The 72,089-nt window shown below is 39.0% G+C and overlaps 1 protein-coding gene across 2 annotated transcripts; it reads left to right on the top strand.

Moving 5' to 3' along the window:
* Nucleotides 1-281: 281 nt before the first annotated feature.
* NDFIP2 (Nedd4 family interacting protein 2) lies at nucleotides 282-47,714 on the top strand. 2 transcript variants are annotated; one of them, XM_042805998.1, is made up of 9 exons: nucleotides 282-428; nucleotides 19,412-19,568; nucleotides 21,056-21,183; nucleotides 25,082-25,141; nucleotides 28,341-28,428; nucleotides 36,888-37,012; nucleotides 40,138-40,204; nucleotides 43,951-44,056; nucleotides 45,897-47,714. In XM_042805998.1, exons 1-8 carry the CDS (start codon nucleotides 393-395, stop codon nucleotides 44,052-44,054), a joined length of 765 nt encoding a protein of 254 aa, XP_042661932.1. In that variant the 5' UTR covers nucleotides 282-392; the 3' UTR covers nucleotides 44,055-44,056; nucleotides 45,897-47,714. The 2 variants fall into 2 exon arrangements, with proteins under 2 accessions (XP_042661932.1, XP_042661933.1); XM_042805999.1 differs by lacking the exon at nucleotides 25,082-25,141.
* The last annotated feature ends 24,375 nt before the right edge of the window (nucleotides 47,715-72,089 follow it).

Below are 72,089 nucleotides of genomic sequence, written 5' to 3' on the forward strand. Positions count from 1 at the left end.
AGCGCGGCGCAGCAGACAGCGAAGCCACACGCCCCCCGCCTTGAAGACAAGATGGCCGCCGCCCGCCCCCGGCAGCCGCGGAGGCAGCAGCGCGCATGCGCTGGGCGAGAGGCGGGCGCGCGCGCGTGTGGTTGCGTCACGGAGAGGGGGCGGTGACACCGCCCCGCCCCGCCCCGCCCCGCCGCTTCTCTCTGCCGGCACCTCCCACTTGGAGGGGGAAGGGGGGGGGCGGTGCCTGGGCCGGCTCCGCCGCCGGGGTGGGCGGGGGGAGGGCCGGGGCGGCGGCGGCGGCGGCGGGTCCGGTCGTAGCGGGCGGGGGAAAGGGCCGAGGGGACGCCGGCGGGTCGGAGGAGCTGCGGCCGCGCCTGTGCGTGTTCGCTGGGGCGGCCAGGATGGATCACCACCAGCCCGCCAGCCGCTACCGAGTGGTGAGTACGGCGTCCCCGGCGAGGCCCCGCTTCGCCTCACTCTCCTCCCCCCCCCCGCCTCGTCGAGTCGGGGCGAAGCGGGGGAGGGGCGACTCAGGGGCGTTTACTCCCCCCCCTTCCCCCCCGCCCCTCCCCCCCATTTTTCCACCGCGAGTCCCAGCTCCCACGCGTGGGGGTCTGGCAGGGACCGCCTGGCGCTTCTCCAGCGCCGGGGAGGCGCTGACAGCCGGACCTTCCCCGGGAGGAACCCCCAGCCCCCCTGCCGCCCGGCTCTGAGGGGAGCGGCCGGTCGGGCTCGGCCGCGCTGCCGGCCTGCACGGGAAACCGGCTTTGCCCGGCCCCCCCCCCCCCCCCTTCCCCCTCCCTCCGGCTCCCCCGCAGCTGTTGGTCGCGGTCGGGGGGCGGCGGGTTTTCCCCCCGCCGGTGAGGGGGTGGCGGGCGGGAGCGGGACAGCGGTTCACCCCTGCCGCGCCGCGGCGTGAGGGAGGAGGGTAGGGTTGGTTATCCCTCGTCCCTACGTGTCTGGGAGCGAAGCGGCGTTTTTGCTCTGAAACCTCGTTATTTTTAATGGCTCGTCGCTGGGGATGAAGTGTAATGCCTGTGTGTGTGTGTGTACTGTCGTCTGTAAGCCAGTGTACGTGTGTGTACACGCACACGTGTACGCTGGCTTACTGAAGATCAGGCGCAGGGGACTGTAAGGCTGACTGACCTTCAGTAAGCCGCCGTGCGTGTGTGCGAGCGCACGCACAGGCACACACGAGCACACTGTCTCAGTAAGGAACAGTCTGCAGCGCTTTGCAGCTCGTTGAGTCCGATTTGAATGTCCATTCTTTCCTTCCTGCACTTCCCTACAGAAATAATCGTTGGGGCTGCAAAGATTTGCCTCCTGCCCGAATTGATTGCGCTGCTTGTTTCTCACAGTCATTATTAGTTTAATGTCAGTTATATTAACCTTGTGTCATTAGCTTAATGTCGATTATACTCAAAATACATAAGCTGTTCTGATTGTTGGTTGCAAAAATGACTAAGGTGCAGCCAGTCTCCTCCAAAATTACAATTTTGTCCTTCAGTTCCTTCTACTTCGTGGCTTTGCTGTGTATCTAAGGGTATACTATAGAAGTCAGAAATCTTCGCTACTGTCTATAATTCAAAGTTCTATTGCAATCTTTTAGGTAAATACTGAATTATTTATCTTAGTGTTTGTGTTTTACAGCTTGACCAGTGAAAACAATGTACACAAAAGTAATCACATTTACTTCAGTGCGTATGTAGAACTAAACACTGATACTTATATTCAGATCGTTCCTAGGTTACGATCTAGAAAGAAGTAATAGGAAAACCCTCGTGATAGGTTTAAGATATATATTTTAATAGTATTACAGTGTGGGGAATTTCCGCGTGCTTTTGGATGATTATATACTGGGATTGTCATATATCTGACGAACACACCTAGCACCCTGGCACTTCTCAGGAGTGACCTATGCCTTAAGGGCGCTACTCGGTCACCAAGTGCTTTATGGGTCAGTGCTTTCTAGCACGCTTCTTTTCCTGTGCCACGCTGCCATAACTTGGAATCAGCAGAAGTCCTAAAGTCATTCCTCCTCCTTTGCAATAGAGAACAAAAATGCTGTCAAAGCGTTTTCTTCAGAGCCTGCAAGCACTGTCTTTCCTGAGGCCTGAAGTAACCTGGGTATATTTTAAAAGACCTTAAAAGTGTATGCTATTAAGCTTCAGACAAATCGAAGGGAAATTTTAATTCCATTAATCAAAGGAGCAGAAAAGAACACGGTAAAATGGAACAAAGAAATAATTTGCCTCTAAGTTTTTTGTGTTACATTTGATTAGGAACTTCCAGAGATCGTGCTGGTGCTCAAGTTTGGGTAAACGCTCTTTGGTGCGGCCTTCCAGAAGGGCTAATCGTAATATTCAACAGCAGGAGTTGGCCTACTCAATTCCGCATGTATATTAAACTTTATGGTCACTGAATTTCATTATGGAAGTGTTCTCTGAAGCCTTCACAATTACAGCACTTTAAGTTCCACTGAATTTGTTGTAAGTCACAATGAAAGTGTTCTCTTAATCTCTGATGTGTTCCGGAGTTTAAGAATGACGTTACTGATTACTGTTCCATAGGAAAGAGCATGTTGTTTTATCTTCTTTCTGTTACATCTGACTGCTAGACATTGAGATTTTTGTTATGTTATTTACTTATTGTGTTGGGTCAGAGAATGGAAGGAACAAGGCAATTGCAGATATACTTAATTAGCACCTGATTATTCAAGCATGTGATCTTAAGTGTTATGATGTATTTGCTTACATAAGGGCTGTGATAGGTAGTGAGCAATAGATTACTGCAGATTTTATGGTTGTGTCCTATTTTTTAAGGACAAAATATAGAAGAAAAATACGACTTCACATGGTTAATACTGCACTAGTTTTGTCAATGTCTCTCACTCCCTATTGCTAAGCTTATGAAATCTGACCAGTTCTGCTGTGCTTACTGTATGTCTTTCCTCCCTCCTCCCCCTGCCTCCCTCCCACCCCCGCATGAATAATAGCAAACACTTTTTTTTCAATTGAACCCATTCTGCCTTCTGACTGATCTGTTTTGCTCCGATCAGGACAAGTTCTCTTCTAAATAGAAAGAATTATAGGCGTACATTACTATAGAAAGAATTACTGACTTGCATTTCTGTTCCTGGCAGCGACAGTAGTACTTTAGTAAAGTTGAAGGAGCTATCTCACAGCTGCCTCTTTATTTGTGGTTTCTTCAAGTAAATTAAACTAAAAGACTTTAGGAATGGCAGGCAATTTAGATTCGAGCTTTAGCACAAGCCAGTTTTATGACTTTTTATGAAACACAAAATGTCTGATCACAAAGCTAATCCTCAGCTTCTCTTGTTTTTTATATGTAAGAAGTAGCACTAAAGCTTTGTTCTGCATCTTATTCTTTCTTGTGTGTTTGTGTTTTATTAAAAAAGCAGTTTAAAAATGTTCAAACCCAGCAACTTAAAAAAGCTGGTACTTGTAATTGCAGCAAAGTAAGTGTTGTGAGCAAAGAGCAGGCGGTACATCAGCATTACATAACTATCTGCTGCGGGCATGTGTGATTTGTATTTCTTTCTGCCCCTTCTTTTTTTGTCCTGTCTTCATAGGGCAAAAAGACAACTAATTGATGGGTAAGAATTTGTCATGCTTCCCTGCAGGAACATGACATCAGAAGTAAATTAGCCAACCTTTGTTGTCTTGCTTTACTTCCTTTTTTTTCCCTTAGTCACTTGCATGCTGCAATCTTGTTGGTAAACGTGTCTTAAATTTTACATTCATTACAGGTACAGTCAGTTCAGTTGTGTTGTTTCCTTACTGTTGTATTTTTTTATTTTTCTTCCCCTGTTCTGCTTATTGTTGGGTAAGGGAACCGAGACATCAACTTTAGGAAAATTAAAATAAAAATTCTTCACTGGTCATTCCTCTGATTCTTTTTACTTTGTATCTCATCTGACCTTAATTTGTGCATTACTATCTTGTCTGAAATGTCTGTTCCTAATCCAGTTTGTTTGCAAAAAAAGCGATTTGAATGATGCTCGTGAATCTATACTGAAACAAAGAAAAAGAAATGCAGCCGTTTTCTGCAGTGCATAAAACTGGGTGAGCAGCTAAGTATTAAAGCTTGAGATTGCCTTTTTTTCCCATGAAATGTCATTTTCCAGATAACTGAGACATGAGGGAAGACCTCACATACATATGAGTGATTTAGGCACAGAAATCCCATTCAAGGGTACAGGATTTACCTGCTGAACTACTTAAGAATTATAATCAATTTGCTGCTTCCCGCCCCAGTCTTTCTGGATTAAAGCTCTGGGTTACCAATCTCGAGTCAGGCAGCCATCAGTCTTTGACTTACAGAGTGGTCAGAGCTTGATAGGTAAGTGGTAAAATGAGTAGGTAGAAAACTGGGACAGCTGGAGCCAAAAGCAGCAGTCCCCATGCATGTCAGTGTAGCACCTGGCTTTGGTGGGGCTTGTAAGTGATGTGAGACTCTTGAGACATCAGCCTGATATGGTACAGGACTATACAGGGATAAAGAAATTGTGATTTTGAAAAGGTGTGTGAATGTAAGTTGTGTGTGCTTTTTAGAAACAGGGTTAAGAGATGAAAGTTGTTATTGTGAACACTTTATTCCAATCCATTTGCCTCTGTAAAGCTATTTGTTGTGAATAGTTTACAATTATCTTGGATAAGGCTTATTTTTTTTGTTTCTCAACTCCACTGTCATTGGCTCTTTACTCTCACAATGTTTTCTGGTTAAAAACGTTAATCAAAGTCAGGTTGTCTTTGTAGGTCTCAAACACACGTAAATCAACCTACACAGGAAATGTGCACAAAGAAAAATCTCTTCCTCCTTCCTTTCTTTTCATGGGACTGAGCGTAATAGTGATTGGCAAATAAAAACCCAAATATTATTTATTCTACACCTTTGATGTAAGACCCCTATCTTACATCTAGCATATTTTCTATAGTATTTATTGTCTTTGGAGAACTCTTACATAATTGGTGTTACTGAACAGATCGAGCTAGCTTACATTAGGGAAATTCTGTTACTTTCCACACATCTTGTGGTGATGTCGTAACTGGAAGATAAAAAACTGCATCTAGGAGCCTATGTTTATAATACTGAAAAATATTGAATGAATATGCATTAAGTGATGAGCGTTACTGTTGCTTGCTTTTGACAGTTGCACCGATATTTTTAGTGATGTGAACCTCTTAATCATTGAAGATAAAATTTTTCGATGCGCTGGCTTTTTGCATGTAGAACACCTAGCATAGACCTTTAGTAGTTTAGAAGGGCAAATGAGGATCTTCTGAAATGAGGTGAATGACACTTTCAAACAATGGGCTGTCCTTGCATCTTAATTGTTTTCTGGAATAGTAATAAACTTTTGAGATTTCAAATTTATTTCTGTAACATTTTTACCTGTGACAAATGTGTCTTAAACATAATGGGCTTTTCTTGAAAGAACAACTTTAATATTTATAAATATTTTTTCCTGTTTTTTATGAAGAAACATGCCACAAATGAAGAACAAAAATTATAAATGTTGAGGTATGTTTGTAGATACAGTAGTGATGCAGCTAATGCTTAAGAAGTAACATACTTTACATTGTTTCCACTTTTTAGTTAAGTTTCTAAATACTTCTGAACAAGGGGATAAATATTTTATATTTTGTATATGAAACCTTTTATATCTTTTATATGAACAAGGGAATAAATCTCAAATCCTTTTCTATGTTTCTTCTAAGACAAGGCGATGAGTTACCAGGCAGGTACAGTCCTTTCTGTCTAGTCCCCTTTGTAAGTTTAAAGTGAGATGGTTTAACTTTGTGTATTGCCATCAGTCTGGTTTTTGGATTTCTTCTGGAGGGCCACAGATGCAACACTGAGCTCTGCAACTGATTCACGAGAAGAAACACTGGGTCGCTGGTACAGCAGGAGTAACAGCAGTTACAGTAGCTTTCTGGTTCTTTATGTGGGCACAGGTTGGGGCACATAGGCAGTTTACTTTCTTTTTGGCATGAGCACAGAGGGACATAAGGTAGTTTGTGCACAAATTGGTTTAGTTATATAAGGCACCAGTTTTACTGTACTGAACAAAATAAGATATATATTAAAAACCAGGAAAATGTACCTGGGTTGCTGCACTCAGGTTTTTCTCCAAAGGTCTTGGTAGGCCAAAACTTAAGGTTGAGCCTGCACAAGAGTTATGCAGGAGGAGAGAGTAGGAACAGGACTACCCTTTCTGGTGTCAGCAAGCTGTTGGCCTGGCTGAGCCTACCTTGTAAAACTGTGGGAGTTTTAGGTTCCTGAAAGACGTACAAAACCAAAAGAAAGATGTACCTGATCTGTGTGGTGACACTAAGTCATGTAATGTAAAAGGACAGCTTCAGGCTGTGGCATGCATACATGCCACATTTAGTAAGTCTTCTAATCCTATTAAAAAAGGCAGGCATTCAGTAACAGGAATAAAATGCCTTCAAATAGCAGGGTTCTCAGCAGAAGTCAGCTGTGATATGTATGGTTGAGCTAGATGTTCTTTTCATACTGCTGTAAAAAAGAGAAACTCTAAGCACTCTCTCAGCTTGTTCGTATCTGAAAAATGTAGTAGGAACCACATCAAGATAATCACATAAATCAAGTGCTAGGTTAATACAAAATGTTAGTAGCAGTCTTCTAGCTGGGGAAAATTAGGTACTTTTGACAAATGGCTAATTCTAGGCTTATTTTGAAACTTTCTTCCCAGTGAAAGTGTTGACGAAATGAGGAAGATGTGGCAACTGGTAATGTCATCACATGTAACTTTGTGAGACCTCAGTGCTCAGTTTACAGTTGTAGATTTGAATGGTGTGTTGAGTTTCATAGCCTCAAGCTTCCTTCTAGACTTCAGGTGTGTCAGCTATTTTGGGAAGAGGGATGAACAAATGGATGTATACCAGTACACCCACATTAGGCAAGCCATTTTCAAATGGAGAAGAAAAGTAATCTTAAGAGATTCTGAGTAAAAAAGAATGAAAAAAATGGCAACTTGTTAGGTTGGAGAGGCACTGCCAACTCTTCCTACTGAAACTGAGCTATTGCACAGCCAAGACTGTGGGGCTGAGCTGCCTCAGGCTTAGGTCTCCCACTTCCTGGACAAGTACTGTCACAGCTAGCTGGTTTTAGTAAAATGGGCACCCCCTTCTCCAGCTGTGTTTTTAATGACAATGACTAACAACTTCTGTTTTGTGCTGAAGTCATTTCAGACTTGCACAGCCAGCGCTCACATATTGGGATGTGGATGCCTTACAGCTTTGAGATTTACAGCGAAAGTGGAAAATATATTTCCATTTTAACATTTAACTGCTTATTCCACTTAAGCATTGTTTCCATTACCGTAGGCTAAGATTAGCCTAAAATGGATATAGTCTAATTTACTCCTCAATCATTCTACAGCCAAAATGTTAGGGTTGGGAGGGTGACTTAATACCTACCCATGGCTGTGCCTCCTCTGACTGTTTGGAATGGACAGATTGATTTAGAAAACAAGCCTCCAAACTTTGAGTGGTGTAGACACAGCAAAATCTGATCAATAACTTATATATTACTTTATTCCTGTTGGTAGTCCTGTTTTTCTTGAGTTACTGTTCAAGGTGCTTGGCAGAGATTTCTCATCTTTTTTCTTGTAAAATTTGGCTTTCCAGTAAAACAATTAAAGAAGAATTTTGGTCTCCAACAGTTGTGTGGTAACTTAACATATTCACAAACATCATTTGTCCATTTTAGCTTTGAACACTGTTTTGCCTTTTGACAATAATCCCGTTAATGTTGACTGATGATTGTTGTAGGAGAGGTCAGAATCATGTCCTTGGTAAAGATGTATATGTAGTTTGAATTATTGAATGTGGTTTTGCTTTTCTCTCATTAATCTGAAAAGGTTATTTAGGGCAGCCTTAGGGAGAGATTATTGACAAGCGGATGCTTACCGTATCAGTTATCTCCTTGTTGCAGAAAATAAGGTGATTTGGGGGGGTGTTTTGTTTTGTTTTGCTTTGCCTTTTTTTTTTTTTTTTTTTTGTAAAGTAGCACAAGCTCATGTTTAGGAATTGCTTTGGTGTAATGGTTAGTGTAGTTAACACTTGACATCTTTGAGGAGGGAGTGATGCCTTTGGTAAAGCATGAGAGTCCTGGGTGATACTGAGGCCAATTGTCCGTTTTGATCATGGTACTTTGAATCAATTCTCACATTTTGGAATTTAAGGGAAATAGTACTTAAAGGTATTTTTAAGGAATGTACTCAGGCATTAAGACTCTTAATTGAAACTCCAGAGTTGTGGTCACAAAATTGATTTGCATCAAATGCATAGAATAAATGATTAGGAAAAAGACTTACACAAGCTCTTTACTCTTAAAAACCTGTTCCAAATTCTAAAATGAGAGTGCATAATTCAAACAAGCAAGCAAGCCACTAAAGCCTTGCAGTGCTGGGCCAGAGCTCATGATGAGCAGTGCAGCCTGTGTTCCTTTCTCATGTACCATAAAGTCTGCTATATTTATTTATTTTAAGATTACTCCCTATGGTTTAGATGCAGCACTAGTTCGGTCATCTGTTCTCTTCCAAAATGGTGAGTTTCCCGGACTGCTGCTTTTTTTTTTCATTTTTTGTTTGGTTGGTTTTGTTTAGCTGACTTATAATAAAACAACTTGCTGGAAAGTGCTTGCTTCCAGATGTATGTATCATCTGTCTAGCAACTGAGAGGTCCAGAGAATTGTCCTTTGGGACACATAATATGTAGGTTTGCTTTAAAATGCTTAGTCGACACTCTTTAACCCTTTAACAGTAGGGTTGAAAAAAACTCAATACTATCTGTTGAGACACAAACGTGCATTCTTTAAAGAAATAGCCTTTAATGTTCATTGTTTTGTGAGTTGTGTTTCTCTTTGCTACTATTAAAGCTGTGAGTCCCACAGTGGATGGACTCTTCAGTAGAGCCTGTTCTTCTACATACAATGCACAGTAAGTGTGTTTAGCTGGTGTTGTGTATGTGTGTGGTTTTTTTAAACTGTTGAAATTTCCATCTGTATTATCATTGTAAATTGAGAAGCTTGAGTACTTCATTTCCTGTTACTAAGAAAATGAGTTATGATCAAAAAGTCAGGCACGATTTACTTGCTAATAAGAATAGTCAGTGTTTGCTCTTATTGATTAATAATATCCCCTGATTTATAATTTATTTATTTACTTACTTCATTTTGGGCTACTCTGTACTGTGTAGGAAATTGTTGTGCTTGGCTAGATTTATTCAAATACACAAGCGATAAAACCTCTGTGGTGTCAATCAAGTTGAGATATTTGAAGTTTTTCTTAGAGTTTTCCTGCAGAATTTTCAAGGATACTTAACTTACTTGTGATATAGGAGACACAAACTTGAGTCCTTTTTTTCTTACTTATCTCAAGTCAGGGACTTAAGGTAAAGCTGTACGCTGCTTCTGCAGTTCAGTTTTCATGATACTTTTCCAGGAAGAAACTTATCTTTTTCTTTATCCCTCCCCTTGTAAAATGAATTTGCTGGTTTTGGTGTCCTCCTGCCTTGTCTTCGTTAGGAAGCTTTGTGTGTGAGCCTTCCTACTGTAGCTAGGCCTTTAAGGGAAACATGCATAATATAGTTAGAGAAATATTTATCTTTTTCAATCAATATGAAATTTTTCAGCCTAAAATTTTCACTCTGTAATGGAAGCTGGAACTAACTGTTGAGTATTGCATTTGCTCTTGGTGACAGCCCTGTCCATTTCCTAATTTTACAGGCTTTCCTATTCCTGTACTTTTACAGTTTACATGTTTTGTTATATTCTGTGTGACTGTAGAGTGACGGGGATCTACTTCCTGTACTGATTTGATAAAGTTGCTGGTAACTAAGGTCATGACCTTTTGACTTGCAGTTGTTGGAGCTGCCACTGATGGCTTGCCAAAGCTGTGGGTTAGTGGTAGCTGCCAGCAAATCCTGATGAAACATTGTCCGTCATCAGGGAAGATAGTGAGAATGAACAGGAAGCATCATTGTATGAAACCTGGGACCGGACCACATGTTGGGTGCTGAAATGAAGTTTTGGTTTCTCACGAGAGGAGCCTAGAGGAGCTACAGAAGGTAGAGGGAAGCAGACTTCTTAAACGTGATGTATGAAACAGGTGGTGGGAGTTGGAAGGGATCACCGGTTACAAAGTCATCAGAGCATTGGATAAAGCAGTTGTGGAGTTGTTATTCACCAAATTGTGCAATGTTAAAACAGGAGAGCACTCACTGAAGTTTGGTTTAGATCATGGAAAAGAAACTGCACCAAGGAGATGCGAACATACGTAGTTTGTTAATACACAGATGTTAAGATCGTTGGGGTAGATAGTAATAGCAGTTGAAAGAACACAATTTCACACACATCACATCCATAAGAGATGCAAATGGAATAGACAGAGATGTACACTTTACCAGTCATAACAGCTGTGAATGTTGGGAGAGTCTGAGGAAGCTGGATGGCAAATAAGTGGCTAAGGCTCACGTGCTGTCCATGTATCTCCTGATGATTGTGTTGGAGACAGAACACTTGCTTAGACTGACTGCTGGTCTCAGTAACATACTTCTGTTTTATTAATGGGGCTCTTCTAACAAGAAAGCATTCGAGGATGAGAGCCTCATTTTGCACTTTGTTTATAGAGGTTAAACCAGTTCCTCAAGCTGTTCTTGAGTAACCATTTGACAAACAGAAGGCTACATGGTAATCTTTTCAGTAATTTATGAATCCTAGAGTAGATCAGAGTTGCAATACCTCATTGTGTACAAGCTTTAGAGTAAGCTTTTCCCAACTTCTTCTTCTAGAAATATTTTTTTATACTTGTGCTTGAAGATTTGAAAAATGTTGGTCCCAGCCATAGTCTTTATTAGTATTAGAGAAATCAGGTTTTTGTTGGCAAATTTCACAACTCCTATAATGATGCAATAGGAAAAACTCTTGGAAACTATGCCTGATTTATAATTTTGCAATAAATATGAAGCATGCATCTGTTTGGATCATACCAAAATCCCAGCACTCAGAATTACTTCTGAATAATTCTTCAGTCAAGAAAAAAACTAAAAAAATAAATGAAGAGAAATGGATATATTTTAAAGGACAACACTACACTTCTAGTAGCGTTATTCCAGACTATTCTATCAGAATATTTACTTTTCTAAAACAGTTCATATATTGACACATGGTATGTTACTGCCCTTTTGCTGTTAATGTGGGGGAATAATGTCTTAGAATCCATAGGGAATGCATGCAAATGTGTATGTTGTGCTCTTAAATGTGTAATTATTTAAATCTGGATTATAAGCCACAAAAAATGAAAGAGCAAGTAAAATATTATATGTAAAGTAGCCATTGCGATGGAGAAAGAGATACATATTTGTCTATATCTATACACACACATATTATATATATATAATTATTAATTTTTTTCCCTTCACAAAGTCCTGATCACCATTGTTGTGAGGCTTTTTTTTTCCCTCATGACATGCTTATAAGCTGCTTCAAAAAAAAAAATAACAAACTTGCACAATCCAACATGTTAAAGATTCTAGTTAGAGAACTGACTAAAATGATTAACTATCACTTAAATGAAATGCACGTAAACCACTTTCACTTGATGTGGATCACTTTATTTTTACATGAGGAGTCTCATTTTGGCAGAAGAGCTGTTCTATTGCAACATATCTTTTCAACAGCATTCAGTATCAATCTCTTTGGATTCTTTTTGGTAGAAGTTTGCCTCCAGAGGTTGTGGGTTTCCATGGTACCTAATCTTTATTTAGCAGATACACTTGGTATTTCTACACAGCTGTGGAATGGCAGCTATGGACTTCTGTTCTTCTTTCCTGCTTCTAGTGCAGATTTTACAGCTTTGTCCTTCTAATATATGACCTTCTAATACTGTTGAAAACTTGTTGCAGAGATACATCAGGGGAAAAAACCCAAAACACTCCACTGTCCTGAAGGGCTATTGCTAGATGTGGGTATGTGATAGTTGGTGCTTGCCAAGTGATGGGATGGTAGGAAAAAAATTGTGTGGATCTGTTCTGTGCAGTCAGTAATTCTGATCAGATTTGATCACTTAGTTTTAAATACATAAAAGCAAAAAGTAACTGAAAATTACTGGACTTCTGTGTTTTACTGGATTGTACTGAAGTGCCTTATAAAGTTAATTGCTTAGTACTTCAGTAGAGTATTTATTAATCTGAAGGCTCTCCAGTGTCTAGAGGATGATATTTCTCTGGAGTGTTGTGGATGTGTCCAGGACTGTGTTTCAGGAGAGAGCGTGTTTGGTGCTGAACTGTAGATAGCTGCCTTCCTACTAGCTGGTCTGCATGGGTTCATGGTAGGTTGGTGTTACAACAGGAATTTAAAGAAAAAGGAGTGATGATGTTGTAAACTCTCTTACTGGTAGAGGATAAAAACTGATACTGAGGAGAAAGCTAGTAAGTTGAAATACAGTGTGGTGGTTTCTTGGCGTGGTTTTTTTTTGTGTTTTTTTTTTTTTTTTCCTCAAGAATACTTGTATTTTACAAAATTGTGAAATGTTTTTCCGAGGCTGTTGTAAATATATGTTTTTCCTGATAAAAAAAATAAAATTAAAACATTTATTTTGCCAAAGGATTTATTGATCTCTTCTGCTCTTATAATTCTTATCTAAGTGTAATACAGATTATTTGGTTTAGTTTTGATTGTTCAGTGGCTACCAGTGACCTAAATTAGAGCTGACTGATCTTAACACTTGAATGATGTTTATGGGTTAATGATATAGATTTTATGTTTTTTTTCTAAAAATAAAAAAGTAATAGTTGACAGTGTGAGGTGTTGAGACTATTAGATGTCTCAACAGAGGTGGGTAAACAGAGGTCAGAGTTGCCTTTCAACATGAAGGATTTCCATAACAGGTTCAGAATTAAATTTTATTTCAGTATTTCCTTTTGTTTGTTTTTTTTTTTTTTTCCCTTGAAAATCCCAAGATTAAAATTTTGCTATTTACAGATGAATAAAACTATTTTTAGACTACTACAGCTGAAAAAATGCAAAATGTGGTTACAAAACAAGCATTTAATACATAGCGTATATTTGTTCAAATGGAGTTATTTTTATGTAGGTAGAGAATTCTGCTTTCAAGCCTCAGTTCTAGGGAACAGTTTAGTACAGATTTATAGACTGCTACCAGTAGACAGGTGTAAAAGGCATTTGAATTTTTCAGCAAGTGAAAATATCACGTGTAACACAGAAAGGTGAGAACCTTCCTGCGAGCTTAGTGAAGATGATAGCAATCTCCTTTTTAACCTACTGTTGGTTACACCTCTCGTATTTACTACAATAGAATTTCTGTGGAATAAATATCTGTGTACCAGTATGGAAGATGTCACGAATCTAATGCAGAAGTGTTGGAATACTTTTTGTGCACTGCACCAGCGATCTTGAGATGAGTCTTTCATGCTCTTCCCTCCAGCACTAGAAGCTGCAGAAAGTGTGTATTTTTGATTGACCTTTTGGCATAGTCTGAAAAACTGACGCTAGAAGACCAAAGTGTTAACTTCTACAAAGTGAAGATGATGAACCTCTGTTGCTAAGAGTGTTGCTTTTTGTGGAGGAAGTATACCAGCTGACTGGTTTGCATACAGAAGTTGAACTTGCATGATCTAGTTCGTCATCTTCACACTTACTTAAAACAGAATAGTCCAGAATTACGGAGTTTCTGTGCATTGTACTTGTTTTAATGCTGAACCCATGAACTGGTCAGTGTAAGGTTAAAACTGGAGGAGCCAAGCTTCTTCAAAAATGTAGTATCATTTGAAAGGCTAGAAAGGAGGACACATTAAAAGTGCTCGTAATTTACAATTGCTAGTGAGAATGCTGTGGAGCTCTCTGGTGTCCCAGGCAGAACCATCAGTACTAAAACTTACGCAAAAGCTTACCTAAAAGATGAGCTGGCAATAAAGGTATAAGAGGAAACAGGAAAAGAAAGCTGGCTAGTTGTTTTTTGTTTCCCCCTGCCCCTATACGGCAGTATCTTCTGCATAATTTTGTGCTACACTTAAAAAAAAATATATAAATAGCATGAAAATAGTGTATGTTTATAAAGAAGGCCTTTTAAAATGCTTGCAATGCGCTGTTGAAGTTAATTATGTTGCAGTAATTTTATAATGTAGTGATTTCTATAAATCATATTTTGGATGGGAAAATGGGAAGACAGCAGCCTTTGAAATATGCATAAAAACAGGTAACTGAAATAGTGCTGTTCGTATGTTACACTATGAGTATGACTAGAACTAACGTATGCTGCTTTAATGTACTTTATCAGAAAACATCATTCTAATCTTGTGTATGTATGGCACAACTGACGTAAGACATCTTATTACATCTTCTTCCCCTGATTTTTTTTTTTAAATGACATATTTTAATAACTTGCCTATACTGCCACTCTTGTACAATCATTTCATCACAAATGAAGCAAACTGTTTATCCAGGCAAGCAAACTTTTGTAGGTCAGACAAATTACTATGTGCAGGTAAATGAAAAGTATTAAGGAGAGAATGAGATCTTCTTCCTAGTTCAGGTTTTTATTTTGAAAAGCCTAAAGAGTAAAAGCATCGGCATGAGTCCCCTCAGTACAGACTTCTTTACTAAGCACTTTCTTGTGGTTCATGGTCTTTGTAGGGTGTCAGCTGATTTCAGGCATTGCATCTGATGACTTTGGAAATAATTACAAACTAACAGACTTAAGGAAATAAATTGCAGGAAGAGATGCAGAACTTCTTTAAATAAATATTTATTTTAAAAAATTATAAAGGTTGATGTATTTTGCATAGTATTTTGGTGCTGAAAGGTCTGACATCAATTTTAACTTCTTCCGAAATGAAACAGTGAATCATTGTTTTATAGAGCTTTTCTGGGAAAGAAAATGAATATAGCAGAATAAAAATCATAAGAAGGAAACTAAGGTTTTTTTCCTGTACTGTATGCTCTTTAGTAGTTACCATGAGATTTTGAGTCATTGGTGGCAGATGAGCTGTTGCTCCTTGATTGAACTTTGAATTTGAAATTTCCTAACATAGATAGATTTTGAGACTGAGTATCATGACTTCTGAGCCTGTAATGTACTGTAGTTTGAGGGCTGTGAAAGCAGGAATTGAAATACTTGTATAAACAATTTGTGTAGTATGTCTAATAATGAAGTATTTTATTTTTTTAACTGTAAAGCTCCATATAGCCAACCAGGTACCCTGCATACAGACTAAGATGTGAAGGAAAAAGATGTTTTTGTGTCCCGCTTTTAAAATGTGAGAGTAGGGGGCAGTGGAAGGTACTAATTTAGAGCTGTGTGTAGTTTAATAGGTCTAAGTAATTGTTTTGACCATAATGTTGGCGAAAGCAGCTGTATTGCTTACTATCATATAGTGGTTCATTGGGCCTTGGGAGGAGGGGCTGGGCTGGTGACCTGTGAGTTCTCCTTAGTTCTTTAATTAAAAAAAAAAAAAGGGAAAATAATCTTATTATTGAAAAAAAAAATCTTAGATACGATTTCTATACTTTTAATGTTACCTGAAACAGCATTTAACATTTAAGTACATAGCATAAGTAATGCCTTGAAACAGACGTTTTCTGTTCCCTCCTGAGTGTTTTTAGCTTGGTTTCTATGGCAATGAAACCTATGCAGAGTGTCAGGCCTCTTCTTCCCCTGTCTCCAAAAATAACATCTAAATTTACCAGCCAGTGTATGCCAAAATTAAATGGAAAGGGGGAGGCTCAAAGGTAGTCAGATTCCTGCTGGTTTCAAGCAAACTGGTGACTCCACAGAGGAGAATTAGTGCCCTGTGAAAACAGAGTTGCTATGAGTCAGAGTGATATACCCACTGCTGTCTGCCCTGCTGGCACAGGCAGAATTTCCAGTTTGCTGGGGCAAGTTCTGCAGTTGTGGGTTTTTATTGTTTTGGTTTGTTTTTTACCCCAGTGGAGTCCCCCGAGAGGAGCTGAAGTTACTGCCTTGAGGAGAGACAGAACACTTGAATGAGAACTAACAAAAGCTGGTTTCTGCTCATGGAACAACTTGTGTTTGTTATTCTAGCTGTAAACACTCAAGCCACTTAATCTGCTTCTTGTGATTTTTATGATGGGGTTTTCTGTAAGGCGTCTTACGATTTTTCTTTAAATTGATGCATTAGGATAACCTTGATGCCTCTCGAATTTTCGAAAGGTCTGTGTAGTAGAAGACAGGATAGACAGAAATGCTTGGTCCCTGAAATTTTTTGAGTCCTACAAAATAAAGACCATTTGAATGCACTAAAGAGCATAACAGGACTCTTTTGTATGGAGCCCTTAGGATGGAATTTTTGTTTCCTAATTGCAGTTGCTATAACAGTTGAATGACTTGTTAACTCAGGCTTTGAAGGCAAGAAGTCTCCTGTGCATGTTCTTCTCCAATCCTCATGTTACCGCTGTCGTTTGCAACTTATTAAACTACAGATAATTTGGAGAAAGGTAACTTTAAAGAAAGCACGTAGAAGACAAAATTAATTTCCTTGATAATGGCAAAGTGGGTTTTGAGCAGTAATATGCTCTTTGACCAGTGAGCTGCTGTGGATCTCTGTGTGTCTTCAGGATAGTGACTGCACATACTATGGCTTGCTACGGAAAAAATGTTGCAGTGATTGAAGTGAAGGGTGGATGGAGAGAAAGAATGGAGGTAACAGATGGAAATCCATTAACCAGACTTTACTTCTTCCCGTGCTCGTGGATCATGTTGTTGTGGTGGGGTAGTCAGAATTGCACATATGTCCCAAATGAGGGTGGGTGTACCACCATTAGTGTAAAAGTATGCCAGTAATGTTCTGTTATTTGTCTCACTGCTAATCAAATAACAGTTTTATTTTAAAATGGGTTTATTTTAGCTGTATCCATTGCAATACTAGATTTTTCTTATGAATGATTGTGCTTAATTTTAGAACCATAACATTTATAGCTCTCAGGCTGTTTTTCTGACCTGCTCGACTTTTTTAGAATTGAGTGTTTTGTCTTCTCACTTGTTTTCTGTATCCCTAAATATATTAGGCTATTTTTAAGTGATTTTATTTTCTTAGGCCTTAACTACTTTAAATGGTTATACATATTTCTCAGGTTACTACTTCCTCTGGATCACTGATAAGCCATTAAATGACCTCATTGCTCAGTACCCAAACCCCCTCAGTAATCCCTATCAATTCAACTGAAGGTGATTTTTCCTTCATAGTATATGCTCGTGTGTGTATTGTGCCTGTGTGTATATATATACATACGCTTAGATATGTGTGTGCATGTATATGTAGTTTATATATATATATATACCTTTTAATCTTTAAGCTATAGTTTTTTGAATACAGTATTTGGAGGGACTCCTGAAAATGCTTTAGCAAGTAACTTTATAACTTTTTCTAATTTGACACATTTAAAGAAAAGAGTGTGGTAGAAGCCATATGAAAATTGCACGGAATTGTTCTGCTCCACTAACTTCTTTTGAAGCATTTTCTGTTTTCCTTTGAACCGTCTTTTCAATTTACCTGCCTATGTCTTCTGTGTTTGTAATACCTGCTGTTATCTTGAGTTTTTCATTAACCTGCAGAACTTGAACATGACCCAGCAGTGTGCCCTTTCCACAAAGAAGGTTAATGGTGTCTTGGGCTTGCCAGCAGGTCGAGGGAGGGGACCCTTCCCTTCTGCTCAGTGCTGGTGAGGCTATAGCGCTGTCCCCAGGTCTGGGCTCCCTCATACAAGAGAGACATAGGGCCACAAAGATGATGAAGGACCTGAAGCATCTCACGTGTGAGGACAGGCTGGGAGAGCTGGGACTGTTCAGCCTGGAGAAGAGAAGGCTCAGGAGAATCTCATCAGTGTATATAAATACCTGCAGGGAGGGTGCAAAGAGGATGGAGCCAGGCTCATTTCAGTGGTGTCCAGTGACAGGACCAGAGGCAATGGGCAGAACCTGAAACACAGGACGTTCGCAGGTTCCCTCTGCCCCTTCTTTTGCCACCCCATCCTCTCTTTTTTTTTTTTTTTTTTTTTTTTTTCCCCCCTTGTGAGGGTGACTGAGCACTGGAACAGGTTGCCCAGGAAGGTTGTGCAGCCTCTACCCTTGGAGGTACTCAAAAGCTGCCAGGACACGGTCCTGAGCAACTAGCTGTAGGTGACCCTGCTTGAGTAAGGGGGATTGGACCAGATGACCTCCAGAGGTCCCTTCCAACCTCAACCATTCTGTGAACTTTGATATACTCTGAATATAAAACAATTTTTGTGTGAACGTTACACTACTTAACATGGAATTTAGCATTTATTCTTTTCACAATGTGCATTTTTCAATAATCTGGTCATACTTCACTTAGTATTAAATTAATGTAGTTGTATTCTTAATATTGTTATTCATATTAAAAGAATATTTTTCTGTATGATGTTCATAGAATCTACCAATTTGAAGTTACAGAATTCTTTTTACGGATGCCATCAATTTACTAATCTTATTTTCTGGGGTTTAAATATGGTGCTTCAGTAGTTGCCTTCTAGGCATCTTGTAGTTTACACTAGTAGGAACTGTCACTTCTTTGTTTAATGCTAGTACTCTTCCTTCTTAAAGTTTGATTCATATTCTAAACATGATCAATTTAGCCAAAATAATCAAAAATATCTCCCCTAAGGAAAGACATTAATTGCTGCATCAGAGTTCCACAGTTTTAATCAACATTCTTGCTTATGCAAATTCTTATTTCTGTATAAGTATAGCCGGACATGTCCTTTTAAAACTGCATTTTGAAACAAACAAACAAACTAGCAACTTAAAGTTTTATAGGGAAAGGATTTCTTCCAGACTGTAAAGAAAAGCAGAATGTTTTGAAAGTCATTAAATTTGAGTGGAGAAGCTCTCTGACAAGATTCAAGAGCATAAAAGTCCCAGTTACAGAAGTAGAAATGTGTCTTATTTTTTAATTTCTTCTAGATTAATACAACAAAAGATAGTGTTGCTCACCTGTTGTATTTTAAAATGGATTAATACATTTTATGAACGTATTTGAGAAAGAAAACGTAATGGTGTTAAAATATTCATATAATAGAAAGTATTTTATAGTCAGCATTCTTCCGTGTGAAACCCAGATTTTTAAGACTATTAACATCGCTGAGAAGAAATACATTTCTGAGGAGTTAAAAAAAGGCAGTTAAGATTATCTTTAGCTGTTTGCTTAAAAGGATTTAACTGAACTACTTAAAGTAGTCACCTGCTGTTTTGTAAATAATCTTTGTTTTGCTGAAGAGTAATCTTCTCTCTTTTTGAAGATGGTTCTGCAAGTATTAGGTTGTCATGGAAAGTATTCTCTGAATGCATCTGAAATTTGTGTGTTTTTCTTCTAAGCTTCACAATGAGGATGACCCCCCAGAGTCTTCAGCAGCTGAGCAGCCTTCAACCTCTACAGAGACAACGCAGACTCCCCAGACAGCAGCCTTATCCGAAGCAGATACTTCCCCTCCACCTTACTGTAGCATAGCTGTAGAAGCAGCTGCAACCTCAGGTATTTTTCTTACATAAGAGCTTGTCAGGGAGGAGTGTGTATGAATCAGAACTTGGTTCAAAGTGGTACGATGCTGCGGTATGTTGTTCTTTTCTACACGCAAAATTTCAGTAAAAAGCTATGCTTTTGTGCACAGCCCTTTGTCTGGTTTGTTCAGAAGGAGGACACTTCTAAATTATGCTGATTGTTCCAAATTACTAGACTAAATAGATGTTCATTAATTAGTGTAATAGGTTTTATTTAAGTCTGCATGTAGTTCAGTTCCACATTTAATCCACATCTTTGAGTACTGCTCCATTATTAGACCTCATTAGCAATTTTCATTGCCTCTTTGTAGAATAAAAACAAACTCACAAGAAACAAAGCACTGATTTGTCAAAACTCTGACTTCTTAAGTATATGCCATTGTTCGAAAACACTGCCATGAAAAGATTAATTTTGCTTTAAAGGCTCTTGATAAAACTTTTTGTGAAAGATGAGTAACGGGGGTCTTTTTCTCCATTTCTTCACTGTTCCCTTTCTCATGAAGTTGTGACTTTTCCTTGGGGCATGGGAGACTTAACAGCAGGCAACTTTGAAGTCCCTGTTTAAGCAAAGTTGCTTGGATTTGTGTTTCCCATGTACCAAATAAATATTTTAGAAGTAACCTCCAACCTAATTTTTTTTAATGGTGATTAAAGGAGCAATTTCCTGTCCCTGCTCTTTGAGGCAGTGTTAGCAAGTATAATACATAGCTATGCAGAATTATCCCTATATATAATATCTTTGTGTTGGTGTGCTGACAAATCTTTTTATCATGTGACCTGTGCTGACAAATCTTTACCATGTAAGAAATTTTGTTAGAAATTCCTGCTGGCTGTAGGAGGAAGCTCAAGGTGTATTTTAAATAGTTTTCATTATTTTTTTTTTAATAATTCTATTCTATATGATGATGTTTTACTATTTCAGTATGTAAGAATGAAGTCTGTGGTCCATTTTGACAGAAAGAACATTTTTAAAAGAACGTGGTGAAATTGAAACTAATTTTCACAGAACTGGAGTTAGCAGCAAGACCATGCTAATGAAAATATAGCATGATTATTACTGAACTTTAGTAACTAATTGGTGTTGATAATTAAAAGCTTTTTTTTGGGATGCTTCTGTGCGTGTCCTCTATGATTTGATAAAAAGCCTTTGGTTGAAATGCCTCGGATGTAACCCAGCAAATGTGATCTTTTGTTCATACATTTGTTGGCTTCTTGCAGCATCTAGGTTAAGGTTTCTGCCTTGAGCAGCAACTAAAAGCACCATCAAGCTGTTCAATATTTTATTTTTATAAAAATAAAGTTTAGAAAAAAACTTGTAAGAATTTGAAATACAAGCATCTTCAATTTCAGCATCTGATGGAAAAAAATATACTTTAAAGCTCAGTAGTTATGTGCATGTAAAATTTAATGTCCTTGACATCTTTCTGGCTTAAAAATGCATAACCTCTTTATTTTGAACAGAAACACACAATGAATTTTATCCTGTACCACCTCCATACAGTGTAGCTACCTCTCTTCCTACTTATGATGAAGCAGAGAAGGCCAAAGCTGCAGCAATGGCAGCTGCTGCAGCAGAAGTTGCCCAACGAGTAAGTGATACAGTTCTGCTTTATTTCAATTTTGTGAAGCATGTTAGGCTAATCTAACTGTTTATAACAGTCGGGGCTATATTATGGCCTATTTATTTAAATAATGGTGGACTGGTTAGTTAAAGATTTTGGATGCTTAGGTTTTGTAGAAATAGTGTAAGTTAGTTGTACTATGAGAAGTATATCATATTCAGTCTTCTCTGAGGCATAGCTACTGTCTAAACAGCTTTAAAAGCCAAATTTTGCCCTTTTTAAATAGTTTATAACGTATTTTGTCATCTTTTAATTAGGTATCCACTACTAATGTTACTTTGTAGAGTTATTACTGATATTTACTGTTTCACATGGTAAAAATTAATTAACAAAGTAGAGCTTTAGAGAGGAAGGAGAATTCCAAAAGTCTGGAAGGGACAAAACCCCAAGTAATGTGGATCTTGTTTAAAAGGAACAGTCCTTGTTGTTTACTCTATGAAAAATTTAATACTGAAGTTCAAGGAAATTTTCCAAGTACACATCAAAAAAACCCACACCAAGAATTACTGTAAACTGTAAATTAAGTAATAGATATATATCTGGTGTTTATAGTTTCATAAGAATTAACATTATAAATAATACAGTCTTCAAAACAGAAGATTGATATTGGTAATTAGTGATAAATGTTAGTTTTGTAAGCAGAGTTCTTCCTTTTTTTTTCTCCCAAGCTTTGGAATCTGGAAATTCTGCTGTTTGGTAGTGTTTGCCATAATATGCTAAACTCAAGTTATGTTTCCAGTGCTTTTACTAAAATTCTCCACCTTGAGTTCAACTGTGATTGCATTTGAGATGCATTTAAAATCATACTGACTGCAGTGTTCTTGTGATGGGGAGAAAAAAAATTTCTGCTCACCCAGCGGGAGGCTGTTCCTTCCTTGACTGCTGTGCAGTAATCACAGTGCACACCACTTACTTTAAGTTACGCACAGCTAAAGTTAGAGTGGATTTGTGTAACAGCACCAGTGAAGTTGTTACACATATCTGTTTTACTAAATGCAGTAGGGAACCAGAGACATTTGCATGGTTACTTGCCAGGTCTCTGCTACGAGGTGATGATCTCCAGTTGTAACCTTCTAACTGCTTTAACAGGAACATGGATTCTGTGTAGTCTGTTCTTACTGTTGTCATATAAGTAAAACTTCTGCTGAAATACTGGTCTGAATGAAGCCCTCAGTTTGAAATTACAAACCTTTAAACTTACTCAGAACATTAGCAACCCAAACCTTAACTTCTAGGGACAATATCTGTCCTGTGGTGCTTCAGACAGCACATGTGCAACTCTTATAAGATTCTTGTCGCTTTTAACTTTGTATGTCTAGAACCTTATGAGGTGAGAGATTGAGACATATAAGCAATCTTCCTTGACCTGAATTTCAAAGGGAAAACCTCAGGCTGGGATTTAGCCAATTTCAAGAACAAAGCTAACCAAAAAAAAAAAAAAAAAAAAATCAGTGGTTTTTGCCTTGTCATTTTAAGCTTTTTTACTTTGGAGAACTATTTCTCACAAGTTCAGGCCACTGTGTCAGAAACATCTTTTTATCTTCCTCAGAAAATCTGCCTGGTTTTGGTCAAATTACAAGTTTTTGAAATACGAGTTTCCACAGTTGATACATATAACTTCAAATTTAGTAAATGTGTAGCGGTTGTCTTGCATGAACACGTTATGGCTCTGAAGGGGATGGGATCACAAATGTGCTGTCCCCAGAGAACATTCTCAAATGTTCTGTATCAGAGTAGGATTACAGGACTGAAAGTAGGTAGACCTTATGACTGTGCTTGACTGCTTTTGGTGAAAACACTGAAACTGGGAAATAGGAATTTCTGGTGTGCCCTGAAGTAGTTTTATTATTCTTGGCTTTCGCTTAGAAGAGAAGGGGAAAACCACTTGATTCAATTGCAAGGGCCTTAATGGTAGGTGGAGGGAGGAAGGACAATGACTCGGAGCCTAGAAGCTTACATGTTGTGAGAAGAGCAGTATGGTTTTGGTTGGGCAAGGAGGTAACTGGCTCAAAGTGAACACAAGCAGGGATCAGAGAGGATGAGTCTAAGTCAAAATAAGAAAAGGCAAGGGTGAATGGAGAGCAGTCATATGGAAGGAGTACAGGGAGATTTACATGAGAAACAGGAGGGAGAAGGATAGACGGATTTCTGGATCCAGGAACCCAAGTGGGGACAAAATGTACTGGGAAAGGAGCTGAAGCTGGTGTGTGAGAAAAGAGGAGTAGGGAGGAAGAAGGAATGTGGAGTTAAGAGGTAGGAGAGTAAGATATGGTGACAAAGTGAGAAATAAAATTTTACATAGTCTGCTTTTCCAAAACAAATAGTAGAACTTGATGTTCAAGAACTAGGTGCTGACACCACAAGAATTTCACTTAGTTATGAAGAATCAGTAGGAACACACCATCATTCCCCCAGAGCAGATATTGGCTAAAACATTGTAGACTTATAGCAGTACTAAGATCGTATCAGAAGTCTACTCAGTGTACCTAAAAGCCACAGTCCTGCTGACTGCTAAAGATCTCAAGTTTGCTAGAATTTCTGCTCATTTTGCTTCTGTGGATTTTTTGGTGTTTTTTTTTTTTTTTTTTTTTTAAAGCACACACATGCACACACACAAGCTATATTAAAGAAACAGTATTAAGGTTGCAAAGTTGAGATTTGGGGAAAAAGTAGGAAATGCTGAAGTTGAGTTCCAGTTTTGTAGATGATACTAAAATTATGTGCCAGTGCAGTTTTAATTAATGCCATTTTAATTACCTTACTATGTGACACTGCTACAAAATCCCTGCCTTATTTAATACCTCTGATAGATTTACACTGGGGTGGACTAAGGCTGTGTAATAAGACTGCCTTAATCTGGCAGATGACTGGAGTAAGAAAAAAGGTCATGTTATGATTAGACTGGTTGGTTTGACACCTTGAGGGGAAGGATTTTGATCCTTAACTCTGAATACTCATGGAAGAACAGAAAAGTCATGTAAACGTTGCACTTCTGGTATGTAGCTAATTGTTTTCTCACTTTTGCTGTCTTGGAGATCAGGAGCGGTGACAGCCACAGACAGTATCTGACTTGTATACTACACACTTTGCAAAACATACGCAAACGATATAATGTTTTTTCATTTTTATTTTCAGCCTTATGAAATTAGTGCTCTTACGAATGTGAACTCTGCTATGATCTGTGCCTCTAGTTTCTTCCTTGTAAAATGAGGATATATTGCCTCTTTACTACAATAATGTGAACAGTTGGAAAAAGTTAATGTCCTTGTTACCTTGAGCGATACACGAAGCTGATGATTATTACTTCATGGTATAGTCCAAAGTGTGCAGTAAAGAAGGCTACAAGCCTAGTCATTGAGCAAAAGAGAGAAAATGGTATAAAATGGCAACACACTTAATAAACTGCTTTCATATTTTTTTCCCCTGAATTACGTAGGGATCTTACAAAAAAATGAGTGTGATCATATTAAAGACTTCATCATAGACCCTGCATCCACAGATTGCATGACCAATCTAAAGTTAACATTTACTGAAACTTTCAGTACTTTTTTTTTTAGTCCTTCGTGTAGTTTGTCTTACAAGAATACATTGTTCATAAACACTTATTTCTTTCAAATGCTCCCAGATAGCTCAATATATCAAAGAAATTGTAGCAGCCCTATGTCATCAGTAGTGATAGCACTAGTTACCCTGGCTTTTGATGCTTTCCTTTTCAAATTCTCAGGGTTAGTTTTGAAAGATTAATTTAAATGGACAAAAATATTGCTAACGGTTAAATGACTTGTTTGTATGTTGCAATGAATGGCTTTTACTTAATGCTTTTCAGTTGCATTTGTCTTATGTTTTTCTGTTTTTACATGCTTAGCACGCCCAGTTTAGGGAGTCTAGGAGTCTGTTTGATGAAATATTCCTCAGTCGTCCAGAGGTATGGTATAGTTCTCTCTAGTTTAGACTTTAACTATGAATTTTCCTGATGGCAAACAAATGCTTCTGGGGGTTCATTGTGCCTTTTCTCCCCCACCGTTAACTTCTCCATATTGTTTTGTATGCTGAAGGTATTATTTATGGGGTTTATTAAATAATTTGACCCTTTCCTCAGAAGTTTTTCTCTATAAATTCACTGCATTAAGAAGAGTTGTATCAGTTTAGTTATCCAAGGGGTTCCTGAAAACTCTGCTTATTTACTTGATTAAAGGTGGTTATCACACTATACACGGTGCTAGGTTTCAATTTGAAAGAAGTTAAAAAGCATTGTGGGAAAAAAACAGTCCTCTTTTTCCAGGATACTACAGAGCACTGTAGTTTCAGAGGAGTTAATAGATTTAACCTCAGTAGATGCTGTATATCATTTGATGTTTTTTCGCTTCGAAAAATTACTGTGTGACATGCTATTTATGCTGATAATATATTTTTCTGCTTAGATGTTTCTCTGATCATAGGAACAGAAAGTTTTCTGTTTATACAGATCTCAGCATATTTAGAGAACAAGAAATATTGTCCATGATCCTTAACATGGCTAAATTTGTCAAAAGTCAGTATGAGATATTGAAACTGTATTATATATTTTATGTATTTGTGTGTGGCATTAAATGACATTGTTCTCATTAAAAAGAAAAAAAACCCCAAACCAAACATAAATGAGTATTATTCTCATTGATAAAAATGTCAATATCTAATAGAAGTATTACTATGAAATTATGTTTAGTTTTAGTCATCAGCAGAGAGAACAGTCTTTCTTCATTGTTCTTTTTCATTCCTCAGTGAATGGTGGCAAACAATTATATTTTGAAGAAAAACTGGGGTAAATGACACCAACTGGATTAAATGAGAGCACTGTGAAAGACAGCCAGTATTTGAGGGGTTTGAGCAGTAGCCAATTAGTATCTTGTGTCTTCAGGACTGATTATAAAACCGCATAATACTAAAGGATACAGATACAGGCTGAACATGATATAAGCGCAGGAAACTATTTAATTTCTTAAATATTCTGATAATTTTCATATGCTAATTTTTGGAGACAGTAAATAGAGCTTGGTTTAATATAATTCCCTTTGTAGAGTATGATAAATTACAACCTGTTCACACTTACTGCAACAGTGCCTACTTGCAAATGTCTGCTCTCATGTCCCTAGGTTATATATTGACCTGTGTTTCTCACACATGTAAGCCTTAGAGAAGCCTGTGCATATAGAGAAACCTGCTAAGCTTGTTATTTTAGTTGAGCAAAATTTTCTTTTTCAGAAGCAACATTTTGCATAAAGAGTAACTCACTAATTAGTTTGGAAATGCTAGTATGAAGTACAGTAGCTAGCAGACAGTTTAAAAAGTCCAAAAATTATTTTATATGGGGTTCTGTAGACTTTCTTAAATTAAAATTGAAAATATTTTTGTTGTCCTGACTTGAAAAAGGAACTTTTGTGGCATACTTCTCAAATATAAGCGCATTCAAATGTAGCTCTTCATTAAATGCATTTTTAGCCCTTGCTTTCCTCCCCCCTCCCGCCCCCCATGAGTCTTGTAGCTGCAGCAAAGTTGAGCTAAATAAACTAATGCTTTCATAGTCACTTAAGATGACCATTTAGGGACATCTGAAATTATGTAGTTGAATTATAGCCCATTAAGATTGTTGTTTAGCTAGCTTTTTGAGCTTTCCTTAGTATTGTCTATGTGAATAGCAGTGTTTTTAAAGTAATTTGTCTGATACATAGTCCTGGTTAATTAATCTGAAATTAAATAGCGCAGTTGGAATTTCATGGCTGTGTAATGAAGAGTAATGCTGGCTGCCTTGAGCTGGTACAGTTCTTTCTAGTACATTTTTAACCATAAACACTATGCCCTGGTAAATTATTTTGCTGTGTTGACAAGGTGAACATGTCAATCACATGACAGAGCTTTAGCTCACAGTGATCGTTTAATGCCCTTTTAGTTACGAACTTATTATACAAAATAACTTTTGGTACAGCAACCGAACAGTATGCTAAAATTAGAAGTACGTTATTTCAGTAGTAAGTGTTTGCTGTGGGTGAAACAGCTAAGTAAATCTCACTTGAACTAATCTCCTTTGATTTATTTTTTTTTAAATGGGTCGTGTCTTATCTCAATTCTAACGCATTGTGATTAATTGGAGAAAAGGAGAATGTTACTCATGCTTATGTCTGTACCATATTACTGCTGCTACTGGCAGCATTATTTAACTTGATTCACCCACTCTGCACTGTTTCAACGTTATTCATTTAAGTATTTAAAATGGTGTGTTTAACTGGTTTTAAAGTTTTCATCAGGCTCTCTCTAAGTGCTGTCATCATGAAAACTCTTATGTTTGCCAGTCTACAGTTGCAGCAGTGTTTTACTTGTGCACAGAACTGCATACATAAGATCTGCCAATTTCTGTTGAAAATCAAATACTAAGAAACAAAGCAAACTCATGCTTTCAGGATCTTAAAATAGAGTATTTTGACATGATAGGAGAAATCTTTGGATTGTTTTGATTGATATCTCTGTTTTCTTTTGTTTGACTTAAAAGTACTGCAATTTTGGGGTTTAGGAGACTTTAAAAGACTTTTAATGTGCTCGCACCCTCTAGTGTCTCTAGAGGTTTTCTTTGCTTTGTGTGTTTTTCTGGAGGTTATAGAATAGTCAGATTGGTTAGTGCAGTGCTGTTGCATCAGCAGTTTATTTTAAGATACTAACCTTATTCTAAAGCTTCATTCTATATTTTGGGAAGCATTTAAAGACTTTTCTGGCAGGAAAAAAACAGAACATACTATGTAATGATTTTTCTAAAACACATTTAGTAGCTTGGCTGCATATCAAGATAGTTACAGTTTTGATTGTCTAAGTACCCATGTGAAATAATATCCAGCTTCATTTAAGATGAACAGGCAGTATGTACATATCTTCTACAGAAGTTTTTCAGTTAAATTTGGGGTCTGTCTGTATATAAGCAATAAATAAGACTTGTTTTATAGATATGAGTTATTTTTCTTTTCAACTTCCTTGATGTGGATGTGTTACAGAAATGTCAATTTTCATCTAGCTTTAGAAACATAATTAATACTTTAATCCTACAAATAGTTATTCTAAAATAAAATTTTCACTAAATTATCACTAACCTGTAAATCCAGGAAGAAGAGTATCCACCACGGGATGATTTCAGTGATGCAGATCAGCTTAGAGTGGGCAATGATGGCATCTTCATGTTGGCATTTTTCAGTAAGTTATCTTGTATCCCAGACCTACTGAGGTATCTTAATTGCACCTTTGTTCTACGGAATATAAAAGATAGCTGTGATAAACTGCATTAATGTAATGTAATGACTGGATTTTTTTTTTTTACCTGTACACAGATCTAAACACTTCCTGTGATGTAGCAAATGTGTTGCACTTTTTTTCTGTGGCATCTGTTAGAGATAAGGAGACATAGCAAAATCATAGTAAATGTTTTGAGGCATTGTAAGGCTGCATTCTTATCTATGAGTTGGGAAATTCTGTTATTGCTTAGTTGGAGTACCAACTTGAATTAAAGACTGGATCACAGAAATGTGGCAATTGATTTTTTAAGTAGAAAAAATTTGAGAGGTGATGTTCCATATAAAAGTTGCTGAGGCTAGCATAGTGAATTAAATTAGCTGTGGGTGGATTTTTTGAACAAATCCAACAGTGCTTATTTTCAGGTTGAACTAACCACTAGCATATCAAAATGTACTGTCTTCAGGTAATGTCTGATTGCAACCAGCACTACTATAGCACTTCTTCAGGAACTGTGTGTGTGCACTGTGCATGTCTTATCTTGTAACTTATGTACTGTGTTAAACAAAGTTAGAGGTACCCACTGTAAGTTACTTACAGAAAGAAGCTGCTTCTGTTTTGCCAACTTCATATTACTGAGAACATTTTCCCTTTCTGAAATAAATGTGTTTTGCAACCTGGATGGAAGCTTGGTGTTGGGAATGTAACTGTTCTTTTAGCATTCATCAGGATGAAAGCTGATTGATTATCCACTGAAATCTCCTTTATGTCTTTCAACCTAGAGCTCATCTTAGTTTTTCTTTCTTTAATGTCTTTCACAGTCTCTTTATTTAACTGTTACAGATGCAGCTTACAGAACTTTCACAGAAGTTTTTTCCACATTGGCATACAGTGTACTAGGACAGTGTGGTGTTTGCATCTTGGGATAAAAATACGTGTCTACCTCGCATAGCAATCATATTAAATACATATATGGGGTAACAAAGTGGGTTTCATAGTCTGACCTCTTTCCGCAGCTGGACCATAGAAAGGGTATATATTATTTGGGGCAAAATGGGGTAGGGCTTAATTTTTCTTTCTCCCTTTTTTTCTCCTTTCCTTTGTGCTACAACTTTTTGTATTTAATCTGTTCAGGTTCTGTTTTGTGTAAACTTGTTCTTGCTTTTAAATCCCGGCTCAGATCTTCGTTAGTACTGCACTTGGAGATCAAGTAGATTGTTGTCTCTAATATGTTTTAAATCCTAAAATCACAGCTGCAAACAGATGTGTTAGCTTGCAGCTAGGAGCACAGTAGTAGTAAAAATCCCGTTATGCAGAAGGTGAACTGGAATCAGAGTCTCCAGTAAGGCTCCAATGACACTCACATGCAGTTGGCCAAAACTGTGTGCCCAGAACCTTGTGTGCACCTTCAAGAACTCAGATGTTTACTTGGATAAACTGGCAACTTTCTCTTCAAATAGCTGTTTAGCTGAGACTGACTGCACAGAGCACTACTTTTACAAATTTGAGAAATACCCTGTAGGTCATAATTTTTCTTGATTATTCTGAGACTGTTCCTGCCAAGTTTGCTCGCCTGTGAATGAAATACATAAAATGAGAGCTTACACATGCAGGATATTTATGGAAGTGTATGCTTAATTGGGATCTGTGTTGGCTGTTGTGGATACTGTTACATATGGAAACTGATAAAGTTTAATTGTTGTTTGTGTTTGTAGTATGAGGAGTTCACAAAAACTCATAGCATTTATAGACCTGTAGTATTAATTTGCAGTAGTTTTTCTTAGGGAAATTGGAGAACTAAATGACGAATGAGCTTAACTTAAGGTTAGATCATAAATAGTGGGTGGTGTATTCCTGTCCGTCTAGTAAGGAGATAAAATTCTCCATAAAGTTGATACGTGTAGATTTAAGAGAACAGGAATTAAAACAAAATTTACAGTACATTTTTTTTTTCCCCCAGGGTGGGATATGTTTAAAAGCTGCAAGTAGAAGTGGCAGATCACAGAGAGCCTAGAATCAGTTCCCTCAGTTAAATGCAGAACAGTTCATGAACTGTGCTGTACGGAGAGGAGCATAGAAAGAACGGCTTGTTCCAGATGTGTTCTCCCAGCTCCTCCTGTGACTGGACAGCGCTGGTAGAAAGATCTTGGGGGGGGAGTAAGGGGGGGCGGAAGAGACAGGCTGCCTCTGTTTTAAATATAAAGCACTGAAGTTAGCTTTTTAAATTTCAGTTTATTCAACTGAAGTATAATCAAATAAACTTTTGACTGAGCTTACCTGCATATTGCAATCAACTGGTGGTACACAGCTACCATCTAGTGGTAGCTGCCCAGGTTGCATGAAATTGCTGTCTCGAGGCCATCTAGTGGCCAGAACTGTTTGTTAGGGCATTTTGTTTGTTCTAGGAGCTTGTTGCACGCAAGGTACAAAGCTGTTTCCTGTCTAAGCTGGGAAGTTCTGTTCTCTTTAGCAGAACTAAATAGAATGAGAGAAGATACAGTAAAAAGTGCTTTGCGTGAACAGGTGGATTTTTTGTTTCAGCACTTGAATCAGAAATGTAGAGGAAAAAAATTGGAAAACAACCTATTTTATTTCTAATATGTGATAAAATCATATGTTTTAAGAAACTGGTGTTGCTTTTGAAGTCTGTGATTGTGTTGGTGAGCAAAGAATCTGCTCTCTAATGGTCAGGGCTGGTGTTTGTCAGTTTCTGATTTTGAGGCAAATAAATACATTGGTGAATATATTAATTTTGCTATGAATGCAAAATGCAGCAAATTTTACTATTGGACCACTTAATATATTTTTTCTATTACATGTTTTTAATTCACCTGTACCTTATACAGTGTAGTATAAACTTTTCAGAATGCCAGAGGAAGTTGTTAATAGGTGAGTTTCTCACCATGATTTTTTTTTTTTTAAATATATGCAACAAAAAGGAGGAATTTCTGGGCTGTTTCTTTCCATTTTGAACACAACTGTAATGGCAATAGAGCAAGTAACACATAGGGTTTGGTTTTGATGCTTAATCTGCCTGTAGTGGAAGTCTTTTGGGTCATGTCTGATAGGCTCATCCTGGTTCGTTATGTGAAGGAGGTTGTTTTGGGGAGTAATAAAAGGCTTATACAGTTTTCTCTTATATTTAAAGAGTACTTTAGAAATATCAACCAGCCTTTTCACCTGTGGACTGCAGAAGGAATTGTAGAACTCATCTGGATTCTTTGAAACCATGGAAGGAAGTTTTGGATTGTCCCTGAAACCTAGGAATGTATGACCTTCATATACAATCACCTAAATTCTTTCTTAATGTAGGAAGAATTTGACTTACATGGTTTCTCCATACATGTTGGATATAATACAAAATACTTGGAACAAGGAAGCTTCTAGTTGGGCATTAAAAAAAAAAAATCCACAAGGGTAATGAAGCAGTAAAAATAAATTGCTTAGGGAAGTTTTTGAACATTCATCATTTAATAGAAAAAAACCAACATTGTCTGTTGAAGGTGATAGCAAATGCTGCTAGTGATTTTCAGACTTCAGGTGAGCCCTTCAGGAAGGAGCAAAAATACGTTCCAGTTCAGGAATAGAATAAATTCTGTGCAGGAGTGGGAAGAATAATTTCTAGTGATGCATGAAAACCTGGAAAGTATTATTTATTGAAGTGTGCTTAGTAAACCTAGGCCAGGTATGGAATATTAAGCTCTTTGGCATTTGCTGTATGTTAAAGTAATAAGTCATTGGACAAGCAAATGGCGGACTAAAGGATGTAACTGACCGTGGTTACTTTTTGTATATATAGTTGCCATTATGATCTTACCACAGGCTTTGAACCCTGGTTAAAATTTGGAACCAACATAGGTCTTCAGGCAAGTTTTGCTGGCTTCTTTTCATGATACTGAATATAAACTTAAGGCAAACGATTAATATGTAGCTATGGTAAAAAACATCGGCAAGTGAACTGTAAGAACAACTGAGGAAAAAGCAAATTTGTTCTAGTATGCTTGTCATTATTTTTGTATCTCCTGATGTATTGCAATATGTACAACTCAAAACCTTTGCACAAGATTGCTTAATAACTTGAAAAACTAAGTTTTCTTTGTTTACTGTAAATTGTAAGGAGTACAAGGAAAGGATGGTGTCAATATTGCTTTGCAACTTAATGAGCACTGACAAAAAGCAAGCATAGATTAATAAATTATTAATGACAAAGTACAGTTTCATATATCATCTTTGCATTGCCCCTGTAGTTACTGGAGAATGAAGAATGCCAACAGATACAAGCTTGTTTATCAAAACCAAGTTGAATTATTTTACTCCAGTTTCTTTGGAATTGCTGATAGAGAAAAGACTTTTGATTTCTAACTTTAATTTTCAATATGAAAAATCCTTTGCTGACCACTGCCAATCAGAAGAGAGCCTTCAGTGTGGAAATAGCTGATGGATAGCCTTATTTTACACATCAGATTCTAGGACTACCTTACTGCAAACCATAAAGAAATACAAGTATAATTGTTGTTGACACTACACTGGATATCAGGAAGACTTTTTATTGAAAAAGACCTTTAGTCCAACTCCTCTCCACCCAAAAAGCAACTTCTTACCTGTTGTTCATTATGAGTTTTGTTGTCATGAGGAAATAACTTTAAAGCTTATATTCTTTTTATGTGAATTTCATTAATATGGACTTACTTTCTCTTCTTGTTGGCACTTGAGGAATGTATAAAATGCAAAAATCTTACCTTTATCAATCCTGTTTGTCTGTATGGTGTTAGAGTAGCAATGAAGGACTGGAATCATATTGCCAGCGCAGTCAGTGTGAGTTTCATCTAAATGTCTGAAATTCATTAAAAGAAAAAGGACAGTAGTTGAAGGCTGGGCTCAAGTATGGATCCAAACGTTAAAGACCTCTGGGATAGGAAACAATTCTTGCTGCAGAGTGGTTAGTCTTGCAGCAGGAGTCTAGAAGATGAACACAGAACCTAACTGTGTGAAGGGGATGGGCAAACAGAAGTTAAGAATGCTTTTTCAGTTAAAACCATGATGTGGTTGTAGCAACTTGTTAGGTTTTCTATCTCTTTTAAGGATTGGCTTTCTTCTTTATGGGAGTGTGTGTTAGTGTCAGACCAGGAACATTGTATGAGAATGTCATGGGGAGCTGAAGCAGTATGAAGGATGAAGTCATCTCTAACTGCTGAGCAGCCATTTGCATTTCACCAAGTGGGTGAATGCAGGCAAATAGTGGAGAATTGCATTTGTTGTAGCAAGAAGCTTGCATGGTGACTTGGTGTCTCTGTTTAGTAGACAGAGAAGGAAGTAGATACATCTAGAGGAAAAAGTAGATGCATTCTTTTTACCAGTCTGTCCCCTCACCATTGTATTTTCTCTCTCAGCTTAGTGGAGAAACTTGTGCTGTGGTTTCTCTATGGCAATATAAGGATGAGAATTATGGACAACTTTTATTACAATAATGAGGTGAGGCAGGAATTACACAGAAAATAATGCTAGTAATTTTTCAGATGCAATGTAGGCTGCAAAGCTCAGACAACTTGCATGACTGGCAGAGAATATACATGGAAATCCTTGTGAAAAAGATACAGATAGGTTGCTGAGGCTAATCTTGATGTGGAGAAAACCAGTTGGAAGATAGATAAAAATATTATTTGTTAGATTCTGCTCAGAAGGAAGAAGCATTTCTGAAAGGAAAGAATGGATTTTGTGACCAGAATGAGACAGTGAAGATGATACATGGAATATCAGTAGGACACATGAGAGGTGAGAGAGAAGCAATGGGAAAGGTTGAAAATGTGTAGACATTATTTTTGCCCATTTTAAGTTTGACAAAATGATGCAACACCAAGGCAATATTGGGAAAATCTCTCTAATATGTTGCCTAGGTTTTACAGAGGTGGAAGTATACATTCCTCTTGCTGCTGAAGACAGGGAATTTCAATTAGGTGTTCACTGCAGAATTTTTCTAATGGATGGTTACAGATTGAAACTTAGAGTGAGATTTTTCTTCTGTATATAGCCCCAGTTTTACTGGGGTATTTGAACTTGCATAGTTTACAACTTTTGTGTAGTTTATGCCTTTTCTTTCCCACTTGCATTGTCTGTTTATATAAATTGATGAAACAGCACACTGGTTAAAGGAAAAAAAGCTATTGGGAACAACATTGGAACGTGCTGACATCTTTGCCTTCAGGAGTTGGGCAAACAACTTAGTGTTAAATATCTACCAAATACTTATCCAGTGACTGTGGATTCTGTTTTGAATATTCCTTTAGGTCAAATTGAAAGGAGGGCAAAACTGTCACTGTGTTCAACTTTGATTATTAGAACTAATTTTTTCCCCTTCTGTATTTATGATTGGGAAATCTAATTTTTATAATGCATATACAAATTAGTTCAGGTGTGACAAAAATACTTATTTTTTTAATATTTGCCTGTTAAAATTGTAAGTATTCTGGGAATTCCTCCAGTCTGCATTATCCATTAGAAACATGTCTATCTTCTATCCTTTTTTGTACGCCTGTCTTTGGAGCGACAATTGAAGTCACCCTTGTCAATAATTCGCTTGAGTGGTGGAGAGAAAGGGAGAGAGCAGCAAGCTGTTATGCTGAGACACAGATAGAGATGCGTTGAACTATCTTTGAAAATCTGTTACTCTTAAAAGTACAGTGGATTTGGAGACCTTGCTTAAAATAGGGAAATCCTGTTTTCAAAACAATGTATCCAGGCTTTCTCAAATACAAACGTTTTTCTTGTGTTTTAGAAAGATAGGTAAATGTTAGTGTCACAGTGTTGTTCTTATGCAATAGAAATGCCCTCTCTTTTTTTTGTTTGTTTTTTCTTTCTCTCCATATAACAGTTTGGATCAGCATTTATTCAAAGGTGTTTGTTGTACTTTTTGGTTTTGTGGGTTCTGGGCTTTTTGTTTTGATTTTGGGTTTTTTGTTTGTTTTTAAGATTACTAATTAGCATAAAAGTAAGCTTTCTCATTGCTACCATCTGTTACCTATGGCTCTGTTCGAGGCAAGATGTTTTCTCACTTGTGCGAAATGACTGTGTTGATGTAAAGTCTTCCAAAACTTCTATTGGAACTTCAATTTCTCTACAGTTCGTGAAATCCCACTGCAGTTTTACAGACTAATTTTGCATTTGTGGGCAAATCATTGTATCTTCATGTGGATTGTTGGAGGAGTTATAACAAGGTTTTAAATTACAAAAACATTGGCTGTTGATAGATAACCCTCCCAAATTGACTTTTACTTAAGAAAGCTATTGTCCAATTTTCTGCTCCTAATGTTCTGCTATAAGTGTTCAAACTTCTACTGTAAAGACAGCCTTTTCTGTGGTGATTTAATGTTTGAATTTTATGTGGGTTTTGTTTTTTCCCTAAATTTGGGGATTTAAAACATTAAGGATTTGTGTGCAGGGGTTTTGTTCCCCTCTGTCCCCCTTCCATTCCTGCTTGCTTCTTCAGTGTTTTTTGTGTGGCTTTCCAAATGTTTTCAATTTTCTGCCATCTTGTCCTCTGCAGAGCTCCTGAATTGTTGTCTTCTGCCAGCTCCCCCAGTTTTTGTTTGATGGTTTTCTCGTTAGTTGCCCTCACTTATTCCCAAAGCTGGGACATCACCTAATTGGGAATTCCCACACTTTGACCTAATGCATGCAGACTGAAGTCAATACAGATGATGATGTTGGTTGTCAAGTACATATGCAGATATGAAACTTCAAATTGTAAAACTGCTGGGAGTTGTGTAGAAGTGTTCATTGAAGGAACAGTGGTAGTTATGCTCAGTGTCCTTTTTGTATCTTGATTTCTTAAGCTTCTGTGTAAAACTTCCAAGGCTTCGTGTACCTTATGCTTGAATATAGATCTAAAAGAGAAGACAGTAACCAGTGAAACATCAGCTTCTCAACTTACCTTTGTTTCTATACTATGTTTACAGAGCAAGAGCAGATACTTTTATTCTGTTTGATCCAAGCTGGATAAAGCTGAATATGCGGCCTTGATACATGCACGTATGTGTGCATATAACTATATTTTTGGTTATAAAAGTGTAGGGAGGGTTTTTACTTCGGTTTAATCGAAGGTCATGTATGTTATAGTCCTTTGTTTACATTTACCCTTCGTGTCATCTGATTAGGCTTCTGTAGCGATGTAATTCTTTCTTTTATGGTGGAATTTTCTCTTGTTTAAAGTAGTAGGTTCCAGCCTGTTTACCATTCTCTTTGTTATTAAGTGACTATACCATGGGGAATGTTTGGGTTCAAAGTCAATCTCTGAAAGCCTGAATTACCGGAAGGGAATTAACTGACTGTGTAAGCATGTCCTTATTAGTCTAAAAGTGAAATTAATGTTCAGTCTGTTTGCTTAGCTATACAGATTAACAGAAGCTACTGTTTCTTTTATTTTATAGTGGCGTTTATTTTCAACTGGATTGGATTTTGTTTATCCTTCTGTATAACAAATACCATAGCTGGAAGGTATGGTGCAATCTGTGGATTTGGTCTGTCCCTGATCAAGTGGATTCTCATTGTACGGGTATGTTTCTTGATTTACACTGTAGATTCCCTTTGTAGAACCAAACCATAACAATTTCTTCAAGGATATATAATAATGGAATTAAAAATCAGTGGGTTAAATTCCAGTGCTTAACAGAGTGCCTAGAGTTTTCTCTGACTTCCACTTCAGTACAGAATTTACTTGCTATATATTCATATGTGCTTGCTAATAATGAAGCTTAAGCTATTTTTATCTGACATAGCATTTTACACTCATTTTTCCACTAAAATAAATGATTTGTTCTTTGCACAGACATTTAAAAGCATTCAGAAGTGGAGCAAGTACCTAAAATGTCACTGGTATTATAGTGTCCTATATGAAAGATTTATAAATGGCTCAGCCTATAAAGGGGGGTGGGGGTGGGAAATCAGAAAACATTTATTCCTTGTATCTGATTCTTTTATTCCTTGTAAGATACATACTGAGTCAAGTCAAAATCGAATAGGAAGTTAGTCACATTTTTACCATCTTAGATCTCAATTTCTTGATATTTTCACTGCAAGACTAGATACTTTTCAGAAAGGTGTGGTAGCCAAGTGCAAGTTACTTAGCTGACTAAGTGGATCCTAGATGAAATGTAATGATTTTTTCTGAACTTGAATTTTGTGTGTCTGAGACACAACATTTAGAATCTCATCCTGTCTAATGAAGAAAGATCTTGGATAACTTAGTTATCTTTTACGTCCTGACAATTATGAACTTTTTTTTTTCCTCTCTCTGTGGGTGCTAGTAAGTTAACTTGATTTGGTTTTAGCACAATAGCACAAGGGCTGTAGAGAGAAGAGATATCGTGGTCCTTCGTGGAGATGTCCTGCATCCTCCTTAGAGCTGAGGGTCATTTAGGTGGGCTTCTGTTGTTTTGTGTTGTGGTTTGGTTTAGTTGTTTGTTTTTTTTTTTTTTTTTTTCTTCCCAAGGGCAGTGGAATGCTACTGGACCAGATGTGATTCTGGTGTATTTAGTTGGAATTCAGGGTTTGGGATGGAATTTATCTTAAGGGAGTGAGAAGACATGAATTTTTCAACTATGCATTCAGTGTGGATATTTTCAGCTTCCCTTGAGGCATACTAAACAGAGGGCAGAACTTGCTCTTTGTGTCAGTTTTATTATTTCTGTCTGCTTGAAAAAGTGCTCATAACAAGCACAAAAATTAATATATGCTAAATGTCCTTGAATAATGTTCTAGACTATATTTAAATTATTGTATATAAACTGATGCTAATTCTAAAATATTGGAGCTGACCAATTCCAAGACCTCAGGGGTGGAGCTTTTTTCACAGTGAAGGTTATCATCTTCCTGCGTTGTCTCCCTTTCTGGAGACAATAGCAGAAGGCTCATAAGGTGTATGCCGACAGTTGTTTTTATGGTAACACACAAGCACGTGTGTGTGCACAGAATTGTCCTGTTCCTTTGTTTCAAGCTCCTCTGAGGGTTTGTGCTGCCCTTTCTCACACAGGGTCAGTAGTACAAAACTTAATAGTGTCTAAACAGTCTGAGTTCACATATACTCTATCATCAGTTTTTACCGGGAGTGAGGGGAAGAACGCGATTTTGCTTTTGGGGAAATTCTGCAGCCATGGCTGCTTCTGCCTAAAGAAGGAGCAAGAGTAATGCACACAGGCCAGTATTTGATTCCTGGTTTTACTAAATCTTCTTTCCAATTAAATGAAATTATAATTTTAACAAAGTATGTTGGTATATATATGTTTAGAAAATTGAAAATACCAACTATCAAGTGAAATGGGATTAATAATGTTGCCAACTTTCTTCGAACTGAGTGTTCACTGGTATTTAAATTAAGTGTCAAAAATATATGAAATGCTTACTCTGAATCAGAGAAATGCTAGTATTTATATAGGGACAATGTAATTACCAGTTCTTTAGTTCAATTTAGCACTTCTGCTTCTTGATATTTTTTTCTTGGATTGCCTGTAGAAATGGATACAGCACAGGGTTAAACCTTTGAAGAATTCACATGATCTGGCTTTATTTTGGAGAAAACGTGTGGATCTCAGTGCACAGTTACTTGAAGAAAAAACTCAGCAACTATATCTGGAGTTCTTTAATGTCTTGGATTTTTGTCTGTTTGCATATGTGGCCCAGTTTTTTTTTTTTTTTTTTTTTTGTTACGTGATTTCTTGGTTCATACTACTGAAATGTCCTAGAAATGGCAAATGGGAAGCACTGTGGCAGGGTGCAGTAAACATACCGAATGATAGTAGGGTGGGAAGTGTATGAAAAGTGTGCAGAGCTAGTAAATAAGTTATTTTATTCCTTCTGGCAACTTCTAACACATCTCCCCATTCCCACTTCTTATGTGAGTTTTGGAGATATTTGATTAGCCTTTTTATCAGTGAAGCATGCAGTCTGAAGTCTGGTAAAGGCACAGATACCTGTCTCCAATACCATCACACCCTGCCCTCCAGCTGCCTCCCACATCACAGGGAGGACAAAACTGCCTACCATGGTCACTAACAGGAACAGTTGAAATGCCACTTCAAGGTTCATTTAGTTGCGTTCAGCTCACTGCTGGGAACTGAATGCTGGTTTGAAAATGAAAAGACTTTAATGAGTTGGGGGTCTTTATGGGGCTGGTATTCTTGGCAGCGATTAACAGTAGGGGGGTATACAGAAGGTCAAAAGCTCCTCTTTTGAGGGGTCAGCAGAACATCCCTGTCTGATAAGATTAAACTAATGTGGCTTTTGGTGTTAATATCTAAAGCAGCAGGCTGCTGTAATGTGTTTGGGATGGCAGGCATTGAGGGGGAAAAAGGAGAATCCGACAAGTGGTGATTCATTATAATAGAAAATGTCAGATGATTCTGGCAAGTAATACAAGTTTGGGGGATTTTTACACACACAAACACACACACACACATAGATTTTTTCAGAGGTTTTAAAATAACTTTGCCACAGACCAACTGATGCTGGAAGTGTTACTTGTATATTAAACTGCTGTACAAATACCAGTTTTTGCATTTTAGTTGAATATATTACTTTTATTTAAGTTTTCTTTTTCCTCTGTGATTTCTGTATTTGCACGGTGCATTAAATGCATCTTAGACATCTGTTTTACTGCAGCTGAGCCTTGTGTATGAATTTCAGTTTTCAGATTACTTTACTGGATATTTCAATGGACAGTACTGGCTTTGGTGGATATTTCTTGTACTTGGTAAGTGACAGTTGAGAACATTTCTGTTTTAATGTGCAAGTACTTAAAGATGAATCATATAATTGTAAGTAAGACTTCTGTAACATGTTTAACTATTTTTTTTTCCTTAGCTGCTGATAGTTTTGTGTGCTTTTATTTTTGTAGTATTCATAGGTTATTGGTTACCATAGCAGTGTTACTGTGTGAACTGCGGACTATTCAAATAACTTTCACCTCAGAAAATTTTGTTCTACACATGTAATTATGTAGATACCAGAGACTTGCAATTTGTGCTTTTTAAGCTGCTTCTACAGATCAAGGGGTGCAGAACTGTGTAATGAAACTTCGGCTTTATGTAGAGAACATACTGAAAAGTGAATGATACCTAGTACTTACTTACATGTGTGTCAAGTATTAAATTTTAAGAAATGTGACTGATACTAGGAAGGTGGAGTCTGCTGTCTTGTACACAGGTCATGAACTGTCCTTTTCTAGTCCTTTGAAATGCATACTGCATCAGTAGTTTCTCAGTCAGACAAGAGAATGGCTTCATGCTTTCTGATCACAGTGCTCCCCTGATGTCAGCTTTCTCTTGAGGGATGTCTGCCCATGTTCAAATTCTCCTCTTCTGTCTGTTTTTAATTAGGATATACCAAACCCTGACCACTGCACCTTTTTTCCTGCTGTGTGGATATTGTAATGTGAATATGGAATCTGGAATGATTATTTTTTTTTTTTTTTACAGAAGTGAATGTTACTATCCATTTTTATTTTCTAGCTTTGGAAGCAAGGTAAACTTTTACTGGTTCAGTAGGTGGCACTCTTCCCTTTAAGTCAATTGACTCAAATGTCTAACAGCAAATGTCAGAACAAAATTATGAGTACATTAAAAAAAAAAAAAAAAACAACCAAACAAACAAAACCAAAAAACAAAAACAAAAATAAAATAAACCAAACCCAAATAACACTAAGATTCTAACTGTTTATGACTCACTGTTTATCTCACAAGAAATACCAGAAATCTTAAACAATGTTACCAGGAACTTTCTCTATTGTATTGCTGTTTATTAAAGTTTGAGAGCGTTCATCAGACTACTTAATACTCAGCTTGCCATACTGTTCACTTGGTTGCTTGAGAAACATGGAAACTGCAAATGTTTAACGCATCACAGCACCAGTCCCTTAAATGTTTTCATACTCTGTTTGAGGTGATTGCATTTAAGTAGCATGTGAAATGACTCTTTACAGGTACAAACATCACCAGATGAGCCTTTAATTAAACCAAACCCTTCTGGTGCCTGAAAAAGGGGTTTGACACTGTTTTCACTTGGATGAAAATACCGTGTTCTTCCCCTAACATTTTTCCCCACTGTATCAATGGAAAAAGCTGTGCATTTGTAGTTCCTCTTTTTCCTAGTCTTTTGCAGCACTTGTTTAGAAGTTAGCTCACTTAGATTTAGGAAAGCCTTATTTTCAGCCTTAACTGTTTGAAGATTTTTATTTTTTTTCTTTAACTCACAAAGTTTATAATATGCCTTGGTATAAAAGGCACCATGTGGCATGCAGTATGCATCCAGTGGTTAACGTTCTCTCGTCTTATGAATATTTTGCATAAAATATGCCAACAGTGTTTTTAAACTGATAAAGTGGATATACTGAGATTGCTAGAACACCATAGAAGAATTTAACCCAGCAGAACTACTTAGCAGGACATGGAGGAGTATTATCAAGTCATGGGAGCTCTGCCAACCAGATCTGTATTTCACTGTTTTGGTTAACTTGCCCATTAGAGCATGTGAAGTACCCTGTCATGAGTGTCTTCAGAAGTGAGTGAACCGAGCTGGATTTGTTCTTCTGCACAGGCCTTTGACATATTTGAGCCCACCTATTGCCATCTTTTCCTGTCTTCTGGTGTTCGCCTGTCTGTATCTGTTCCCATCCCTTCTTTCAGTATCTGGAAAAATCTGCTCACGCTTCACAGAAAAGTGTTCTACTTCCAACGAGTTGTCATGAACAGTGAACAGATTGGAGAGAGACAATTCTAGTTTTTAAATTTAATAGACAGTGTTTCTTTTTGAGGAACACAATGGAAAGTGTGGTTGGTTTTGTTTTGTTCTGTTTTTCCATAAACAGAGAATATATAAAATATGGGTTGGACTTGGACTGTTTTTCCAACGTGTAATGCAGAAGGTATGCTTTCAGGCACTTGGAAGAGTTGCCTACCTGCCTTTTGCTGCTTCAGCTACCTTTCAGTTGAATGTGGGTCTATCTCTGGCAATGTTTGGGTGTCAGCTTTTGTAGGAGACTTTTGATCCAGGTCTTAGTTCTTTCTTCTCCATGCAGAATTCACCATAATCACAGAAATGTGCCTGGTTTAGGTCAAAGTTCCAGTGGTTAGCAGAGCATTCTCTGTGTTTGGAGTTTTTTTTAATGTGTGCCCTAATGAGGCTTTGGTTTCAAAAAAGCAAAAAACAAATTAAATAAAATAAAATTTACAAGTAAAAAGCATTTGGAGGAGAAATGAGCATAGGAAAAAAGATCAGAGTCTGAGCCTGGAGAGCAGGAAGAAAAAGTGCATCACGTAGCAAAATATAAGTGTAACCATAGAGATTGTTTATTAGGATGTAAGCTGATGAAAAGGATGAAATCCTTTGTTAAACTTGTTAAGCTTCAGATCAGATTTTCATTTGAACCTTTGGAATCTTAATGTATACATGTATATATCCACATAAGCATATGTCTTCAAGGTACCTGTGTGTTCATTAAATGAGGAGAGTTGCTCTCTAGGCTCATGTTTCTCTCCAGTGGATGTGGAATTCAAATTTCAACCCCCTCAACTCCTTGGGCAGATGGTTTTATCTGTGTTGGATTCTCCCTGATCCAACTGATGAATGAATTAATCTGTTGAAGTTTACTTAGCTGAGGAAAATGGACCAAAGAGCTGTGTCCACTATGCACCAATGTATTTTTCTGGTTTTGTTTGTTCAGATGTCCAGTGAGTCCTGAATTGATAAAATTATGTTGGTGACATCATGTTAGTGTTATCCATTGTTGCAACTAACTTCTGTGTGACTGTTCTGTATCTCTTGTTCCTCTTATCAGAGCTGAAATATTTGTTCAAATGCAGTTAAATTTAAATATTTTAAAATAATTTGAAATGCGGAGTTGACAAAAGGCATGTAATCACAACACATGTTGAGTAATTTTCTTTGAATCGACTGTTGTTCTTTCTTCTCTTGGACAGGTGAATTTTCCTGGATGGTTAAATCTCAAGCCATAATCTTCTATAATTATTATTGTCTTGTTGCTAGAGCAACCTGTACTGCCTGTTTTGTTTCCCCCCCCCCCCCCCCCCTCTTTTGACTTGTAGTACCTTTATCTTACACGTATCTAAAGGTATGTTTTGTGGTTCAGGTAGTCTTCTAACACACTAGTAACTTATTTTAAGAATGCTACTTGAAAAGAAGGTATATGATGTTCTTTTTTTTTTTTTTTTTTTCCTTTTAAGTTCTTTCATACAGTCTTTTTAGCAGATGATCCTTGAACCCAGAATGAGTGTAAAATTTCGGAAAAGCCTTCCATAAGGCTGTATCCTAATATCACTGGATAAAAGCATAAGATTTGCTTGTTGAATTTATGAATTATGCTGAAAGACTTCGCTTTACTTGGTGTAATCTAGTTTTTAAAAATTATTTTTATAACAATAATGCGGGATAGTGTGTACTTAAGTTGATATACTTCATTTTGTGCATTTTCTACTCTTTCAGGACTCCTCCTGTTCTTTCGAGGCTTTGTTAATTATCTTAAAGTCAGAAATATGTCTGAAAGCATGGCAGCTGCTCACAGAACAAGATTTTTTTTCTTGTACTGAAGGTAAGCAATTTTTAGTGATAAGACTATCTCTCCCAGGAAAACTGAAGAATTAAATACTTACATTAAAAATAAATAATTGAAATTCTGTCACGAAACAGAGGTCCCATGGTTTTTGAACATCTGTCTTGGATGTTGTATGTGTTCTACATGGACTTGGAAATATCTGAAGTCTTTTGAAGTCATGGAATTTGGAAGTAAATAATGCAACCTTGTTGCCTCCAGTCCTCCCTAGAACTAATATTGAGTAACAAAAATGAAGAGGAACCTCTTGTTTTTCCTAAGCAAGAAACAGTATCTGGTGCCTGTCAGAATACCATCCTTTGTGTTGGAAAACTGGCTTTGGTAGTCAACCTGTTGTCAGCAAGTTAGGAAGCACTAATCTGCCTGCATATTAAATCTGATTGACGTGGGTCTGAACATGCAAACAATAGATGAGTATTGTCTCTCTGTGTATGACTGTCTTAATCCAGTCATGTACAAGTACGATTATTGTGTATGCAACAATGTGCTTTATATATCCTTCAGGTAGCTGACTAATCAGTCTGGCCCATACCCACTCTTTTTTTAAAAAAAAACCCTAACTTTTTATCTGTTGGGTGGATCTATTGGACTTCACTATGTAACCTAAACCAGGGGTCTCCGTTTGTGTTCAAGTTTTTTACTTAAATCGCATGATGAGATAAATGTAAGCCTAGGAATAAGTACTGTAGCATTTTCATTAGTCTGCAGTTTACTTAAAATGCTTAAATACTGAATTTTGACTTAGCTGAGAAGCTATGTTTGCTGTAATAAGGCAGGTTTTTGTAACTTTTCTCCCAAGATTGGTCACAGGATCACTGTGACGTAACCAGCAACATGTTATTGAAGCCTGAAAAAAATAGTATTTGCCTAGAAAAAAATGGTTATGTTTATAGAAGACAGTGATACACATTTAAAAACAGCTAATGATAAATACCTATGCTATGCTATATAGTTCTTGATCATGGAAGAAATCTGTAACATAACTGTAAACATAATATTTCTTTTTAACGTGCCATTTTGTCAAAATTGTGGAGTAAGTTAAAGTTAAATAACTAAGGCGTATATTGCCATTTAGTAACCAGCCTGAATTGTCATCTACATGGCAGCATTTCCTTTTTACAATAGTTACATATCGCTCCTTTTGTGGTAGCCTCTTCAGAATACCAAATCATAGAGACTGAAAATATGTTAGCTTTAAGTACAATAAAATTTAAAAATACTACATAGAAAAATAATTTTTAGGACTAATTGGTATTTGAGAACTGTAACTTGAAAAGCATGAGAGTGTGAGATAACGTGGTCTGGGATTCTTTGCTCTCCTGCAGTTAAAATTCTGCTTTGGGACAAAACACACTTTAATTCAGCATTAACTGAAGTTAGTGAGTTGTTATATCTAAGTTAAGTGGCTTTGAATTTTTCCGTTACCTGTAAACATCACTGAGATGTATGGGCTGATAGGAGCTGGACATATAAATATTATTTTTCTGAAGCATCTTAAGTATTGAAACAGAAAGTTCAAATTAATTGCTATCACACTTAAATGTCCTCGTTCTTGCATGGACAGGTAACTTCCTCTACAGTGACTATCAGTTTTAATAAATAACAAATATTACCTCTACAGTCACAAAATATTCTGAGGTGTTCTTTTGAAATTAATAACAAAATAACAGTAAGCTTTCACTTTTTTTTCTCCCATCCTATCACGGGGGGTAAAAAAAGGCTGCTGCTTTGCTGCTTCTATGTTTAACGTCAAGTAGCAACGCTACTTCTGGTGAAATCACTGCGATGAACTGAAGTACAACTCTTTTTTTCTCTCCAGACTGCATCGAACAGACATTCCTTTCCTATACCAGTGTGAAACTTCCAGCTGATCTGTAACCCTCTGAGTTAATAGGATAGAAGACTACTAAAACTAGAAGACAAATTAGTGAAGATACAGCCTCAAAAATGAATGACAGGATGGTTTATGCTCAAATACCAGTTCTGGTCATTCTAGTCAATATTTATAATTGCTGCCTTTTTGTTTTAGCACATTTGTGTATGTGCTTATTAAAATGATGGTATTGAAGTAAGAACAAACCATCTGTTAGTATAGATTAGGTACAGTCAGATTCGGTTAATCTGTGCTTGTTGTATCTGAAAGATTTAAGTGGTAACTTGTTTCACAGCGTGTGTGTACCACTGACTCGTTGATCTGAACTTTGAGTACAAAGAAATGCATTAAATGATTCAGATTAACCAGTTCAGACAGTTTTTTTTAATATAATTTAGATTCATCTAATGATTGTGTAGAACATTAAGTTTACTAAACCCTAAAGTTCCTTGTCACAAACTTGTATTCGCCAATATTTTACCAAATTCAAACCAAAATACTGGTTTGCTTAAAACTGATAATCCACTTTGAGTCCCCTGTAAATAACTCTGCATAAATTGACTGTTTGAATTGCTTCTTAGGAAATATGTCAAAATATATTTTGTAACAGCATATTCTCTAAATTTTGTTTAATCTTAGAGCTACATACATATTTTTTGTTAATTGGCAATTAAGGGTATAGTTACTACTAGATGTAATTTTGGAGGTAAAGGCACTGAATTGTTTGTCTCATCCTAACTTTCCTCATATGAATTATTATTAACTTGTTTGGGCTTGAGCCTGAAAGTCATTATTCATATGCATGATCCCATTAAAAGATAGTTTGCTCATGTTAGCAGGGATGGACAGCCTTACATCTTTAGTCCTTGGTTATGCAGTTGGGTCCTCATAGGTGCACTTTTGTTCCTGAAACGGAGTATTGCATATGTAGTCCCTGGGTTATAACACTGGCTCTGTTTAAGAATTCTCGAGTTCGGTATAAACACAGCATTCACCCGTAGGGCTTCCCCCCAAAAATTCATATAGCTACCTTACAGTGCTTGTTTAGAATAAGTACTTAGCCATTTCCTAAGAATAAGTTAATTTAAACATAAGGTAATTTTGGAAATAATCTATAAAGGAAAAAAAAAATCTTACTTTTAAAGCTCTGAAAGTAGAAAATGTGTGTTGCACCTCTCCCAGTATTCGCTTAAGGTATACCATTACTTTCTTATAAATATTATCTCTTTAAGGGGTACTGTCTGCTGTTCATGCATGTGTGGTTTCCTTTAAAGTTTGTGAAATGTGTGCTTCTCCTTAAGTAGGAGAATACATCTCTCAGTCCTTTGTACAACTGGAATATCAGTTGCAAAAATACATTGGTTGTTGGTTGCACCTTTGAGGAAAAAAATTACAAATACTTTCCTCCAGTTTCTGTTTTTATATTAGAATTTTTCCTTTTTATTACTAACATTAAAACCAGTGAGGTTTATGTTGTTCTAAGATAGTGCTGTATTCAGTTTTGTATCTATAATGAGTGTTTAAAATCTACATGTGTAAACTGGTCACATTATTAGTTTTCTTAATCTTTCAGAGATACTGAAAGTGACTAAAACTTGAGGGCCACCTCCACTTCCCACCTTTTTATGGAAAGAATAAAATTAAGTATGTTCAATATCCGATTGGGGTTTCCTTCTAAACTTACCTGTTTGTTTCTGTGTTCTTTTGCATTCATTGTCCATATGAAAAAGAAGCAGATAATAAAACATGGCTTTGTTTTGCTAATTAAGACTTACACTTTTTGGGTTTGGTTTGGTTTGTTTTTTTTTTTTTTGGTACTTCACATTGAAAAAATGCACACCACAATATTTGTATTAACATGGAATTACAGACAAATTACCGGACAAAATAGGTACTAACCAATCCTCTGTACTCTTTTCCTTTTCATCTTACGTTTTAAAGACATTTATTTTAATGAGTTAATACAACTGTGCAAAGCCTGCAATATCCATCAGTTTTCTGTTTACCAATATCAACTAGTACTATTTTCCAGCTACATCAATTTTCCCAAATTAAGTAGCAGTCTTCCGATTGAATTATTTCTGTTTGCTCCACTGCATTTTGCAGAAAGCTTCATACAGATACTTGGTTTTGTTGTGGGCTTTTTTCTGGATTAGCTTGGAAAAATTCTAATTTGGACAGAAAGAATATGTAGGGTTAAAAATGTACACATGTTATCTAATCCTCTGTAGTTGATGCAGCAGTTTGGTAGCCTGAAATCTCATCAGCAGGAGGAAGGGAATTGGGACACTGTTTTCAAAGAGTCTGCAATCTATTCCAGATGTGTCAAATGCTGCATATTTTCCTTGCTATTTCCTGTGAGCTTGGTTAGGAGCAGCTGGCTCTGTGGTTTAGAGACACCTGGCCAGCTTTGCTTTGTGTCTTAGTCATGGGGGGAAGGGGGAGGGGAAGCTCCAGTATCGCAGTGAAGTTGACTGTAAACAGATTTTTGTACGAATGCAGATAAGGCTTTGAAGTTTGGGGCAAAACAGCTGGGGGAGGGGAGGCGGGGAGAGAAAATTCCATTTTATTTGAGCAACTGGCATGAATGTAATTTGTTTAGTTTTGTCAACTACTTTTATTGCTGTGGACACCCCAGGAAGATGGACATCTTGAATATGATTCAAGTGGCCTGTGACTCTATTAAAGCATTTCAGAAATGATCCATCACTCCCACTCCCACTCCTCGTACGGAGTGGAGGTTGTCTCCAAGCGTTTACTTTGCTGTCTCACTTAGAGTATGGACACTGTCCCCAGCCTGCGACACCTTTTAACCTGGTTTCAACACCCTACTCTTTCTGAGTCTGCTTCCCTGCCTTTGAACGATGACAACAGGTGAGGAAAAGTGGTTTTATTAGTGTGCTATCATAACATCAGAAAGCTTTTAAGATCTTTTCCACTTTTGAGAATGTTTTCCCATAAAATACTCTGCGTTCATCCCTCCTGTGTGGTTGCTTCCATTGTTCACTTAAACCAAAAGTTCATCTCATTAAATTACTATTGCTTCCTGGACTTTTGAAGAGAAGTTGAATAACCTCTGGTATGGAAATAAATAGCTCTCAATAAGGGGGGGTGGGAGTGGGGGGAATAATTATGCTAAAACATGATTAGCATATGTGCACAGCTACCCAGAAACAGTAGAGTCCAGTGTATTGTTTGTCCCATGTATGTTGTTCTTTTCCACTATCCCAAGATTTTTACCTTTTGCTTTATAATTCTGAGGATACTTTTACCATCTGTATCTTCTCTACTTACCATATCTTTTCCTCTTCCATGCCCCTTCTCCTTTTTCTGTGCACCTGCTATGCACCCTGCAGGGACGGGCAGAGGCTGCCCCACTGCCTCTTGGCTGCAGGTAATAAATAACCCACCTAGCAATTTCTGAATGTTTTGGGTTTTTTTCTTCTCTGCAATGATGGCTTCTATTTTTATATGTCCATATTTCACAGGTAAGCAAACTTTTTTTAAAATCAATGACTTTCAGACAACTGAAAATGCTTAAAACATGTGACTGTGCCATCCATCTGTTGTAAGCATTGCATATGCAAGTGGAATTAGCAGCAGAATTTGGTTTAGGTATATTTTCCTTTATCTCCTGAAGCGTCTGCACGATCAACATTTCTCTGCTATGTAATTGCTTCTCCTTCCCTCCCCTCCCCCCCTTCCAAATGAAGGAAAAGTCAGCTTTCCTGGATTTTTGCCTGTGGTATATTTTCTACTTGAGGAAACTTGCATGCAGTGAGGCTTAAAAGTATTGCAAACAGCATTATCTCTCCAGCTATTGTTCTTTTTCTGTGTGTAAAACAGGAAGGTATATATTCAAAAAAGTTTAAAATGTTTTGGCTCTTTCATACTGAGGGATGGTTACAGTTATCCCCATATTTTTACATCTGTTCTTGTAGTCTTCACTCTTAATTTTTCTTGTGCTCAAATACACACTCTTGTTTGTGGGGGTATCCTTAGTCTAATATGAGACATTGTTCATTGTTTCTTCATTATACATGGCTGTACAGATGCCTGTCCTTAATTTTCTAGGTTGGTGTAGTTGCATGACTTCCAAATGCCCAGGTTCACGTGGAACAGACTGCTGCTGCTATAAATTGTTTATTAGTGAAATAACGATAAAGCAAGTGTCACTTGCATGTGTTCATTAACTCAGTCTTGTCGTGAAACACAACCGCAGTAGCACTGCTGGTCCGTCCACTTCTGCTGCTGCTGTATGTAGCTGATGAGCACTCATTCCTGGAGTCTGAAGTCTTCGGTGTATTTTTTCCGTTAGTAGTGACTGAGTGTTTGAGTGAAGTCTGCAGGTCTTACTGGTGGGAGCATCACTGGAATAAAGCCAGGGCTAACTGTTGTGTAACTGGTGGCATGAGCACCTGCGGGACCATCGCTTCACTCTTCTTTGAGTCTGTAACTGACTAATGAATGAATGAATTTGACAAAGTCACTTGTAACTTTCATAGAAAATCTTCGTGTGGTTTTTCGACTTGAAGGATGACAGGTTGGTTTTGATGGATCAAATTTACCTCTGTACCTCTCAGAACAAGGGACTCCTGAAGACGGCCCTACCAGTTCACTCCTTCATATACACAGAACAATGGAAATAATTCCTGCAGATTAAATTGATAAGATGAATACTACTACCTAAAATGTGAATCAGATCCCATTTAAGAGCTGTTACTTTGAGGATGGTCTGACACTGAAATTAAGCAAACCCAGGAATTTCTATTGTAAATAATTATCAGCAGTCAGTTGTAGTCTTACTCTGCTTTGGATTCTCAAGTGCTGCTATTTTTTCCCCTGAGGAGTCAAAACGTTTTGGGTTTTCTTTTTTTTTTTTTTTTTTTGTTTTTTTTGTTTGTTATGTTTTTGTTTTGTTTTTGTTTGGTTTGCTGTTTTTTGTTTTCTGTTTTGGTTGGGGTTTTTTTACTATTTTGTAGGAAACTCACAACGCTTACTCCAGTTCTGCTGGTGTTCATTGTAACATGAACATATGTTAAATGCAAGGAACGCTGACAGCATGATCCCGTGGTTAAAAAACTTTAAGTTTATTCAGGAGACTTAAATGTTTCTGAATTCTGACTGAAAACTGACGTGACGTGTTGGACTTGGCAGGTTACACATGGCTTGGCTCAGGTCTGTGCCTGATCCCTCCTCCATGAGGATGGGGAGTGCTATGCAGTGTGCTCTGGATATGTCGGAGGTTTAAGCTGAGATTGCTGCACGTTAAGCAGAGGTTTGTTGGGCAGGGAGCAAGAGGAACAAGGGGAGGAGGAGTGCTTTAACTCTTGGGTTTGCAACAGCTGACATAGCAGGTGTTTCTGGCAAGGTGGTGGGAGCGCATCCGAGTGCCGCCCTCACCCCCTTCCTCCCCAGCCGACCAGCCGTTCATTCCATGTCCCGATGCGATCTGTGAAAAGGGCCCTTACGTTTTTCTTTCCTTCCTGGAGACAACTGGAATAGCAAACTCTCCTCCACTTGGCCAGGGAGAAGGAGGTCCTGGCTGGCTGTCCCCAAAGGCGCGTGGCCAGCGGTTGTTGCCTGGCCGGCCCCGTGGGAACGCGATCTGCAGCTCCGTCTTCGAATCCACAATCTGCGCGGCACGTGCAGCCTCCTGCGGCGCGGGGGTTTACGTTAATGAAGAAATCAGTGTTGTCAACTTTTGTATTTTGTCACAAATCTCGTGATGCTGGGCAGCTTCTTTCCTGTTTCGCTTGGTGTGGTAGCTACGTGAGGTTCAGTTTAGGGTGGAAAAAAGTATGTTCCCTCCCAGCATGTTTTTTTTTAAAATCTCTTCAATGGATGCCATGTCCTCATGAACACTTGTTCCTGATCTTGGGTGGACCTCTTTACCTGGTACAGAGGGATCACTGAGATTTGTGATGGGCTTATGAATTGCCAATTTACACATAAAATTTGCACATTTTAAGAGAAACTGCTGCTTACTAGAATTGTTACCTATCCAGGAGCAGCAACAGCTGTAGGAGGAACATAGCCCAAAACACTAATAGTTCTTACTGATAGTGTCTAATATAGTATTTCAGTGAATGAAAAATTTCAAGTACTGTCTTCAATTTTTAATGTTGGAGTGTTTTTTTACTTCTGACTTTGATTTCTATGTTTAATTTGTACGGTTTTGCTTTTTTTTTTGTTGTTTGTTTGTTTTGTTTTGTTTTTTACCTTTGGGGGATGTAGACAGCTAAAGGGTAAATTTGCAGTTCTTCAAAGGCTGAGTCACTTAATTTGGTTGTTCTTAGAGGGTCGTGTTTCTCTGAACTGTGAACGTGAAAATTATTTACAGAGGTTTCAAGAGCAATGAGTTATAAATAATTTAAGAATCAAATTGATCGAGAAGGCATAACCAAGAAATAAAACAAAGCAAAATGCCTCACACCCTCCACACACACACACACACACACACACCCCACACACACCACCCCCAAATAAAAAAATCGGTCTTGCAGCTTTTCAACTTCATGGCCAGCTGCGCAAAAGTAACTTCAGTTCTGCAAAGTCTTCCCTTGCAAATCAGTGTTAATAAAAACTCATCAGAAGAAAATGTTCTTCCAGTTATGCTCTTACAGTTGAATTTGTATTTAGAGTCTTCCCACAGTTAGCATACATATATTCTAGGATATAAAAATTCCCTACAAAGAAAATTAATGATTTTTTAAGTCAAGGAAGGTATCTGTCCCATAAGTAATGAAACTCTGTGCACTTGCCGTTTTTTGATAAATATCTTTGGTAAGGTGTTTGGGTTTTGTTTTTACCTCCATGATCAGACTCTTTAACGGGATGTTGTGAAATGAGTACAGTTCTTAAGACTAGGTTTATATGTTAACTCTCACAAGCATGTGTCATGCAAGATGCATAATTCTTGCCTAACTCAGTTCTCTTGAAGATGCATAATGCAAGAAGATCCTTCAGCTCTGTTGATTCTGTAGTATAAAAATTAATAATTTGAGAATAGGGGGAAGATACGTTGTTCTTCATTTGCTTTTTGCTTTAAAAAAATCAAGTAACTCTGCAAAGTCCTGCACCTGGGTCGGGGCAACCCCTGGTATCAATACAGGCTGGTGGATGAAAGGATTGAGAGCACCCAGCAGAGATTGCAGAGAAGGACCTGGGGGTACTGGTGGATGAAAAGCTGGACATGAGCTGGGAATGTGCACTGTCAGCCCAGAAAGCCAACCGTGTCCTGGGCTGCATCAAGAGAAGTGTGACCAGCAGGTCCAGGGAGGGGATTCTACGCCTCTACTGAGCTCTGGTGAGACCCCCCCTGGAGTGCTGTGTCCAGCTCTGGAGTCCCCAGCATAAGAAGGACATGGAGCTGCTTGAGCGGGTCCAGAGGAGGCAACAACAAGGATCAGAGGGCTGGAGAACCTCCCCTATGAAGAAAGACAGAGAGTTGAGGTTGTTCAGCCTGGAGAAGAGAAGGCTCCAGGGAGACCTGATGGTGGCCTTTCAATACTTAAAGGAGGCTTAGAAGAAAGATGGGGACAGACTTTTTAGTAGTCCCTGTTGCAATAGGACAAGGGGATAATGATTTTAAATTAAAAGATGGTAGATTCAAACTAGATATAAGGAAGACATTTTTTACAATGAGGGTGGCGAAACACTAGAGTGAGGTGGTAGATGCCTCATCCCTGGAAACATTCAAGGTCAGGTTGGATGGGGCTCTGAGCGACCTGATCTAGTTGAAGATGTCCCTGCTGGACTAGATGACCTTTAAAGGACCCTTCCAACCCAAACTATTCTATGATTCTATGAACTTGGAAATTCCTATGTGTGCTGCTAGTAAATGTTATCACAAAACATTTTTTTATGTTTGTTGCTATTTCCCTGCATTTTTTTGTAAAGTCTTTCTCATTATGATATTTGGGCTGTATGAGTACTTTATACAGAATTCAACCTCTGTGGTCCATGCCTATAAAGTGACCTACTGTATTTTATGTACATGCAGTATACATTTCTGTGATGATACTAAGAGAAAAGATGGTGTGTATTTTCAAAAAAAAAAAAAAAAAAAAAGTGAGCTTTGCTTTTGGTTTGCTTTAGAAGTTTTAGCAGACCATTTATTATTTCTGCATCTCAGTCCTAAACTGTAAATTGCAGTGACAGTGGTGATTTTTGCATCTTTATTGCCTTCATTTTTTTCTGTTCTGGTTTTTGAGGCCTTTGTTAATGCTTGTGCAGTGTTTAGTGCAGTGTCACTCCCCATCTTTTTTAGAGCTTATAATTATACAGCATCTGTGCTACAAAAGTGATTAAACAGCTAGTGTGTGTGATTTAATCCAGATTTAGGGCTTGTGAATTGCATAAAATGCAATCCAGTAATATTTGCACTCCTAATTAGTACAGAATTGTTTTGCCCTTCAAATGAGAAATACCATATAGTTAACTCTCAGCTATCCAGAGGCAGCTTATCTGTGTGAATCAGTGAATGCTGTGGGCTGACACCTGCACTGGTCTTGTTTGGCTGCCAGCTCTGCGCTCATCAGTTCAGTCACAGCAACTGTACTGCTATGGGCCTTGACTTAGGTTTGAGTTAGGGTGGCTGTGACAAGTTCTCCAGTGTCCCAGATCCTGAACTAGTAAGTCTTTGGCAACTGAGCTAGCTGCATGCAGACCTGCGTTCAGTTTCTTAGGCTGTGTCTCTGGTATCTGGACTACTGGGGAATGCTGTGCAGAATTTTTGATACGGAGCCAGCTGGGGCCTGACATGGCTGGTTGTAACTCAGGTGAAAGAAATTTGGTCATTGGAAATTTGGGCCAGTCTGAGTGTCAGCATCATGCTCTTCAGCACATCTCGAGTATCCATATTAACTAGAATTGTAAGAAATGAGTATCAGGCTGATGTATATAACATTTAAATTCCTTTATGAACCCAGTTTTAGGTGTACTGCTTGGATATAAAACAGGCTGAAGCTGAGTTCCTACTCTCAAGTTTATTTCTATATTTAGCAGAAATTAAAGTCTCCTTCCCTGAGTATCCCAACCCCTATCTGAGTGCTATAGCTAGGTTAAAGGGTTGGGTAGCCTCTTACCTGCTTTCCTTTGGATTGATAGTTTCCACACTCACTGCAGAATTGGTCATTTGGCTTGGAGGGGACCATAGGAGGTAATCTGGTGCAAGCTCCTGTTCAAAGCCGGGCCAGTGCTGAATTCAGACTGCACTGCTTAAGACATTGTCAGCTAGGTCTTGAAAACCCCAAAGTACAGCCATTCCCCATGTTCCCTGGGCTACTTGTCCCAGCGCCTCATAATCCTCCAACATCATCATCGCTTACCGAGTTTTGATGAGGGATGTGCTCAGTGGGTCCTTCCACAGCACCCCAGAGCTCCCAGTTCTCTTTTGGCAGGTGAATCCCAGCACGGGGAGGGATGTAACCCAAGTCTCTCTGGGTTACTGAGCAGTCTAGAAACTTCTCAGCTGCCAAGTGACAAAGGGGAGAAAGCATTTTGAGAGAAAGTGTCCAATCTCTAATGAATTGCCCACATTTCCAACACAAAAAGATTGGTGGGTCTTCCACTATTCCATCTTGTTTAGGCATCTTATCACTCAGGGAACTCAATGCTGTGAATTCTCTTAATCATTCCTAATATTGTCACTTCCATGAGGCCTCTTCCTCCATACATGGCATCTGGGTATTCTTCTGTTATTCCTATTTGAGACTAACTAGGTTTAAGTATCTGATCACTTGCAGCAGGACTCATGTCATCTAACTGCATTTGCCTAAAAGTTTAGTCATCTAGCCTAAGCTAGTCACCAAGGATTACGCTGTAGTCAGATCAAGATGCATCTGTAAGTTATGTTTTTTCCACTCAAAGCTGTATGGTCAAAATGGAGTCAATTGAATCATCCTTGAAAAGTATTTGGACTGCAAAATGCACCTTTCAGTACCTTTTAAAAAATGTGCCCTGCAGGTTCTTAAGGAAACAATAGCTTTTGGTCACACTGGAGCTTGCTGAAGAGTTCCTCATTCATAGGAAAACTTCTTTTCTTTCTTTGAAATTCAGTTGAGTAATTTACCCCAGCTTCCAGTGTTCCGGCCCTTTGGGGACATCTGTCCTGTGGCTGAGGATACCACAACTTCCAGAGTTGCCAGTCCCCTGGGTTCCCCTGAGATCCTGCCTCGTATTTGGCAATAGACTTCAGTCTGTGGTGTTTCGAATGGAATGGTTTGGGCTTTGTGAAATCCTATTTTCCTACAGACTTTGTTTCACAAGCAAATAAGGATCAGCTGTTCGATCCCTTCTGATCCAAGAACTGAGGGGACATAATGAAGCAAGTATGCAGATGTTGAATTTTTTTCACAAAATGTGCCATTGAGCTGTGGGACTCATTTCCGCAGTATTTTGGTGTTTGCTGTGATTAGAGTGGCGAAGTTCTTTACAAAGACCAAAGAAACCAATTTCCATGGCCACACTCCCTTTTGGTATGGCTTGTGGGGGCTGTGTGTTTTTGTGATAGAGCTGGCAAGGTGTTAAGAGTGCCACGCAGTGAGCTGCAAGTCAAAATTTGTCATGTTCCCAGCTCGTTTACCTAGTTTAAGAACAGTATTTGTACCTATTATTTTGGGATTAATTGCTACTTTAGTAATTTTGAGATTTTGAGAGGTCACTCAAGTGCTCTAAGACCTACAGCCTATTTGGTTCTTGAATCCTCCCCCTCTGAAAGCAAGAGCTCTACCAGTTCTGAGTCTTATTTAGTGGCCTGGCATGAAGAATAACAAACCTGCTGCAGGAGTGCTGCTCAGCAGCTAGACAATACTTTCTAGATAGGGCTTAGTGACCTGCACCTTCATGAATAAAACTAATTTTCAGAGACAGCCTGGGACTCCTAGTACAGTGCTGAGTATCTCAGCTGCAGAAGTACACAGTGGCTTACATCTCCACTACTGTGATCCAGCAGACCTGCAGCAGGCTGGCTGCATCCACACTGCATAGACATGGCCTTGGCTGTTGTTGGATCCTAAGACAGACTATTATTTGGCATTTACAGTTTAGTTCAAAGCGCCTGAAATGAGGCCTATGTTGCAGCTTTTCAGATTGGTGCTTTTCTAGCATGAAGCAGACAGTCTGTGATATATTGGAGTGCTTAGTGTTCCAAGGCTGCTGAGACAGGGTTTGGAGGACTGAGATGGTAGCAGAGGAAAGAGTGTCAAACCTGGTGCAGTCGTAGCCATGTTGCCTCCTCTGGAATAATTTCTCGCCAGAACTGCATCCAAGTTCAGTCATGGGGAGAGAGCTTAGTTAGAGCAGTCCAAAGCGGTGCCAGAGAATGACCAAAGAGCTAGGCAGTGCAGAAGATGGGGGCTCTGGTGCTTGTGTTCAATCCCCGAATCCTTCATTGAGCAAAGTGGTCATAACCTTAAAACCTATTTTCATGATGCTACAAATTTACTTAGCTGCAAGCTGAGTCAGATAAAACCCTGGATGAAGCCTCTATATTGCTTACGAACTTGTATAGATTCCCTCTCTCAGCTCTGGGAAACTGATTCAGTTGCTCCAAATGAAGCATGGTTTTATTGTGAATCGGAAGGTTAAGCCTCAACGTTTTAGTCCGTTATATGAAATGAGAAGTGATCCAAAACACAGTGTAGTAGGATGAAGGACTCAAAAAGCAATTACGGCAGCTGGGGAACAGAAGGATCTACCACCACTTGAAAGCTCAAACCTGCCCTTGCCACCACTATATAAGTTAAAAAGCTGTGACTGTGTGACTTCCAGCAGGTAGCAGGAGGTGCACGTTAATATTTAATTTTCATCCTGTGTGACATAGGAATGCCTCGCTGCTCCCAAGACTGCTTCACATCCCATCTTCTGGCAGGCTGATTTCCGTACAAAGGGAGTTGCAGCGAGCTCTGAAAATATCCCTGGGTCCAAATAGCTATGAAAGGAAGGTGTGGTACTGAATTCACTCACCCTACCCAGCCAGCAGGACCATGTTTCACAAGCTGTAAAGCCTCAAGTCCTGCTAACGTTAGGACACTTTGCTTTGCATTTGTAAGTGGTCCCTTTGCTTTCGAAGAGATGGGAGTTAAGAAGAGAGGCCTTTTCTTGTAGGACTGGGTTTTAGTCTGATTTTTTGAAAAAACTCAATTGTTTAATTTGTTCAATTTGTTAAAAAGAAAACACGTAAAATGTGACTCATTTAATATTGTAGTCAAGTTTTCCTCCTTTGGGTTTCCGTAAAGAAGTACAGAAAGGATTGCAGAGCTGTTGACAAAAGGGTAAATGGTAACTGGTCGCTCTGAGCGGCTGGATGGGTATTTGGAAGGTAATGGATTTTGCGTTCAGACCCCATGGTTATGCCCACCCAGAAGGCTCAATAAAACCCCTTTTTTCTTTTTTATTTTTTTCCCTTTACCATTGTTCCGGTGAGAGGAGGCTTCCTGAATTCAGCTACATAAACTTTTAATGAGTGACCTATTTGCAAGACGCCTTTCCGCATTGGCAAATAACATGGATGGGAGGGAGCTCCTCGTGCTTTGTGCCTCCCTCCCTGCCCCTTCTCGATAGGACCCATCTGAGGCAGCAAGAGCTTGACTTGAACTCACCAGCCGTGAAATACAGTGGCTGGACATGCCATTTCTGCACCTTGATGTATCAATGCCAAAAAAAATCAATTTGTGGTGAAACTGATGGCCGGTACCATCTGCCCCAGCCAATGAGAGACTTCTCAGGTCTAAACTAAACAGCTCTTGCTAAACGCTGAGGCCCACGCTATTGTTGACATAGAGATAAAATGGCATTTGCTGTGTACAGTGTCCTTTCTTTCACTGCTTTTGAAAGATGTGGTGCAGCCGTAGCACCAAAAAAACAATGGGTTTGGGTCTGGCATGTCATGTTTTACAAGGCAAGATCCCAGCGTCTGTCTGGATGGGGCACAACAGCACTCTCTCCTGCTTCCTCCTCCTTCACCTGCTGCTCCAAGCGTTGGAGGTATTCTCCAAACATAGGAAACTCTGGATTTATTTCTCCATACAAAGAAAAGAGACTTTCTTGAAATAATATTTATGGCATGTTGATATTCTTTAGGGTTAATGTTTTCCTGAAAAGGGGATTAAGAACTAGAACTGGGGAGGGAAGCCCCAAACCTGGATCAAAATTAATGAAAGTGATTGAAAAAGATAAAGATGTGACATTACACATTCTTTGAAACCCAGATGACTTCATACTGTGCAAGATAATATGGCAAAATGAATAATCCAGTTCATCATGTGATACTCCAGTAAATACTGAAAAACAGAATGATTGCTCAAGGTTACGAAGGTAGGTGTTTTTTATTAAAATATTCCTGAGTTAACTTCTGTGGACAACTCTGGTCAGAATTTGTCCCATAGACAGTTAGCTAAGACTTCTTAAAGAAAACATCACTAGTAAACTTTAATTATTTAACTTGTGCTTTAGCAGAAAGGAGTTCATAGGCTGTATGGCTGAACAGCTTAGTCTTCCGTCTCTGACAGACTTGAAAGATACTCGTACTGCTACAGTGAAGATGAATGTGTGCATTACATAAGTTGTAAAGAGACAGGATACATAGAGAGGAGAATAAACAGGCATCAATTAACATCTGGTGTCACCTGAGACAGATGTAGGTTTCACATCTTGGACTTTGTTCTGTTTTAGTGTTCACATATAGGCTTTGTGAGAGACCAGATGCACATGTTGATTGCAAGCAGAGTCCATCTTTCATGTCTACAGTACCTAAAAATTCATAGTTTAATGCTGTATGCAGGGAGAAGGGCAAAAACATCCACGTTTGTCTTTAAGTGGTACTTGGAAAGTGAATTAAAAATGCCGATTTCAAGTCTGTAGTATTGCTCCCTGTTCCAGAGGTTTTCCAGTGACCTGCCCTGTAGGTACATTTGCAACTCTGTAAAAAATTGTCATTACCATCTGCTTCCCAATATTACACCTGCTGTTTCTCTACAGTAACTAACAAAAGGTACAAGAGTGCTATCCATTTAAACAAGTAGCCTTGGAATGCTGAATTTTGGTTGCAGTGCATTTCAAGGTTTATGTAAACTTCTTCATCCTGAAACTTGAATTCAAACATTGGTTAATTCAGCAAGTTGGAAAGAGCCCGATAGTTTATTCGTGTGCATCTCAAAACCGCTGCATAGTTTGGCATGGGAAGGGAATAGCAGCGAACGGGCGGGTCAGGCGTGAGGTCGGCTGGCAAAATGGCAAGGAGGCTTGCACAATACCTACCTGCCGTCAGTTTGGCTCTAGCTCTGAAGTCACCCACAAATCAAACAACGTTAAAGAAAACACCCAGTGTGTTGCAGACATTTGTATAACACTGTAAACATGAATCAGTTTTATTAATGGAATGTGCTTTGCCAATGGAGATGGCAATCCGGATTTGGGGGAGAAAGGAGATCGATGGGAGATGGGGTTTTTTGGGGGGTGGAAGAGGAGTCTTTTCTGCACAGCGAGATTCATTCCTCCAGAGGGTCCCCGCCAGGTGTTTTGGTGAAGTCCTGTGGAGGAACGTGCAGTAATAAAAAATGGAGATTCAGTGAACAAACCGGGAGGCAAGGATAGATTTATGTCCTTGGCAGCTCAGGGCAGTCTCCATATGTTGTTAACATTAGATGGCGAGAAAAATTAACTGTATCATATGCTATTGCACAGCCTGTATTTTGACCCTCTCCTGTTTAAAAACATCTTAAAACAAATGGAAAAGATAAAATGAGATTTTTCCTCAAGTGAGAACAGATGGCAAAGTTTTCAGGCTCTCGAAGGCAGAGGGAGGCTTCTCCATGGCCAGGAGGAGGTGGAATGAGAAGCTTTCCTCAGGGCACTGTCTCTCTTCTTTCTGAAGCAGGAATGTCTAAATTCTCCAACAACATGCTTTTTGTTGCAATAACTTACCTTTTGTAGCCAGCCACCTTCCCTTTGCTTTGAAAATGTTATGGGCGTAAAGTTTCTTAACAAACATGGTCATTACTCCTGATGACACTTGGTTCATTAAGCTGCATTTTCCATTTCCTTCTTTGGCAAGACTTGGGGCCTGTAACGGGGTACCGTCAAGCATCTTGGTCTTCTTCCTTTCTTATAGATCAGGAAATGTGGGAATTTATTATTGATTTTTGCAGCATCTAAGTTGTTTTCAGTCGGTCTATCTGCCCAGCCGGCACCTCCGGATCTTCCTGGGCTGTGGTGCCAGCAAGCAAAGGAGCTGTACCAGACATCGGTGGGACCAGGAGGTACCCTGCCACCAGTGTCCAGAGCCTCCAGATAAAGCAGGGAGAATGCTTTTAAAACACATAGCTCGGGAACTCTGCAGTTCGGCCCTATGTTTAAATAACTTATTAAAGATGTTGGCTGGCTTGAGTTCCTTAAAAGCTTTAGTTGAAAATATTTTATTTTAAGATGTGAGCCTTTTTTAAGGCTTTGAAACAAACACCATGTCCCATTTTGTCCAAAAATGTTGTCAGTAGAGCACCTGCCTGGGGAGGCAGCAACTCTCACTTCACCTGCAGGAGATTTTTTAATTTATATCTGTTTGAACCATGACAATTACGCGCCCCCCAAAACAGTGCCCCCAGGTAACAGGGTGTCTGGGGGCTATTTTCACAATCCCTGATGATGACCTTTTCTTCCCCAATAGAAAGCTACTGGGTCACAGAAATAACAACTTCATTAATGAATTATTCACTGGATTGCTTTACCTCCCAGTAGAGTGCCCTAACTGATAGGCCTTAAAGTCATTTCCCTCTCTCTTTGTTCAATGTATATTTGAGTAATTACTTGATACAAAGGGGTGGAACAGCTCCAGGAGGAGAGCTTGGCAGAGCAGGGCTGCTTTGTTGGGATGGCAGGATCCTCTCCTGAGAGACAGCTGCTGAGGATTTCACATCCCAGTAGGGAAAGACAGAGGTTGAACCAGTATCTCCCAAATCCTGCATGTTGACTGAAAGTGCTACTGCCTTCATTTTGCAAATGATGCCAAAGTGCAGCTGTTTGAATGTTTTGCTTGCCCTGAAACAGATTGGTTTGGTTTAATGTCAGTGAGGACGCCTCTCTTCAAGTCCTATTTTGCTTTGGAAAAAGATGATTTTTAATTTTTCCTGTGGTTTACTTCCAAAGCTTAAGTAAAATGAAAACAACCAAAGAATTTATTGACACATCTATAGCTAGCTGAGCCTTGCAGAGAAAAGGCAGAGAAGGAAATGCAGCTGCAGGTTGATCCCTGCAGGGCAAGGAGATAGCTTTTCATTTTCCGTCTGCCGCAAGATGATGAATTTCATTGCATCTGGAAAATAGTCATGGCTATAGAATCACAGTTCAGCCATGACCTTCTGGGCAGTTCATATGGCTGTGGAGCCTGGGGGTTTGGTTGGGTTTGTAATCACTGTTGCACTGCCTTACGCTCGGTAAACCGTTTGAAAGCTGACTGCAGCTCCAACTGCTAGAGACTTTATTTTTCAGTGTAATCTGAGATCCAAAGCATGTTTTGCAGAAGAGTTGAACTGTGGACACACATGAAACATACAGCAGAGGCTGCCATCGCTCATGCCTGTGTTTCTAATTGCTGACAAACTTGGTAGCAACCAAATCATTTTATGGCCTCTGCAAATGAGAACAACTGAAATACTAGGCCAGCCAAACACCATGGTATGACTACAAATAAACTACACTGCATGAATCTAGGGTGGATTATCTGTCTAATCAAAAATTTTAAGGTGTATTTGACAGTAGAGAATTTGAATTTCTCAGCAACAAGTCATCAAATAATTCAACAATTGGCCAGGAAGTTGATTGTCTACATTAAAACAGCTTTCTTTCAAGACTTTGGGTGTGGATGAAGCATAATATTTATTTAAAAATGGAGATAAAAATTTACCATGCACACGTAATCTTGTATGCACATCTCTGATGTAAATATCTTCTTATCCCTAATGCCTCTGACTGCTGTAATTATGTATTGCACTATTTATACAACCAGGAAGATATGAATTAAAAAGGAAATCCTGTACATCTTTTATATTAGGGCACACAAAAGCAACCAAAGCAGGGAATCAGAGACTTTGTTTTCATATGGATTTTGTGGTTTTTAGCAAACAAAATGGCTTCTAAGCACACGTATTTTCTTCTCACCACGTAGTTTCTGACAGTTACAGTATAGGTTATGTCTAGAGAAGGTCAATCAGCTTTTCTCCTGTCTTTGTAGTAACAGTATAGTAGAGGGTTGTGGGTTTGGCATGCTCTCCTCCGCCTCGTTTGACAGCAGAGCAGGCACGGGCTCCATGCTGCAGCAGCCCAGGGAGCAGTTAATGGTGAAGGGATTGCTGCTGTGAGGAGATGCTTAGAAGGCCGGTCCCAACACGGCGTACATCTCCCTTACCAAGGATTTTAAACTTGTTGACTGGGAAAACCCTACTTGCCAGAACAAGATCTTTTTACACACAGCGAGAACAATCTCCTATTGTCTCCAGGGATAAAATGGTGCCAATAAAAGATAAAAACCCCATGCCAACGCGGTGATACATAACTATGTTAACTGCTTCACCACTATATTTAACTATGAGGTAAAAGCCTCTGAGAGAGGTGTTTTTTTGGTCTTGCACATCTGAATAAATGGAATGTAGAAATTATATTGAAAACCCCCCCCGATGTTACATTCACAACTCCATAACTATGCAACTATTAATATTACCGTTTTTTTTTGTTTGTTCTTATGCCCTGGCTGAGGGTATGGCAGGGCAAGAGTGGAGGTTGAAGCATCTTCTGCTGCTTTCCCAGCTTTGTGGAGTTGCTGTCACAAGTGAAGCATTCATATTTTAATTCCCTTATAGCCGGAAAGAAGATGTTCTGACCCACTTTGCTTCAGTTTTTCACGGGAATGCACCCTTTATTGTGCCTCCTCTCACAATGGTTCCTCCCCTCCTACAGAAATGGAGGTTGCCTCAGTTTCCCCTCGCTAAGGCAGCCCAGCTGTGTATGAGCAATAGCTGCCTGAGGGTACCTGCTTGGTGTAGCCAGCAGTTTTCAGGAAGTGAAAGGAGACCGGGGATGTGTCTCAGGTAAGACGTGCATTGCCTATAAAACTGTGGATACTCGGGCCGATATGTCTGATTCCTTCCTCAAAGCTTAATGCCCTGATGGAGGGCCTGTAGGGTTGGGTTTCCTCTGCCCCCAACTCCTCCTTCTCCTCTGACTCACGCTCGTGGTGGCCTGTTCCCATCAGGCGAGGCTGCAGGCCCTGGTGTCAGGGCAACCCAGCGGTGAGGCACTTCTCTGCATCGTGGGCTCTCTAGGTTGACTTGTAGGTGGAACCTGAAATGCCTTCTCCGGAGACATCGTCTACGTAGTGCACCGGAGCAATTCGGGATGGACCCTGAACACAGCAAGCACCTATTTTGAGAGGAAGAGCGTTCAGCCATCCCAGGCCTGTTCTATTCAGTAGTGTAGATAAGATCGGCAGGGCATGAAGCAGGAGGTTGCAGAGCCCATGTGGAAGATGGGTGCCTCTTCCTAGAGAGGTGTGTGCTCAAGACAAGGGACTCTGGAAACTCCCAGGCTCACCAGGGCGGTGCTGGGGGACTGTGAGATCCTCAGGCTCAGGTGCCACTGGCCAGTGTAGTCTTTCAGACACCTTCTGGCTACTTGGATGTAGGTAACCACTAGGAGAATTGGGTGGTCTGAATCTCGCTCTGTGCTTTCACCTGATTTTTCCTACACAAATTGATGACTCTGCTGACAGTTTTTAAACAAATCTGATGCTTTTCCTTTGATCTCCCATTGCTCTTCCTGTCCTACTCAAGCCCATTTTGTAAGTTAGCTGGAGGAGTGACAGTATTTTTCATGCTCATAGTGCTGACGTTGCCTTTGAACAGTCCTCAGATGTTTGCTGAGGGGTGCTTCACCTTGAACCATTCCAACCCTCCCTTGTCTTTATATTCCTCCCTCCCCTGTTCCAACTTCACTAATTACAAACAATAGATATCCTAAAGATCAGGTAGAGAAGCAGTTTATAGTATATATTGCATGTGTGTATACGTACAATATACATATGCATGCATGCATAGTGTATACATACACAGAGTATGTATTTATATATGTATGTATAGGCATATATAGAGTATTGCGGAATAGCTCCAAATGCAGTGTAACCTCTAGATACTACGGCATTACAAACAACCAGCCCCTCATTCAAAGTCTCTTTTTTTGAGTTTGGATGTGCTCATTGTGGAGAGCTGGCCCCACTATGGGGCTTGCCCTTTTCCATTGATTACATGGCACCAAAATGTAGAGTTGAATGCAAGTCTAGGTTCATGCTGAGAAAACCCTGCTAACCTCAGGGAGAAGGAATTAGTCAGTTTTGGAATTTTAATTTGGTCCCAACTGTATTTTAGCTTTCTTTCAAAAATCTGAAAAGCATAACAACCAGGAAAACCATGCTACATGGATCCATGTCATTGAGCTAAAATGTTTGTTTGGAATAAATGGAAGTGCAAACCACTGCAAACAATCTGGTTGCAGATTGTTGTCAAAATTATATACACACATGTATACATTTTCATTTCCTTCCTCCCCAAGATAAACTATCCCTTAAGCTTCTCCTGTGGAACACATGCGTCTCTGGAATTTCAGGAGACTAAAATGTGTGGAAATGCAACATGTGAAATCAGAATTACATCTGGTTATGTACTTTTTGACTCCAGTATGGCTCAGCCTCTTACTTCCCAACAATGTTTAGATTAAGCCCTCCAAGATGAAAATTGATTCTCTTTGTGTCTCTGGATTTGCAGCCGTGAGAATTTTTTTTTTTTTTTTTTTTAAAAAAAAAACAGATAGACTTTTTCTGGTGTAGTCTTTTCCTGTATTGCTCTACATCTTTTCTAATTGGTAAAATCGGCTGTTATGACAGAGGCAGCATCATAAATAATAAGCAGCAAGCTGTCCAACTAAGAGCTTCTTTCTCACGCTATTTCCTGCAGAGTCAGATTGTACAGATGCCTGCAAATATCTAAACTTGGGGCAGTATTTGAACATCCCTATTACCTTTCTGAGCTTTAGATCCAGCTCTTTGATTTGTTCTCTCAAGCTCCTTAAAGCTCCTTCTCTGCCAGTTTGGATGATGTGTAGGAGTCTGTGATGAATACGCTCATTATCTAATACAAAGTGGCATAAAACACTCATGCCATGAACTCCGCCACGCAGCTATACCCTGCTGCAATTCTCTGATTCATGCTGTACGAGATTAATAGCATTTATGTTATTCATATATCTTGGTTGACCTTGATCTGTTAGAAACTCCCTCCTTTTTATCTCTGTCCCATACTGGGGAGGTTTTGTCCCACATTAACAATGGATCTTTTGTACTTCAAAGAACATTCCCCCCACGCCCAACATCCTGAGTTTTAATTTTCCTTACATATATAATATCTGTTCCCTTCTCTTTCCCTCTCATATTCTTACCTATGTTTAATGGGCTGATACTATCTCAGGAGCTGTAAGCTTTTATTTTATTTTTTAAAAAATCATCTTAACTTAACCCTTTGGAAGCTAATTGCAGAAAAATATTTAAATTCTACTGGAAGAAATAAAAATACACTCTAAGAATAAACAGTATTTGTAGCTTTTCTCTGTGGCATTTGTAGGGCAAATACTGTCATTTCAGCTGGGACAATACATAGGAAGGCATGCATCTGTATGGGGAAAAAGATGATGCAAGAGTTCGAATAAAGGAAAAAAAGGGGTCACATAGTTATAGGTGTGATTTTTCAGAAAGCTACGGTTCCTCAGTTTCTCCTTGGTCACATTAGAAAACTGGGGTGTGTTCCTGCCTCTTGCGTTGCTCCTGCGCTCAGAGGGATGAGTTGCTGTCCCCCACTTCTGCTCCCTGCTGCAGCACACCGCTCCCCACTCACAGTGATGCGAGAGACCCTTCATCTGTGAGAAAATTTGGGTCGTGTAGGAAAAAACATCCTGTTGGAAGTAGGTGTCCGTGGTCTAGTATGTTTTCAGCCAGCGAGTCTGCCTTTGCTGGTTGCAGCCTCCCACAGCTGGTTATGCACTGGGAGGTCAAGGGTTGAGCAGGAGCTGGGGCTCGGAGGAGCCCTCCCCTGCAGATGAGAATCCATCTTTTCCCGGCCCCTGGTGACAACATCAGTGCCTTGGGGGCAGTTGGCTGCCATGCTGGTGGGGAAGGAGCTCTGGATGGGCCCAGCAGCTCTTGTCTTGGTTGTGTGGGGCAGAAGCTGACACGGGTCTGGGCAGGACGTGCCCAGGAGGAGACAGAGGGGCAAGAGCAGAGCTGGGGAAGGAGGGCTGGCAGTGCAGCAGGGCAGGGAAGTGCAGAGGAGCACAGAAAAGGATGCAGAGGAAAGGCAAGAGAAGGAAACGACCAAAAGTAGGAGGTGGTGAGGAGCCTGAGCGCAACTCTAGTGAAAATAAAAACAGAGCTCCTACATGCTGTGCAAGGGCAGATGCTGCCTGTAGTTCTGGGGCCAGCCTCACGCCTCAAGGAGTCACGGCCCTGCTGTGGACTGAACATCCTACATCCTTACTGTCCTTCCTGGCCATCTTCCACTGTAGCTGGAAGTGGGATCCAGCTCTGTCTGTGTCCCAGTTTGTCACAATTGCTGTGACACTGCCACTGGTAAACTGGGAACTCCAGCTACTGCCCCCCTCCCTTTTCTCTTCCTCAGCACATGCCAATACTGAGAGCTGTCAAAACAGGTACATGCCTGAGTGCAAAAATTGCAACTGGCAGAGACCACATGATTCTTAGGGTTGTAACAACTTTCCAGTCTATTTATTTATTTACATCTCCCTCTGGCTTGTGGTCGGTGGCTTCTTAATTTTTATTTTCCCATCAGCTTTCTGAAAGGCTGGATTAGAAATGTAATAGCTAAAAAAGCTGATCTGGATATATATGTGAACCAAGAGCTGTGGGGAAAGGCATTGTCTTTTATTAGACACACTGATACCACTGAAAAAATAGATGACATCCAGATATAGTGGCTCATCTTTAGGTCACGAAATCTTGTCTTTATTTTTTCCCCAGTGATATTGGCTAGGACTAATAAAAGGTATGATGCCTCCTTCCAGATTCTTCCTTGCTTATGTCCCTCGACCACCATCGCTCCAGCAGCGCTTATCAGTAACTCTTTGTGGCCAGGGCTGTGCTGCTCGGAGCGGTTCCTCCCTCCTGCCCCAGCTGTCAGCTCCTCGTCCCCCGCCGCTGCCGGCGTGCAGCCCCTGTGCCGAGTGGCGGGGGGATGCCTGGCTCCGCTCCACCGCCCTAATGCTGCACCCGCCCTCGGCTCTCTTTGTAGGGGGGTTGCTGAAAGGGGAATAAAACAATTGCACTTAAGGCAGAGTAAATAGAGCAGATCCTACCAACCTTTCTTTGCAATGTATGGTGAGTTCTGCATATTTTCTCCTGCTGTTTTACGGGGTTTTTACAGTACATGAATGGGTCTGAGTTTTTAAAGCAGACAGTGCTTTAAAATGCTTATGAGTTTTCCTTGTGCTCATGCTGTTGTTGCCCCCCAGGTCTGAAGCATATTAAGATTCATCTATGTTATAATCCGTTGAATTAGCTAAGAGAGAAAAAAGGAGAGACCAAGATCATTTTTTTCTAATCTCTGCTTTAATTCTTCAAAGAAAAACCTGACACTTTCTGAAAGAATTCCTAGATGATAACAACCTTATCGGTATTAGACCCATGGTTTAACTGTGCTGTGCCTGTGTTAAAGGAAAGCTCTGTTGACTTGGGATTTGCAACAGAGCATATACTACTTTCATGGGATTAGAAGCCCATATACTTTGGCCTTGTGAAATTGTTTTGCTTTCTTGGCATGTTCGAACTTCTTGAGGAAGTGAAGGACTTCCTCTATGAAGGGCCATGCTTACTTCATTTCTTTGTGCTCCAAGTACTGAGACAGCAAGTTCCTCGGGAGATCTGTTCTTTGTTCACTTTGGGTTTATTTATGACATGCATCTGCCTGCCTTTTCCTCTCTGCATTCAATACTAAGAAGAAAAAAGAAAGAAAAAAAAAAAGGAAAGAAAGAAACTCTTGGTGCTTCTACAAAACCATATCCCACTAATCTTTATTCAGGGATAGACTGACACTTTAAGGCACAGTTTCACAGTAAATTAAATTACAGGGTGCAGTGCCAGAAAGTGTATCTGAACATCAGCAGGGAACATATCCTACCCACCACCATTGTCTTGGACTTTGAAGGAGTCCTGCTACTTTTTTTTTTTTTTTTTTAAGATTATAAAAGGCAATCCATACACCAGTATGGCCAGATATTTTTTAACCTTATGATCTCCATCAGGCCACACCCAATTAATAGGTTTGTGTTATGACTTTTCAAGCCCAAGTTTTTGTCTAAATTCTTCATGTAACTCCATGTTTCCACTCAGGTCATGTGAAGTCCCACCAGTGCTACAGCACTCAGATACTGCTTGCAAAGTTGTGCAAAAACATTCCTTAACAGGATGGGTTCCCAGCACAATTTGGGTGGGATCAGGCTGTATTGCTGCTGTCCTACAGCACCACATAGGACATTGATTGAAAAGTGCTAAAAGCCTTCTTATCTTTTTTTGGAAAAGTCTGCACTTGAAAACCACAATTATTTTTTGTTGAAGCAGACATGAAAAATCAGTTTGTGAGCCCAGAGTTGGTTGCTAGGTTTAAGGTCTCTCTAGCACTAAGTTAAACTCAAGCTTTAAGCTTCCTCTGTGATCAGGCGTGATGGATGCATCCCCCTCAAGAGGAATAGTCTGAAATAGGGATTCTTCTCTCTCTGGGTATTCTTCTCTCCCTTCATTCAGGGATAATCCAAGCAGTATACTTAAGCTAGCTGGCTACATGTTAGATACTTACATTTAGACAAGTTAAATCCTACCATAAGCAAACAAAGGTGGTTCCCAGCTGAAAGTCAAGGTACCTGGAGAAGGATCAAGTTAATACAGAGACGGTTGCAACAGTTCCTCAAAACATCCCACAGCACAAAGCCACACGTGGGACTTCTTTAAAAACTGGACGGTGCTTATACCTTTAATACGTGTGACTGTACTTATCAAAGCTATTTGCTGATTCCCAGCATAACATAAGAAGATGCAATGGAAGGTGGGAGAGTGATGATAGCATTTAAATTTAACCTCCAAAAGGAGGAGAATTGTCTGATTTTCAGGTGCATAGGGACAAGAAATAATTTCATTAAACTGGAGTGGAGGAGATTTTGGCAAAAAGCCCTTCTGACATAAAGGGTGACTAAATGCTATATTAGACTAGAAGACCATGGAAATCTACCATTAGAGGTTTGTCAATAAGAGCTTAAACAAACTTTGTTTTAGTTTGTGTAAAGAAACAGGATCAGCTGAAGAAAGATGGGCATGCTGCAAAGTTACAGAAGGGATTTCCTGACACTGACCTCTGGGCACTGAACTCTCCTTCCTACTGCTCCTGCAGCAAGCAGGAATTCAGAGTAGGAGGCTGTCTTGCAGAGCATTGGGGAATGGCTGAACTGATGACTCTGGATTTGGGGCAAAATTTTGCATTGTGTTAAGAATGTGTGAATACAGGGGTTATAACAGAAGTCTGAACGGGCACTACATTACTCAACAAAGACAGCTGAAAAGCTGTTTGAGTTAATGAGTTACATGACACAAACCCGGAAACCAGGCATCCAAGTCCCATCTGATGTGAATTTACCAACTTTGTAAAACATCTTTCAGAATGAATATGAAATAACTAAATATTTGTAAGAAATTCCAGGAAACACACTGAATAGAGGTAGCAGGCAGTGTGAGAAAGCAGTGATGGTATATTGTGTCTTGTTGTGCACGTTTGTGCACCCCTGACACTGTATCCCTTATAACCATCCGCAGTTGTTGCCTGCCTTGTTTGGGATCTGGACAGGGACTGTATTTTTAGCTTGACTTCAAACATTGTCAGTGCTTGGCTCTGAGTTGCACGGGCTCTTACCATTTCTAACATTCATTGTTTGGGACTGGAAAGCCTTATATAGCCTTGAGTTAGAAGATAATGTATTCAGCTTCTACAGTCACAGGAACTGACCGACTGATTTACACCCACTTGGTGTTGAGTGTTTAGGTAAAGCCTTCAAAAACCTCTCAGTGTTGTTGAGTAGAAACTGGGAAACTTTTCTAACTGGTACCATGTTTCACAATTTCATTTTACCTTGTTTCTTTTAGAGGTTCCTTTTAAAAGTGGATTCAACTGGGCATTTTAGGTGGGGCTGTTGTGGTAAGGGGCTGTCTGGAAACACCAGTTCCTCTCCATTTACTGTAGAAGGAGCCTAGAGGGCTAGCTTAGATTACACAATCATCTTTCAGACTGATGACATTAGATTAGAGAAATCTGTGTCTATGCTAGTAGTGAAATCAAACCACGAGGAAAGTGCCAGAAGTCAGTACAGAGTGGAAAAACTTAGCCGTCTATTAGGAAATACTTATGAGATAGTGTGGCTTAGGCACTACTTCTGAAAGTGAACTGCCTACTTTAAAGTTGCAAAGAAATGCCTGCCTCTAACTGGGGTCACAGCTATGAAACAAGTCCTGGAGCTGGTTACCTTAGGTGCATTTGTTCTCATAAAGGCCATCAGAAAATGGGAGCCAGGGTTAAAGTATTCTCTGGCAATGTCAAAAATAGGCCTTCCCAGTCTCTTTTGAATGCCACTTGCCAGAAATGGTTGGTTTAATAGCCAACGTCCAAGAGAGGGTTCTTGGCCATCAATTCCACCTGGAGGGATGCAGGTCCCTGTGGTTCAGAATTCAGTGCCTATTTTGTTTATGGAGATGTAGAAAGGTATGGCACAAAACCAACTCCCAGCCTGGCCTTTGTAGGCAGTCTGTGAATTGTCTGTCTTTAGATATGAATTAAGTGCCAGCTTGCTTGGCACCATCAAATCTTATGTTGATGTGGGTGTTCTGAGGAGAAAGATACTTAGGTACCAAAGAAAGTTTGCTATAGAAACCGGGCGTTGTGTACCTCCAAGGTGATGTGGCACCTAAACAGAGAATTTGAAAATCCAAATCTGGCCTTAGAGATATAGAATAGCAATAAGGCAATTCTGCAAGGGCCACATCCTGGTAGC

Source organism: Tyto alba, unplaced genomic scaffold, assembly GCF_018691265.1.
Source record: "Tyto alba isolate M040663 unplaced genomic scaffold, T.alba_DEE_v4.0 Super-Scaffold_45, whole genome shotgun sequence".
Classification (NCBI taxonomy): Eukaryota; Metazoa; Chordata; class Aves; order Strigiformes; family Tytonidae; genus Tyto; species Tyto alba.

Bases quoted from the DNA above. Each gene is read 5' to 3' on its own strand.
- NDFIP2 (XM_042805998.1), top strand. From the start codon at position 393: ATGGATCACCACCAGCCCGCCAGCCGCTACCGAGTG. The intron at 429-19,411 runs GTGAGTACGGCG...TTTTCTTCTAAG, and splicing joins CCGCCAGCCGCTACCGAGTG to CTTCACAATGAGGATGACCC. The intron at 25,142-28,340 runs GTATGGTATAGT...CTGTAAATCCAG, and splicing joins TATTCCTCAGTCGTCCAGAG to GAAGAAGAGTATCCACCACG.